This window comes from Callospermophilus lateralis, unplaced genomic scaffold (genome assembly GCF_048772815.1).
Source record: "Callospermophilus lateralis isolate mCalLat2 unplaced genomic scaffold, mCalLat2.hap1 Scaffold_63, whole genome shotgun sequence".
In the NCBI taxonomy this organism is placed as follows: domain Eukaryota; kingdom Metazoa; phylum Chordata; class Mammalia; order Rodentia; family Sciuridae; genus Callospermophilus; species Callospermophilus lateralis.
In genome coordinates, this window is record NW_027514713.1 from 10,887,997 (window position 1) to 10,960,085 (window position 72,089).

Sequence of the window (72,089 nt, forward strand, 5' to 3'; positions counted from 1 at the left end):
AGAACTTTGGGTAATATTGCCATTTTGATGATGTTAGTTCTGCCTATCCATGAACAGAGTATATTTCTCCATCTTCTAAGATCTTCTTCTATTTCTCTTTTTGGGTTATGTAGTTTTCATTGTATAAATCTTTCACCTCTTTTGTTAGGTTGATTCCCAAATATTTTTTTTTTATTTTGAGGATAATGTGAATGGGGTTCCATTTCAGAACATTTGTCGTCGCTGATATACAGGAATGCCTTTGATTTATGCGTGTTGATTTTATATCTTGCCACTTTGCTGAATTCATTTATTAACTCTAGTAGTTTCTTTGTAGACACTTTTGGGTCTGTTAGATATAGTATCATATCACCTAAAAATAGTGATAATTTAAGTTCATCTTTTCCTATTTTTATGCCTTTAATTTCTTTTGTCTGTCTTATTGCTCTGGCTAGTATTTCAAGAAATAAATTGAATAGAAATGGTGAGAGAGGGTATCCCTGTCTTGTTCCAGATTTTAGAGGGAATGCCTTCAGTTTTTCTCCATTTAGAATGATGCTAGCATGAGGCTTAGCACCTATAGCTTTTACAATGTTGAGGTAAGTTCTTGTTATCCCTAGTTTTTCTAATGATTTGAACATAAAGGGATGCTGTACTTTGTCGAATGATTTTTCTTCATCTATCGAAATGATCATGTGGTTCTTATCTTTAAGTCTATTGATGTGGTGAATAACATTTATTGATTTTCGTATATTGAACCAGCCTTCCATCCCAGGGATAAATCCTACTTGATCATGGTGCACAATTTTTTTGATATGATTTTGTATTTGATTCACCAGGATTTTATTGAGGATTTTTGCATCTAAGTTCATTAGAGATATTGGTCTGTAGTTTTCTTTCTTTGAAGTGTCTTTGTCTGGTTTCCGGGATCAGGGTGATGTTGGCTTCATAGAATGAATTTGGAAGAGCTCCTTCTTTTTCTATTTCTTGAAATAACTTGAAAAGTATTGGTATTAATTCTTCTTTGAAGGTTTTGTAAAACTCCACTCTATACCCATTCGGTCCAGGGCTTTTCTTGGTTGGTAGTCTTTTGATGGCTTCTTCTATTTCCTCCTTTGTTATTGGTCTGTTAAATTGTGTGTATCTTCCTGACTCAATCGTGGCAAAACATATGACTTAAGAAATTTATCGATATCTTCACTATCTTCTATTTTATTGGAATATAGTGTTTCAAAATAATTTCTAATTATCTTCTGTATTTCTGTAGTGTCCGTTGTGATATTGCCTTTTTCATCCCATATGTTAGTAATTTGAGTTCTCTCCCTTCTTCTCTTCATTAGCACGGCGGCTAAGGGTCTGTCAATCTTATTTATTTTTTCAAAGAACCAACTTTAATTTTATCAATTTTTTCAATGTTTTTTTTTTGTTTCAATTTTATTGATTTCCACTCTGATTTTAATTATTTCTTGCCTTCTACTACATTTGCTGTTGTTTTGCTCTTGCTTTTCTAGGGTTTTGTGATGAAGAGTGAGATCATTTATTTATTGTTTTTTTCTTTTTTTGAGGAATGAACTCCAGGCAATGAATTTCCCTCTTAGAACTGCTTTCGTTGTGTCCCATAGATTTCGATATGTTGTGTCTGTATTGTCATTTATCTCTAGGAATTTTTTGATTCCTTCCTTTATGACTTCTGAAACCCATTGATCATTCAGTAATATATTGTTCATTTTCCAGGTGATGCAGGATTTTTCCTTCCTTCTTTTATCATTGAATTTCCAGTTTCATTTCATTATGATCAGATTAGATGCATGGTATTATTTCCACACCTTTATATTTACTTAGAGTTGCCCTATGGCATAATATATGGTCTATCTTTGAGAAGGATCCATGTGCTGCTGAGAAGAACGTGTATCCACTTGATGATGGTTGATATATTCTATATATGTCGGTTAAGTCTAGGTGATTGTTTGTGATATTGAGTTCTATAGTTTCTTTATTCAGCTTTTGTCTGGAGGATCTGTCCAATGGAGAGAGCGGTGTGTTAAAGTCACCCATAATTATTGTGTTGTGGTCTATTTGACTCTTGAATTTGAGGAGAGTTTGTTTTATGAACGTTGCAGCACCATTGTCTGGTGCACACATATTGATAATTGTTATGTCTTGTTGGTGAATGGTTCCTTTTAACAGTATATATTGTTCTTCTTTATCCCGTTTGATTAACTTAGGTTTGAAGTTGATTTTATTTGATATGACTATGGCCACACCTGCTTGCTTTCAAGGACCATGTGACGTGGTATGATTTTTCCCAACCTTTTACCTTAAGCCTGTGTATGTCTTTTCCTATCATATGAGTCTCCTGAAGGCAGCATATTGTTGGATCTGTTTTTTAATCCAGGTTACTAGCCTATGTCTCTTGATTGGTGAATTTAAGCCATTAACTTTTAGGGTTACTATTGATATATGGTTTGTACATCCAGTCATGCTTATATATTTATTTGTTTTAATTTGGCTAGTTTTTCCTCTTTGGTTATTCCCACCCCCTTTACTGAGTTACCTCCCACTGTTAGTTTTGGGTGCTGTTTTTGAATTCCTCTTCTTGTAGTGTTTTGCTCAAAATGCTTTGCAGTGCTGGATTTCTGGCTGCAAATTCTTTTAACTTTTGTTTATTGTGAAATATTTTAATATCATTGTCAAATCTGAAGCTTAATTTTGCTGGATACAGTACTCATTTTGTAATCCATTATTTTTCAGCTTTTGAAATACGTTGTTCCAGAATCTTCTCACTTTCAACGTCTGTGATGAAATTCAGCAATTAACCTAATTGGTTTTCCTGTGAATGTAATCTGCCTCCTTTCTCCCGTAGCTTTTAATATTCTCTCCTGTTCTGTATGTTGGATATATTCATAATTATGTGTCTTGGAGTTGGTCTATTATGGTTTTGTATATTTGGGGTCCTGTAGGCATCCAAGGTTTGGCAATCCATTCCATCTTTCATGTCTGGGAAGTTTTCTAAGATTATTTCATTCAACATATTGTTCATTCCTTTGGTTTGAACCTCTATTCCTTCTTCTATTCCAATGACTCTCAAGTTTGGTTTTTTTATGACATCCCATATCTCTTGTATGGATTGCTCTTGATTTCTTAACATCATTTCTGCATTGACTATATTCTTTTCGAGTTGATAAACTTTGTCTTCATTATCTGATGTTCTGACTTCTATTTGATCTAGTCTATTTGTAATATTCTGGTTTGAGTTTTTAATTTGGTATATGGTTTCCTGAATTTCAAGGATTACTATTTGATTTTTTTTATACTCTCTATCTCCTGGTAGAGTTCATCCTTTGCAATTTAAATTTGCTTATGCAATTCATTTTCAAAGTATTCTTTCATTGTTTCGACTTGCTGTCTAATGACTTCTCTAAGTTTCCATTCCATCTGAGTCAGGTATGCCTTGAGTTCTTTCTCTGTCCATTTTTCTGATGCCTCTAGGTTCTCCAGTAAATTTAAGTTGTCCTGCATTGTTTGTAATCCTATTTTCCCTTGTTTTTTTTTTTATGGTGTTCACGTTACTTCCCAACTCTGTTTAACTGCTGCATTTCTCTTTTCTCCTATAAATTTGTTTTGGTTTTGTATATCTCTATGGTCTCTCCTTTGTGGTGAAAGACAATGCCTAGAAATGTTGGCCTTTATTGTGCTTTACAGCTGATTCATTCAATTCATAAAAGGCTTATGGATTCTGTATGCATATAGTGATTTGTTGTTTGGTCTTAGGACTTTATGTTTATGTTAGGTGCTATGATGTTGTGAAGGTTAGTATATCTTGGCTACTTTGGAAGATTGCTCTACTGAAGGGGGATATTAACAGGCGATTGGATCAGGGTGTTTGGTAATAGCTAGGTATTTAGGAGCCCTATAGACAGCCTTGAAACAATCACCTATTTGCATTTAGACAATTACACATAATTGGGATGAAAGTTGGGGGGAAGGGGAGGGAAGGTGCTCTTAAAAAGAAAGAATGAGAGAGAGAGAGATAGAATAGAGGAGAATGGAAAGAACAATAAAACTTGAAAAGGAAAAGAAAGAAGGAAGGAAAAGGGGAGGAAAAAACTAATAAAATAGAAATTTTTAAAAAATGAAGTCTTAGAGATCCGTTGTCTTCTCTTCCAGTAGGTGGAGCTCTGCCCTCTGAGCTGAGCTTCAGCCCTCTGTGCCAGCAGCAATCCCTGTAAGGTGGCTCCTGGGACTCTCTCAATCCTGTTAGTACAGAGCTGTTTCTCTTCACTGCCCCCTCCCCCACTTCCTCCTTCCAGCCAGCCCTGCCCTGCTCACCGGAGGTGCTCTCCAAGGATCTGTTTACACTTGCAGCCCCACTGCGTGCCTTATTTCCTGAATGACGGAGCACTCTCTGTCATTCATCCAAGCCCCATTGCTGTGGAGCGGTGATCTGGGAACCGACAGTTTAATTTTTCCGGACGCCTTTGGTGGGCACGCCCCCAGGAACTGGCGGCTAAGACCTTGGGTGTCGCCGCTGGTGATAAGGGGACTTGGGGATCAAGAATCCCCTCTGCTTCCCTCTATCCCTACAGACACATTCACACCACTGGCGGTAGGGGAGTTGGGGGTCCGGGAGTCTCCTCTGCTTCCCTCCACCCCTACAGTCACGCCCACAAAACTGGTGGTAGGAGGAGTTGCGGATCAGGGGTCTCCTCTGCTTCCCTGGGCCCCTACAGTAATGCCCACGCCGTTGGCGGTAGTAGGAGTTGGGGGTCAGGAGTCTCCTCTGTTTCCCTAGGCCTCCACAGTCATGCCCACGGAGCTCTGGGTCGAGCTTTCCTGGCTGTGTGTATCTGGCGGGGGTGGGAGACACACACCTGTTAAAGCAGATTCCTGTTGGCCGAAAATTCTGGTGACGTCACCTCTCTGCTATGGTGGGCCCTAGGCTCCTTGCCGGAGTGTCCGAAGGGAGAGGTGGGTCTGGCCTGTCTCTGGTCTGACCCAGTCTCGGTTGGTATCGGTTCCGGGTTCCCTATTTCATGAAGGCTTGGTTAGAGACCTCTTCTTAGTGTCCCTGCACTGCGCCTGTTGAGCCGCCTGGAGGCTGGTCACTGCATAGCAGCGGCAGGTGGCGGGTCTGAACCTCCGCACCGCGTGGCAGAGATTCACTCATCTGGGGCAAACTGTCATCTCCAATAATCCTACAAAATGACGAGCAGGTCTCACTTCAGCGGAATTTTATTAGAAGTTTCTCAGCAGGTAGAATCTGAACGTATTAATGCGACTCTCTGACCCTGTTATTGAGGAGGTACTGAAAGCGCTGCCTCCCCGCCCGCCGCCATGTTGGGTTCCCCCAAAATGTGATTATTTCTAAATACCAAGTGCATATTTTTCTCCATCACAATTTTAATGGCTCTATGGAACTCTAACTTCTAGGAGTCTATTTACTTAACAAACAGAATTTGGGATTGTTATTTGTTTATATTTTTAACTTTTTATTACAATTAATGTTTCAAGAAATATCATTTAGAAAAGAAATCATTTTCTACTCAAACACTATGGTATGTGCCTATAATTCCAGCAGCTTGGGAGGCAGAGACAGAAGGATGAAAAGTTCAAAGCAAGCCTCATAAACTTAGCAGGATCCTAAACAATTAGCGATATCCTGTCTCCAAATTAAAAAAAAAATGAAAAAGGCCTTGTGTGGGCTGGGGATGTGGCTCAAGTGGTAGCGCACTCTCCTGGCATGTGTGCAGCCTGGGTTCGATCCTCAGCACCACATACAAACAAAGATGTTGTGTCCACCAAAAACTAAAAAAATAAATATTAAAATTATCTCTCTCTCTCTCTCTCTCTAAAAAAAAAGTAAAGAAAAAGGCCTTGTGATGTAGCTAAGTGATTTAGCTTCTGTAGGTTCAATATCTGGAAGATCGTGGCCCTATTTTGTTTTATTTTTGAAACTTGATGTGCAAACGGGGTTTTGAACTTTTCTTTTCTCTTGGTTGTGGGCGTCAATATTGTTGTGTTACTGTCTCTATTCCATGTCAGCTCACCTCTGCAAATTTCCATGTGTGTTGTTGTTTCGAGATATTGTCTTGGTTTTGTTTTTCCTGGTCTTCCTGCCAGAAATATCATGTATCTAACAGTGCATCCATGTACCAATTTGTTCTGAATCAATTAGCAGATGGTTCCTGTAGTGCCCAAAGTGAACACTCCCCATTCAGAGGCCATCCATGAGGCACTTCTCCTGGGGTGGTCTCGGTGCTGTGGTTTGTGATGGAGAATGCATTATGTCTGGCATGTGGCATGGGTGCCAGCTGCTAACATGTATTGTCTCTTCATTGTTCTCCCTTTCTATCCACCCACCCAGCAATACAGACAGACTGCCTCATCACTTTACCAAGCACCAGTCTGGTTGGACCCCTATAACCAATCCTTTTGAACACTGGGAGTTTTATACTGTTCCCAAACCTCAAGAATTAGGCCAGGCTGTCTGGTAGAGAAAGATGCAGAAAGCAGGGAGAAGCATCAGGTTTCTTACCTCCTCTGAGCCTCAGTGTTCTTACCTGCACAATGGCATGATAATGTCCCCCTGGTACCTGATATTCATGTAGTGAAGCATATTGGTATCTAAAGCACTTAGCACAATGCTCGCTACCTGGAAAACACTTAATAAATGGTTTTTGTTGTTTCCTTGGTCTAGACCTGCTAGGGATGCAGGAAGATTAAATGAGATGTAACCTTGTCTCTAAGAACTCAAGGTCAAATGAAAACCACAATGAACCATCTAGTATATGGAGGGTGGGTATAGAGTGGACACTTATACCTGATGAGGGTATCAGTGGAGTACTCTCTCAGAAGGTAATATTCAAACTAAGTCTAAAAAATGACTGCCTTTTCTACTTAGGCAATCCCACCAAAAGCACATCAGAGCCTTTCTTGACATTATTGATGTTTATGACTCCCATGGTCCCAGAGTTAATCATTCATTCATTCAATAAATCAACTAAGTATCCTTAAAAACTTTCTGGTGACATGACACAACTTGAGCATTAAAATGACGCTTGTCAATCTCTTTCTAGTCACTGAGTCCCCACCCTGGTCCCAGCTGGCTACTGGCATGACTGTGACAGTGTCCATGGGAAGCCAGCAGGATGGAAGGGAAGATGATCATGGAGGGTACCTGTCTAGCCTGTGACCTTTGCCAATCTACTTCATGGCTCTGCCCCTCATTCATTCTGTTAACACTGGGAGGTGACCGTTGTTCCCATTGGAAAAGTGAAGAGGCTGAAGCCCAGAGACAGTGTGTATTTCCATGGTGCCTTCCACTTTGTTTGCTGGGAGACCTGGAGGAAGGCAATATCTTGGGGGTAGGATCATCCTGCCCTCTGAAGTCTTTAGCTACTACTGACTTGAAACTCCACCCCCACCAGCATTCCAAGTTCCTGGGAAAATTCCAATGCCTGTGCAAAGATGGCATCATCAAATTTCTAGGATCTTACATTCTTATGACACCTAGGGCTCAATTTGGTCCTGTCTTGGCTGATATCTTGTTGGTCCTCTGAGTCCTATGTCTTTTTATATTAATTCACTGTCACAAGAAATCAGTCCTTTGCTGTAATTTCCAACACACACACACACACACACACACACACACACACACACACAGAAGACATACAGGCTCAGACAAACATATACACACACAGATACACTCTTATGGATGTACCCAAACACATAAAAATAAAGACACACAAATGCACACACACAGACTTGGACTGCTTCACAGACACACAGAAACATAGAAATATAGACATACATACTTATAGATTCTTACATACTTAGACATAAACACACACATAAAAAATTGATAGATACACAGAGATCCATGGGCACACGCACACCAGACTTGTATGTGCAGCAGAATTTACAAGAGTCTGGGGATATGAAAGGAGATTTTAATGCAAACAACTCATACATGAATGTTAGGAATCTTTTTTCAAATCTCCCTGAACATCTGTCCCTTTTCACCTTTTATATTCCCTGCCCCTCATCAATATTCTCCTCCACCTTTTTCCTTATCAGAACAATTTATATCTTTTCAACTCCCTAATTTCAAAGTCTGCTCTGGACTTCTCTTTGCACTCTCTCCTTCTGATGATCTAGTTCTGCTGAGAAACATACTCTGATTTGGTCTCCTGCCCTCACATCAGGTTTTGCAAGGGAAAAAGAGCGACAGAGATTTATTTGCCCACTGATGTGAAGTACGTCACATGCCCTCACACAAACCTAACCTAAAATGCTGGCGTGGAGCTCACCACTTGGTTATTATCATTATTAATCAAGGGTTTTGTCTTGGTGCTGTTGGAAGTTTCCTGCTCCCCTCTACAAATCCACAGAATTTTCCCACAGTCCCTTCACCCAGTTTCCTCTAATATTGACTCTTAAAAAGATTAAATAGGTTGGGCACAATGGTGCATGTCTGTAATCCCAGCAACTCAGGAAGCTGAGGCAGGAGAATTGAAAGCTTGAGGCCAGCCTCAGCAAGTAAGCGAGGCCCTAAGCAATTTAGCAAGACCCTGTCTCAAAATAAAAAAATAAATAACTAAAAAAGGCTTGGGATTTCTCTCAGTGGCCAAGCACCCCTTGTTTCTATCCCCAATACAAATACATAAATAAAGAACTATAGTATAATGATCAAAACAAAGACATCAAACTGGGTACAAAACTATCAACTAACCTATAGACTTTATTTGAATTTCACCAATTTTCCTTTAAGATCTTGTTTCCGTCTGGGATCTTGTGTTGCACTTAGTCATAATGATGCCTTACTCTCTTCAAATTTGTGGCAATGCCTCGGTCTCTCCTAGTCTTTTATGACCGTGACCCTTTAGAAAGATGCTGGTCATATGTTTTGTACAAGATCTCTCCTCTTGGGTTTGGTGTTTACTTATGACTGGGCAGAGTTATGGGTTTTATAGGTAAATGTCAGAGAGGTGAAAGGTCCTTATGGAATTATTTGGTGGGAAGGAGAACACAGCAGCATGACTAGTTAGGAGAAATATTAATTTCAATTATTTGATTAATGTGATGCTTTTTGGATTTCTTACTATGAACTTACCATTTCTCTCTTTGTCATTAATAAATATATTTTGGGAGACACCTTGAGAATATCTTATTTCTCCCTCAATTTTTACTCACTTAGGGGAGGTGGCTCAGTGGTAGGAAACTGGCCTGTCATGGGTGAGGCCCTGGGTTAAATTCCCAGTAGTAGAGGAAAAAAAACAACAACTTTGCTTTTGCTCACTTAAATTTTGGCATCCATTCACAGATCTTATCCATAACAGTTATTATTATGGTCTCCTAAATGTTATTTTATTTTTATTTCCCTCATCCTTTTTTATTTATGAGCTGTAATTCTCTTTAAGGAAACAACTTGCTCTTTCTCTATTCTTTTATTTCCTTTTTTTTCTATTCATATAGGCTATGGTTATATATTTAATTCTATGATTTATAATCAAATATTATCATTATTTATTTGCTCAAACTCTTCTAACTTGGCTGTTGGGAACTCTTTCAGATTGTTTCCTGTATCCTTTCAATAAGTCCCTATCATATTGACCAAGTTATGATGCATGCATTACAAATATGTCACAATAAATCCTCCTGATAAATGTAATTGTAATGTACCAATTTTTTTAAAAAATCAATCCCCTATTCCTTATTAAGCATGTCTCTATTTCCTGCCACCACAAGGAGTTCCAGGATTATTTTATATTTTCCCTGCTCCAGTTCTGGGATCAATCATTTCTTAAAGAGACCTGGTCTCTATTATTGGAGAATGGTATTTAGAAGCCATATCTGGGTGGAGATCTGTCCTGCTCATTGCTATGGAAAAAAGTTTTAAGTCCTCTTAGTGTTCAGAATTTGGAACTATGTTAAATCTATAAATGCATGCATACACATACATCTCTTTTTCTTTGTTTTCTTTTTCCTTTCTTCAAAAATCTTTAGCTCATATTTTTACTACTAATTTCAATTCATCACCACAGTGTTCATCCTAACACCATATTTTTTCTTTTCCTTTTTTTTTTGTACTGGGGATTGAACTCATGGGTACTCTACCACTGGGCTACAACCCCAGCCCTTTTTATTTTATTTTGCATCAGGGTCTCAGTAAGTTGCTGAAACTGGCCTCAGACTTTCCATCCTGCTGCCTCAGATTCCTAAGTAGTTGGAATCACAGGTCTGCACTACTGCACCCACCAAATGTCCTCTTTCCTTACTTGTGACTGTGGAATTCATTTTTCCTTTTCTTTTTTTTTAATTAAAAGGCTGTTGCTTACATATTGCTAAATTGTGAAAAATGTTCCTCAATTGTGCCTGACACAAGAACACAAGATAGGTTGCAAGATAATGTTGTAAGAAGCTACATAAAATGGAAGCCAACTGATTTAATGGTCCTTCTTCATGCAAAAAGAACTAATCACACTCTTTATGCTTTATTGGCAGTGGGGTGCAGAAGGGTCAGCCCAGGCTGTGGAATGTAAACTTATTGTTCCAGCCAAATGAGACAGATGATATGGGATTGAAATTTTATTTAAGCAGTTATTTGTCAACATGGTTCTGAAAAAAAAAGTTATTTCTTGCTCCAGTCCTCTGGGGAAAATTTCCACTCTGAGGTCCTCTCACTTTGGCCACTGGCCTCCCTGGAGGCAACCTGCCTCTTGGGCTACTCTTTATCTCTTCATTGATTTCTGGTCTCTTCTAATTCCAACAATCCCAACATAAGTGCTACTTCCTTTTCTTCCTACAAATGGGGGTCTATTTCCTATCCCACAGACTCCCTGAGTGTTCATCTCAGTGTGGGGTCTCAGCAAACACCGCTGAATCAACTTGGGTCTTCAGAATCCTTTTAATCAGAAAAGCCAAATTTACATTTTTCTTTATTTTGTGGCTTGAGCTTTGGTTTCCCTCATAGGTTGCCTGTTCTAATGACATTTGAGGTGTGGGAAAATTAACTGTTTTCCCATCCTTCTAAAACAGACCGGACTTGTTCAACAGGGAACCTCAACTGGAATGCCTCACCAAAACCCCAATTTTGCCTACTGTGCTTCAGATATGTGAAAAATGAGGTAGGAAGGGAAACAAGATTAGATCTCTCTGAGGGCCTATGGAGTATTATTATTATTCCCAACTGAAATCCCCATTCTTTGAGTTCCTTCTAGTAAGAAAGAAAATAAGCTTGGTGCAGGTATTATTCCTTTTAGGGTTATCAATTATTCCAGAAGTCCACAGAACTGTTTGACTGCCACCCTGACCCTCTTGCAGGGAGAGGTGGGGGGTCATCTACACAGTGGCCTGGGCTGACCATAAATGAACTGGAAACACCCATAGTGGGGAGAATGTCAGTGAAAGTGGGAGCCTAAGGAGAACGTATGTTTTCTTAGCCATATCCAAAGAGCCTGAATGGAACTGTTTAGTAGCCACAGACTTCCTGAGAATGCACTGGGCAGCTTCCTGGAGGTAACAGGGAGATAATTCATGATTGGGACACTGAACCATCACAAGAATGTGAAGAACTCATTTTGAGGATTCTCAGAATACTATACATTCTAGGAAGGAATGTTTAGCACAGTCACTAAGACTTGGTGGGATGTATGAGTGATAATATTAATGATGATGTCTTTGGGGGCATGCTGAGTAGGGATAATAGCAGTGGTTTAATAAGAAGATACTCATAACAACCAAGGTGGTTGGGGTTTAGTTCACATCTTCCTTATGAACAGGCAAGACACTTAAGTTTTCATCTTAATAAATTCTCACAACTGTGAGGCAGGTACTCCCATTAGTCCATTTTACATCTGACAACTGAGATTCACAAAGGTGGAGAATTGTACAGTGATCACAAAACTACAAGAAAACAAAGGCCTTTCATAAATATGATACTGTGTGGTCTTGTCGGAAGGATCTGTCTTGTGGGTTGCAGGGATTTGATTTAGCCGAAGTAATAAGCATGCATGGGGCTATGGATGGTGCTTTAGCACAGTGTCCCCAATGCTAGTTACATGACTCAGAGAAAAGAAACTGAGACCCAACTGGAATCTAATGATAGAGGTGCTCAGTGAGCCAGTAAAGGAATGTGCTCATGGGGGCAGTCATAGCACCAGGGATTGGGTCACCCAATCACGTATTCAATGACCTGGCTGGGGTTCAGAAACAAGGTGGTGAGAATTGAAGTAAGGCATGCCAGACAGACACAACAGCAGGAGTCAAAGCATTGTAGTGTGCAGTAAGTAGCATGGTGTGGGCCTGCAGTGACAGGCAGTTTAATGCAGCCAGAATACATGGTTCAAGATAAAGGGAGAAAAGAGAGAAAACTGAAAGAGAAGCAGGGGCCTTAAATGAATCAGTCAAGGCCTTGGGCCCTAGATAGATAAAAGCCTGGATCTGGAGTCCAATTCAGCCATGTACAAACTGTTTTGACCCTGGGCCACATCTTTAGAGGTTTTTTAAGCTTTGTTTTACAATACTGGAAGCATAGTGACAGATAATAGTGTACATGTTAAACTGACAGCTTGGGTACCTGGTCTGGAGTCACAGAATTGATGAATGGATTTGTCAAGAAGCATTTCTACTTTCTACTACATGTGATGAATGGATTTGTCATGAAACATTTCTACTTTCTACTACATGTGATTAATGGATTTGCCAAGAAGCATTTCTACTTTCTATTACATGGGATGAATGGATTTTCCAAGAAGCATATCTACTTTCTATTACATGTAAAGCTTTATTGTTCATCAATTGCTTATGTATTCTTACTTACTTTTTAATATTTCAGGTCATTTACCCTGTTAGTAGTGTGATTATTCTGGCTCTGGGCTTGTCTTCTCAGTCTAGGTAGCCCTCAAGTGTAGACACCATATTTTAATCTATTATCACAAGATTTAGCCATGCAGGAATCTCAGCCTTACTAGACCATTAGAATCACTTGGGTGTACCAGAAAGCTGCACAGGTCTGTTCCACATCCCAGATGTATTAAACTAGGACCTTCAGGACTTTGGCTTGAGCTTTCACTCTTGGGCAGAAAAATGGTTGAATCAATGAGTAAACAATCATACTGTATGTACAGTTGTCCCTAAGTATCCTTGAGAGTCTGGTTTCAGAACTTCTCCTGGACTCCCAAATCCATGGATGTTCAACACTTTATACAAAGTGGCATAATATTTGTATAACCTATACTTATTTTTGGTATATTTTGAATTATCTCTAAATTACTTATAAAAATAGTACAATGTAAATTCTATGAAAATACTTGTTATAATGTATTGTTTAGGAAATAATGACAAAAAGAAATGTCTATACATGTTCAGTAAAAATGCAATTTTTAAAATATTTTTAGTTGCATATAGACACAATACCTTTATTTTATTTGTTTGTTTTATCTATTTTTTAAAATGTGAGACTGAGGATCAAACCCAGTGCCTCACATATGCTAGGCAAGTGCTCTACCACTGAGCCACACCCTATCACATAAATGCAGTTTTTTTAAAAAAATATTTTTACTTTTATTTTTGTAGTTGTTGATGAACAGCATGCCTTTATTTTATTTTATTTTATTTTTTATTTTTTATGCAGTGTAAGGATCAAACCCTGTGCCTCACACATGCTAGGCAAGCACTCTGCCACTGAGCTATAGCCCCAGCCCTCAAAGAAATTTTTTTAAAGAAAGTTTTTGATCCTCAACTGGTTGAACTATAGATATAGGAGGCTAGCTAAATCAGTCAGGATAGACTACAGCAGGCTATGATAGATATTAACCCCCAAATTTCAATGGCTTAAAATCAAAAAGATCTGTGTTTTGCTCACATTATGTGACCATAATAGTTTGGTAGAGGGCTCTGCTCAATGGAGAAAACATCTTAACGGGCATTATTGTTTGTCCTATCAGAGAGACATATCTCAGGCTCATCTCTCACTAGCATTAAATGCTCCACCCAGGAATGGCACAAACTCCTTCCATGCACACGCTTTGGTCAGGACTAGTCACGTGACCTGGAAGTGCAATCCTGCAGGTTCCCAGAAGGTGAAGAGCCAGAAGTCATTGGTGAGCAGTGCAAATGACTACCAGACTGTACAAAATTGGCACCATCAACTTTATTTCTCAGCAATACTTACAAGGTGTGTTCAAGGCCAAGTATAAAATATGGAGTGGGATTTCAATTTTTTTTTTTTGGTTTGGCTCAGGGCCCTATTTTTATGTTTTGCTTTTTTTTTAGCTTAATGAGGCTAGATGGTATATGGCATTAAACTTGGTGGTTAAAAGCCTGAATGTCCAAACCTTCAGCTCTGCCACTTACCAGATGTGTGAGCTGGACAAGTTAAAGACCATTTATACCCATCAAAGAGATAATCGAAGGATGTGAGAGGCCAATGAAGGTGGTTCTTTCTCAAACTGAGTGCTTAGAACCAGACAGCACTTACCTGAGTAGGACTGATGGGGAGAGGGCTACGTTAGGAGGTTTCACAGGAATTGGGGTGGCTCCAGATGGCAGGGAGGATGCATGTTTATCCCCCATAAATTTCTGCCTCCCTGCTTGACCCAGTGTGAATGTTTGGGCTGAAGAATCAGAGAAGCCAACTGGAGTTGGTTTAACCACATGAATTAGCTAAGTAAAGGGAATGTACAGGCTTCCTACAGATTTTCTCTCTCTCTCTCTCTCTCTCTCTCTCTCTCTCTCTCTCTATATATATATATATATATATATATATATATATATACTCATATATATAATATATGAGTATGGGGATTGAACAAGGATCTTGCATGTGCAATCTACCACTAAGCTACATCTCCAGCCCTTTTAAAAAGGATTTATATTGAGATATGGTCTCACTAAGTTGTACAGGCTAACTTTAAACTTACCATCTTCCTAGCCTAGCCTTCCAAGTAGCTGGGAATACAGGCATGTGCCACCTCATCTGTCGGGGACAGTTCCTGTGGCCTAGGGCTGTCCCCTGCCCAAGGAAAGATGGGGCTTGGTTTTGGGCCAAATCAGCCGCCATTGGCATAAACAAGTTTGTGCCTGTACCAGGAAGTCCACCCCATTGGCCGCTAGAAACCACAAGAGCTCAGGCCCAGTAAATGCTTCCTGTCTTTCCTATTATGTGTCCACAAGGTTGAGATGTGACCTCCTCTGTGATTGGCTCCTAAGTCCTATATATACTACGCACTTTCTTGGTACCGGGTTCCTCTTGTTGTGCCTTCAATAAAACCTGTCACAGTTCCACCGGGTCCTTGTCTTTCTTCTGTTCGACTCTGCGGGATGGAGTCGACAAGTGGTGCCGAGACCCGGGAACCTCTCGCACAAGAGTGAAACGAAAAAAGTTCACGGAAGGCGACAATTCAAGTTCGTGGCAAAGCGACAATCAAAGGCTCGTGGAAGTGCGACGAATTGAAAGTACGCAGTAAGCGTTGGAGCATATCTATGTGTCCGTGTTCAAGTCTAATTCGTGGTTGTGTATTGCGTGTATTTTGTTTCTGTTTCTTGTTTATTTGTGTTTTGTGGGTTATCAAGTATATTTAGCTAGTAACCATGGGATCAGAAATATCGAGGCAGAAAATGGAAACTCCTCTGAGAGTATTACTGAAGCCTAATGGTACACCATTAAAAGCTGGTACTACTCACAAATTCCTTAAGACAGTAGAGCAGTGCGCCCCATGGTTTTTAGATGAAGGAATCTTCAGTATTCCCCAGTGGCAGCATTTTGGGGAAAGTTTAAAAAAGGCAGACACACAAAAGGCATTGCCTGCCGGCACCCTGGCGATATGGAGTCTTGTACAAACTTGCTTAAATTCAGAAACTTTACAAAATCATACAGCTATTAAGGAAGGGGACAAAATCTTAGAAGAGATTAAGGAGAAACGGTCTCAAGCCTCCTTAGGAGGTAATAAAGAGAGTGATAGTGAAATGTCCGGAGACGAACTAGAGGAAGTGGTCCGGCAAATGGAGGATTGTAATGTTAATAAGGCTCAGCCCTCTGCCCCACCTCTGACACCGCCTCCTTGCAGAGGACGGGAAGTTCCTGAATGCTGTCACGAGAGTAGTAAAGGATGGACTGATTTTCATAATCTAGCAGCAACATTCCCCGTTCTCCAAGACCAAAATAATGCAAGATACCATCAACAGCTGAATTTCAAATTAGTTAAGCAACTTAAAGAGGCCACTAGTCAATATGGGCCTCAGGCTCCATTTAACTTGGCCATGGTTGAATCCATGGGAAGTCAATATTATGCACCAGATGATTGGGTCTCTATAACTAGGGCAGTCCTATCTGGAGGACAATATTTATTATGGAAAGCAGCATGGCATGAAATCTGTACAGACGTTGCAAGTCGTAATGCCAGGGCAGGGAACCCTCATTGGAATCTAGATATGATGACTGGTCAGAGTCAATATGCAGGAGTTGCTAATCAAGTGGGCTATGATCCTGCTGTTTATTTACAGATTGGTTCTGCCTCAGTTAAAGCCTGGAAGGCAGTACCTGGACTGGGTGATGTTCACGGACATTTATCTAAAATAATGCAGGGTCCTAATGAGCCATATTCAGATTTTGTGGACCGCCTCATTAAGATGGCTAGTAGAGTTTTTGGAGACATTGAGGCAGCCATGCCCCTTGTGACACAATTGGCATATGAACAAGCAAACAAATACTGTCAAGAAGTTATTCAACCCTGGAAAAACAAGAGAGATTTATCTACTTATATAAAATTATGTAGAGATGTTAATGATGTGGCAATACAAGGACAGGTATTAGCCAATGCCATTGTACAAGGATTAAAAAAGAGTAGAACAAACACTGGTGCTCCAGGCACCTGTTTTCATTGTAAGCAACCTGGACACATAAAAAGAAACTGCCCTATGTTACAAAATCAACCTCAAACATTACTGAGACCAAAACCTAGCCTCTGCCCTCGATGCAAAAAAGGAAATCATTGGGCTAATGAGTATAGATCTGTAGTTGATGTCTATGGACAACCCATTCCACCCAGACAACAACAGTCAAAAAATGGGCAGAGGGGCCCATCACCTTGGGGCCCTCAAATGTACGGGGTGATTCAACAGGTCCCACGCACTTATTGGCCCCCTACGAGCCAAGGGACAATTCCTGTGAGCAACGAGACATCAGAGCCACAGCTCGACTTGTTTTGACTCCAGAAATGGGAACACAGCCAGTAGAGACAGACTTTATAGGGCCTCTATCAAAGGATAGTCAAGGATTAATATTAGGACATCCTAATATGGCACACAAGGGCATCATAGTCTATCCTCTGCTAGTTGAAGCAAGTGCAGGTCCCCTAAAGGTTCTTTTATCTTCTCCACGTGGAGTTGTCATCATATCCCCAGGAGATATTATAGCTTCCCTTGCCTTAATTCCTAAAATTAATAAGTTTAAAAACAAGCCTTGGACTTTTTTCAATTTTGACATGCAACAATGGCCCATGTATCTTATTATGATTAATGGACAAAAATTTTTTGGATTACTAGATACAGGTGCTGATAGATCCATTATCAGACATGTAGACTGGCCAAAATCCTGGCCTCTTCAAAAGGCTTCTCAGACTCTAAGAGGATTGGGAACAACTGAAAATCCCGATTGCAGCGCCACTACCCTTTCATGGTCCGATGAAGAGGGACATTCGGGAGTTATTCAGCCATATGTCCTCCCTATTCCAGTTAATCTTTGGGGACGGGACATCTTGACTCAAATGGATGTAACCTTAACTACCCAAAGATATTATTCACCCCAAGCAAGACAAATTATGAGTCAACAAGGTTACACATCAGGAGGATTAGGAAATAAAGGACAAGGATGACTACAGCCGGTTCCTTTTCCTATAGTAGGCCACAATGGCATGGGAGGACCAGGCCTGGGTTTTTCCTAGGGGCCACTGATGTTCCAAATTACTCTCTTATTAAAATTACTTGGAATAAAAATATACAAGTGTGGGTCTCTCAGTGGCCCCTATCTCAGAAAAAATTAAAAGCAGCCCACAAATTAGTTCAAGAACAGTTAGATGCAGGTCATATTAAACCCTCTACTTCTCCCTGGAATACGCCTATATTTGTGATCAAAAAGAAATCAGGTAAATGGAGGTTACTTCATGATCTTAGAAAAGTCAATGATTGTATGGGACCCATGGGCCCAGTTCAAATGGGCATGCCAGTCGTATCGGCACTACTAAAAAATTGGGAAACTATTATCATAGATATTAAAGATTGTTTCTTTTCTATTCCTCTACATCCTACAGATACAAAGTACTTTGCATTCTCCGTTCCCTCTCAAAACAATTCACAACCCTCTTTACGATATGAATGGACCGTTTCACCTCAGGGAATGGCTAACAGCCCCACGTTATGCCAATTTTATGTTCATGCAGCATTGGAGCCTTTTAAAAATAAATTTCCAGATGTTCTGATTTACCATTATATGGATGATATCCTGCTGTGCCACCAAGGTAAATTATTACTGACTGCATCGTTGGCTAAACTTCAAAGCATCTTAAAAAACTGGGGTCTATATATAGCCCCAGAAAAGATTCAGGTTGACTCTGTACAGACGTATTTAGGCACTAAATTGTCTTCCCAGGTTGTACGTCCTTTAAAGATTACCCTAAGAGTTGACCATTTGACAACTCTTAATGATTTTCAAAAACTGTTGGGAGACATAAATTGGATTCGGCCTTACTGCAAAATACCTGACATAACAATTAAACCTCTTTATGACATTCTTAAAGGATATCCAGCTCTTGATTCTCCTAGATCATTGTCACCAGAGGCTAGAGAAGCTCTGTTAAAGGTTACTGAGGCCTAACAGATGGCTCAAGTGGACAAAATAGACTACAGTAAGCCCCTTTTATTCTGTGTTCTACCTGATAAAGCCATCCCTTCTGGAGTATTTTGGCAAACTGGTCCCATTGCCTGGATTTACTTAGCACATTCTCCAGGTAAAGTTATATCTTACTACCCTACCTTAGTAGCCGATGTCATACTAAAAGCTTTAAAATTTTCCTTGTCTGCTTTTGGAAAACAACCTGATGTTATCGTCACCCCGTATACTACTGAACAAATAGAAATATTGATTAATACCATTGACAGTTGGGCCATTCTTAGAGTTGCTACCAATGTTTTGTTAGACAATCACTATCCTAAAAATCCATTATTATCTTTCTTCCAAAACCATCCTGTCATTTTCCCCCATGTCACCCATTCTGTACCTCTTTCTGGGGCTCTAACCCTATGCACAGATGGTTCACATGGAGGCATTGGCACTATTGCAACCATGACAAACACAGAAGCTTTTATTTTCCCTCCAGGTTCTGCTCAACATATAAAATTATATGCAGTTTTACAAACGTTTAAAATATATGAAAATGACCCTTTCAACCTTCTATCTGACAGTTATTATGTAGTCAATGCCGTCCAAAGGCTTGAATGCGCTGACATTATATCCTCCAAATCCACTATCACCAATATTCTTCAAACTCTCCAAACTGTCATTTGGGCTCGCACCCAACCTTTCTTTATTGGACATATTAGAGTGCATACTAATCTGCCAGGTCCTCTCACCCTTCTCAATCGTAAAGCAGATCTCGCCACTAAAGATGTCAATATTCTGTCTGCTGTTGAACAGGCGCAACATTTTCATTCCAAGTTTCATGTTAACTCCCACACTCTAAAGACAAAATTTCATATTACTAAAGATCAAGCCAGAAATATTGTTGTCAATTGTAAAAATTGTGTTACATTCCTACCACAATGCAACCTAGGTGTTAATCCCCGTGGTGTGCTTCCTAATTGCATCTGGCAAATGGATGTCACTCATTACCCCCCATTTGGTCGAATGGCATACATCCACGTGTCCATTGATACTTACTCTAATGTGATTTTTGCCTCCTGCCATACTGGAGAAAAGGCTAATGATGTTATATCCCATTGTTTACAAGCGTTTGCTGCATGGGGCCCCCCTAAAACCTTTAAAACTGATAATGGCCCTGCCTACACCTCTAATAGTTTCAAGCAGTTCCTTGCCTGTTTTAATATCACTCATGTCACTGGCATTCCATATAATCCTCAAGGTCAAGGAATTATTGAAACAGCCCATCAAACCTTAAAGACCATTTTACAAAAACAAATAGGGGGAATAGGGGAGTCCTTCCGCTCCCCTAAAGACCTTCTCTCTATTGCTTTATTTACCCTAAATTTTTTAAATTTAGACAAACATGGACACTCGGCTGCCGAATGGCATGCCTCCCCTGATCTTACAAAGCGCCCTCAAGTGATGTGGAAAGATGTTCTAACTGACAAATGGTTCGGCCCGGATCCAGTTTTAGTGTGGAACCGAGGCACTGTTTGTGTTTTTCCCCAGGACCAACAATCACCGATCTGGATACCAGAAAGATTGACTCACAAATATCACCATAATACCTCCCAAGAAGTTAACGCTCCTGATGTTCCTGATGCTCGCAAAGATGACTCTGCTTTGGACTCACCCTCTTCCGATAAGTCCTAATTTAGCTCGACCAAAAAACAAATCTCCTTCAAGAACAAGTGGACATATTGGCTAATGTCTTAGTCTTCAGCTACATTCACTCCTACCCAGGATCTTGTGTCACTAGCTCCAAATTTGTAAACCTTTCCCAAACTGTCAATCTTTCCAAAGAGTAATCCACATACCTTTATAAAACTTGGTCTACACAGTTAAAAGATCTTACCCAACAACTTCGGTTAAAAATTGTTAACGTTAATAATACTCGAGTCCAAGTGCTTTCTGCTGGTTAAATGTGGGATTTTTTCATCTGGACAATCCTGGTTTGGCTTTATCGCCATGGGAAGATTTATATGCTTAGGATTTCTAGGCATTCTTCGCTGCTTGCCACTTACATCAACAAAACCAGCGTCATCGCCAGGCCATGGTGCAGGCCTTTCTTGAGGCTGGCACTTCCCCACAGGTTTGGCTACTGATGCTGGATGGGTAGCCAGAGATGGGTAAGACTGGTGGGCTCGCTTGTCAACCTAAGACAGGGCAACAGACCAATGCACCATGCTGCCTGTTGTACCAACGACGGGTAAGGCTTGCGAGCGCCACTGGCAACCTAAGACAGGCACCATCCCGTAGCTCCTGTTTTTTCTTTTAAAAGAAAGAAGGGGGAGCTGTCGGGGACAGTTCCTGTGGCCTAGGGCTGTCCCCTGCCCAAGGAAAGATGGGGCTTTGTTTTGGGCCAAATCAGCCGCCTTTGGCATAAAGTTTGTGCCTGTACCAGGAAGTCCACCCCGTTGGCCGCTAGAAACCACAAGAGCTCGGGCCCAGTAAATGCTTCCTGTCTTTCCTATTATGTGTCCACAAGGTTGAGATGTGACCACCTCTGTGATTGGCTCCAAAGTCCTATATATACTACGCACTTTCTTGGTACCGGGTTCCTCTTGTTGCGCCTTCAATAAAACCTGTCTCAGTTCTGCCGGGTCCTTGTCGTTCTTTTGTTCGACTCTGCCGGACGGAGTTGACACTCATCTGCCCGGGGCTCTCTCTTAAACCAGATAAATTTCTTGTACCACTGTCTCTAGCATGTTTCCCCAAAATATCCTGGGCTCTAATGGGCTTTGGCTTATGAGAGGCCAGTGTTTGGGGGTAGAAATACTACCTGCTTTAAGTAGAAAGGGTATTTCATGAGAGGATGTCAGGCACCCCATAGAATCATTGTTAGGGCTGGAGAAATCATTGACCAAAAAAACTGTTTTAGATATGACAGTTTGGATTATAGGCCTGTGTCATTGCACCTGGCAACAGTTTTACTTTAAATTGCAGTATTATTATGAAACTTTATATATACTTGATTTGCATCCACCTTTCTTAAGAGACACCTCATTGAAAGGGAGAAAGTTTGTGGTGTATCTTTATGATCATTTTTATGAGCTTTACCAGAGTGTATAACATAGATAAGGTTCCTAGAGGATAAATTGTCAAGACTAAATTATATGATACTTAGACTTTTCTGACGCGTAGGTTGGGGTTTTCAAATATTAAAATGCTTTTTACAAAACAAAATTATGTCTATGAAGTTGCTACTCAGAGTGTATTTTACATTTTTCCCCCAGGTCTTTATCAGTACCATATGCTTATCAGTACTGTGCATTTTGGGGCTGTGACTCTTATGCAAATTTAAACATAGAAGATAACAGCCTTCAAGATACCATAGTGTGACAAAGGAGAAAGGCAAGTACATGAACCTTTAGAAACAGAACACTCCCTAAGGCATTAATCAAAATGTATGTGTTGTAATCAGTTTGGGAAGGATCAATATGAGGTCTGTGAGAAAAATGGCCTTTCCTGTGTTACTGGCATTTTAATGTGTTATCAAGCCACATTTGTATACACTGAACTTTAACATCATGCAGGGGAGAGAAAATTGTGGGAACATTTGGTTCTTTTGAACTGCCCACTTTTAATTCAACATACTTTGTTGTATATTCATGTACCACTGATGCAGCAAATGTCACCAGCACTGCTGAAAATGAAGAGCATAGTCAAATAATTATCCATTGTACACCCCCAACAGGTAATGATCAACCCATTTGGCTGTAATATTTTACTTTAAGTAAACATTGGGCAAATATATCTAATCTTCCTGGCGATGGATGTTATTTCTATTTTATAAGAGTGGGGCTAGATGATCCTGTAAGGCCTTCTGATTCATAGTGTGGTCAGTGTACCAGCATCTCTTGCAGAATCTCAGGCTCATACCGCTGAATCAGAATCTGCATATTAACAATCTCTTGCAGGGGAGGGTCATGTACATCAAGTTGGAGAGGGAATTTCTTGATGGTCCTTTAGGTCTTGAACTAGTTCTGAAGTAAGTCACTGGTCCATAATTTTTTTTTATATTATTCTTTATTTATTGTAGTGCCAGGGATTGAATCCAGGGCCTCCAAAATGCAAAGCTTGTGCTTTATTACTGAGCTTTGTCCCCAGTCTTCTTCTTCTTCTTCTTCTTCTTCTTATTATTATTATTATTATTATTATTATTTCATTTTATTTTTGGGTATTGATTGAATCCAAGGTTGCTTAACCACTGAGCCACATCACCAACCTGTCTTACTTTTTCATTTTGAGGCAGGGTCTCATTAAGTTGTTTTGGGCCTCAGTAAGTTGCTGAAGCTAGTTTTGAACTTGTGATCCTCCTGCCTTAGCATCCTGTGCCACTGGGATTATAAGCATGCACCTATAATTTTTTAAAATGCAATCTTGTCTATTATTTCTTATTTAATTCATTGAAGTTGTAGTTTTAGGAAAGTTATTAACTGATGCCAATATTTACTTGATTGTAATGTCATATTCTGCCTTGCCTACCAGAGAACTTGGATTTATATTTTTACCATAAAGGCAAGATTTTAAATATTTTTTGTTAAATCAGGTGCTACCAAATAGATTCCTATTAGTATGATGTCACAGGATGAACTGGCCATTAATTTTGGGGGTAGGGAGGGTGACGGGGTAACAGGGATTCAACTCAGGGGCACTCAGGCACTGAGCCACATCCCCAGCCATATTTAATATTTTATTTAGAGACAGGGTCTCACTGAGTTGCTTAGCAACTCAGTGTTGCTGAGGCTGGCTTTGAACTCACAATCCTCTGGTCTCAGCTTCCTGAGCCACTCGGATTGCAGGTGTGTGCCACCATGCCTGGGTTGGCCATTAATTTTATAACTTAGAATCATCAGTGCTGTGAATTCACTAATAACTGATGCTGAATTGTGAGCTTCTGAAGGGTCTATGTATGTATGCTTTGAATATTTAACCCATTTCCTTGTGTGGAGAAGGAGAACAAACTTAATTTTAACAGATGAGTAAGTGCAACTAGCATGAATTATTTATGTAATTTATTTTATTGTGCAGATATTAATTTTTGACAGTTAAGAGTGCTGTTTACTCTTTTGCCCATGAATAATTCAAGTGTTGGAGATTTTACACAGAACTGATGATCAGTGAGAAGGAAACAACATACTTTTTGGAGGGGACGGTGGTACTGGGGATTGAACCCAGGGGTGCTTAACCATTGAGCCACAGTCTCAGCCCTTTTTATATATATTATTTATAGAGGCAGGGTCCCACTGAGTTGCTTAAGACCTTGCTAAGTTGCTGAGGCTGGCTTTAAATCCATGATCCTCCTGCCTCAGCCTCCAGAGCCTCTGGGATTATAGGTGTGTGCCATTTCACCTGGCAGGAAACAGCATTCTTTGTAGTACTGGACACAACTATAATCGGGTTCATTCTGGAGACTGAGGCAGGAGGACTGCAAGTGCAGGGCCAGTGTCAGCCACTTAATGAGACCCTCGCCAATTTAGAGAGATCCTGTCTCCAAATAAAAAGTGAAAAAGGCTGGGTATATACTTTAGTGGTAGAACACCCCTGGGGTTAGTCCCTATACTACCCTCTCCGCAAATAAAATGTGAGAAAGAACTTTCATTCTAGCATTTCCTGACGGTTCAGAGTGAAAAGAAATTTGACTAAAAATTTTGTGTTCATTGAAAATCAGATAAATGATGCAGAACTGTAGTTCTATTGTATATGTCAAATTTCATGACAGTTCAGAAAGTTAAAACATCTTTTAGGCAATCAAAATACATAGTTATCTTGTTCTTTATAGTCAAACATTTTCACTTCCTAATTGTAAATGAAATATTTTTCATTTGTGACATTACTAGCATGTCAAAGTCAGTTATTAGAACCAGCAATTCAGCTACTAAGTGCATTCTTGCGATCCTATATATGTATGTATATAAGTATGTGTGTGTGTGTGTGTGTGTGTGTGTGTGTGTGTGTGTGTATATATATATATATGTTTTACTATTATATAGGGGTTTTGTTTTGTGCCAAGCTTTGTATGAATATTTAACATTGATCATCTACCATAACCAACTTCAGCAGGTTGCTGTTAAATGCCATAAGAAACTGGGTTTAAAATGTTACAAATCTGTGTATATACATACATATACAGTTATAAAATACGTAGAGAGCAGGGGTTATGGCTCAGTGGTAAATGGTAAAGCTTTTGCCATGTTGGAGGCACTGGGTTCGATTCTCAGCACGACATATAAACAAACAAACAAACAAATAAATGTTCATCAACAACTAGTACAAATATTTTTTAAAAAATGAAGTACATAGGGATAAGGAAGAAAGAAAAAAAAGCTAATATTTACTAAAGTTCCAGTATGTGCCCAGAATCCTGCTTAAGTATTTATGTATGCAAATTTACTTAAGCAGTCAACTGTATTAAGTAGGCATTATTATCTACATATCAGAAAATGCAACTTATTAGGCTTAAGTGGATTTTTTAAAGAAAGAGTAGCAAGTTATGAACCATCTGATTCCAGACCCTCAATATTTTAAGTAACTTTATTTGCTAGATACTGTGCTTTGTATATTTAGTATAAGGAAAAGTAGAGAGCTGGGGTTATAGCTCAGTGGCGGAGTTCTTGCTTGGCACTGGGTTCAATCCTCAGCACCACATAAAAAAAGATATTGTGTCCATCTACAACTAAAAAAAATATTTAAAAAAAGAATAAAGTAAAAGAAAATGTAGAGAATTTCTTGGAAATATCTTTATATGGCCTTACCAAATAATAAAAGAAACTAATCCTGGTTATGTTTTGTTTCAGTGCTGGTGATTGAACCCTGGGGAGCTTGACTACTAAGTACCCTCCCTGGAGCCCTTTTTATGTTTTTAGTTTGAGACAGGATCTTGCTTATTTGATGAGGCTGGCCTTGAACTTGCCATCCCCTCCTGCTTAAACCTCTTCAGTCCCTGGGATTATAGGTGTGTGCCAGCTACCGCAAGATATTAAGCTGCTTAATTTTTAAAGTAGCTTAGTCTGTGACTAAAATATCTTAAAAGCAATATATTTTTTTTTCAGTTTGGTTCAATTCAATTAGGTAGCTGATTTATTCTAGATTCAACCATCATTAGTCATTCTATCAAGAATATTAAATAAAATATGGTATTTTCTAAATTGTCTTTCATGTTTCTGTTTCTTTTTAATGTTAGGTGCTTTTAAGCCCCGTGAATATTTACTGGGAAGCTGGATGATACGTCCCACCATGTGGTTCATTTTCTTAGTTGCATTGTTTTTCAACCTGCTAGTCATTTTAAAAACCTTCACATCTTGTACATCACTCCCTTCCTCCAAGTTGTTCATAGGCTTGATTTCTGTGTCTAACTTATTCATGGGAATCTATACTGGCATCTTAACTTTTCTTGATGTCGTATCCTGGGGCAGATTTGCTAAATTTGGCATTTGGTGGGAGACTGGCAGTGGCTGCAAAGCAGCTGTGTTCCTTACAGTTTTTTCCTCAGAAAGTGCCATATTTTTATTAATGTTAGCAGCTGTTAAAAGAAGGTTATCTGCAAAAAATATCATGAAAAATGGGAAAAGCAATCATCTCAAGCAGTTCCGGATTGCGGCCCTTTTTGCTTTTCTGGGTGCTGAAGTATCAGGCTGTTTCCCCCTTTTCCATAGAGGGGAATATTCTGCATCACCCTTGTGCTTGCCATTTCCCACAGGAGAGACGCCATCATTAGGATTTACTGTGACTTTAGTGCTGTTAAACTCACTAGCATTTTTATTAATGGCCATCATCTACACTAAACTTTACTGGAACTTGGAAAAAGAAGACCTCTCAGAAAACTCACAATCTAGCATGATTAAGCATGTTGCTTGGCTAATTTTCATCAACTGCATCTTTTTTTGCCCTGTTGCATTTTTCTCATTTGCACCATTGACCACTGCAATCTCTATCAGTCCTGAAATAATGAAGTCTGTTACTCTGATATTTTTACCATTGCCTGCTTGCCTAAATCTGGTCCTGTATGTTTTCTTCAATCCAAAATTTAAAGAAGACTGGAAGTTACTGAAGTGACGCGTTACCAAGAAAAGTGGATCAGTTTCAGTTTCCATCAGTAGCCAAGATGGTTGTGTGGAACAGGATTTCTACTATGACTGTGGCATGTACTCACACTTGAAGGGTAACCTGACTGTATGTGACTGCTGTGAATCTTTTCTTTTGACAAAACCAGTATCATGCAAACACTTAATAAAATCACACAGCTGTCCTGCATTGGCAGTGGCTTCTTGCCAAAGACTAGTGAAATATTGGTCTGATTTTGGCACACAGTCAGCCCACTCTGACTATGCAGATGAAGAAGACTCCTTTATCTCAGACAGTTCTGACCAAGTGCAGGTGTGTGGACAAGCCTGCTTCTATCAGAGTCGAGGATTCCCTTTGGTGTGCTACGCTTACAATCTACCAAGAGGCATAATCCACTTGAATCTAATGTATGAAATATGATATGTCAAGAGCTTTGTAATGTTTTGAACAACCAATAAAAAATAAAAATAAAAATAAAAAAATACCAATCAAAAAGAAAAACTTATTTAAGTGAACTTAATAAAATCTTGGTGAAATGGCAAAAAAAAATTAAAAAAAATAAAACAAATAAACAAAAAAAAAGCAATCTTGTTTGTAACTGTTTCCCCCATCAACCAAATTCACAGTGTTTATAGAGTGAACTCTATTCTGTTCTTTCATCTGGGAAGCACTTCTGTAATCACTGCCTGGTGTCACATAGAAGGGAAGGGGGAAGTTTATTTCTCAAATCTGATATTTTTCAAAGAACAAGTGCCTAAATTATTAATTGGTGAAAAATGCAATGTCCAAGGAATGGTGGTCTATTTAAAACAGAACTTGAAAAGGATTTTGGGTGTGGTATAGCAATATAACTTTTAGGTTTTTCAGATCCATAAGGAGCAAATGTATACCTATTTCTGAATTAAGCACAAGATAAAGGACAGCTGTTAATATTTTTTAAAAAGGTAGTTCAAAATGTGACTTTATATAACTGACACAAACGTCTTGCTGATTTTACCTAATATTTGATCATTAATCTCAGGACAACTTACTACAGGGCCAAAAAAGGGATTGTCTGGCAAGTAGAACTGTGAGAGTACACATAGGTATCATTATTTTCTATTTCCACTATTACATGAGAATCACAAATTTTGTTCAATTGCTTTATAAACCTATATAAACCTGAAGAAGTTTTAAAAACCATATTAACAGCTGTTAGAATAAAAAAATCAGTACATTTGTTTGGGGTCATTTTACATTGCTTTATTATGCTCACCATGATTTTCAGTGTTTTGCAATTATATTACTAGTACAAAATAAATGGCTAATTGATGTGTTAGTTTAAGTAGTTTTGGCAACACTGCTTACTAATGAGATTTTAATAGTACCTAAGGGATTTGATGGCTCCATGTAATGTTCCCATTAATGAATGCTTCTTAATATCATTGGTTCTACTGATATTTTCCAGTTTTGTTCTTATGTCATCTATTTACAGTATGGATTATACAGAAAGTAAACTGGGGTCATTTTTTTAATTGGAGGAAGCTGAAAATAAATATGACACAAAGCACTTAAATTTATTTCTTAGTGAACTGGATTCTCCTAAACTTATGTTATTACTTGGAAGCTTCTATAAAATTTTCCCATACCATGACTTACAAAAAAACCTATTCAATAGTTCATATGCTGAGTTCTTGTTACACTAGACAGACATATCATTAAGTGGGGGGGGGAAGGTTAAGGTTTAGTCCTATGTCTTTGAAAATTAAAAATTTTACCTGATTCTCATATAGGGTCTTCTGCCATGTTTTTTTGTGGAGTCTTAAAGTTATAATTGCTCAATATGTTTTTTGAACAATGTACTAAATAGCAAACCTACTGCCATATTATTATCCTGGATATACTAAAAAATTAAGCTAGATTACAGTTTAATAATTAAACTGTACATACTGTGCATATAAAGAATTTTTATCTTATGTAAATTATTTTTACAACACAAGTTGGGAAACATGGTTTCTGTTAATTTCATTTAATTAAAGCTACCTCTTATAGTGGCTGCCAGTAGCAGAATGTTAAATTGTGTTTTATATACTTTTTTCATTGTAAATAATCTCGGTTGTACATTGTCAGTGTAAAAACAGAATCTTTGTATATCAAAATCATGTAGTTTGTATAAAATGTGGGAGGGACGTATTTACAGTGTGTTGTAATTTTGTAAGGCCAACTATTTACAAGTTTTAAAATTTTCTATCATGGTTTGTATATTTAAACATCTGATAAATATTAAATCATAACTTGGTGGTAATCTTAATTAAACTTGTTTTCTCAAAATTCAAGTTATTGAAAACTTTTCATTCATTTAAAAAATAGAAAGCAGATATATAAAATCTGTGGTAAACTGTGCTATATATTGTATGAAATACAATACTCTACTCTATGTTTTGAATTATTAAAGTTTCTAGAAAGCAATATATTTTGCCTTAATTTGTAACTAAGTATGTTAATGCATTTATTAACTATTATGGAGACAAATTTAAAAAGTTTTAAATAGAAAAGACAGTATTAGAAAAAATGTTGGAAGTAACCATTAGAAAATATTGTTTGATAGTTATCTGTCAATATTTAAGAACACTTAAACTTAAAACTTTTGTCCTGTCTTAAATCTGAACTATATTGTGGAAAACATATTTTGAAATATAAGTGAATACCACCAATTTAATCTTTATTTAAAAGCAAATGATTAAAAATATCTACATGATATTAATTGTAGTCAGTTGCCTAGAAATGTAGTATTACAATCTCCAAGCTCTCTTTGGACAAATGAGAAAACAAAGGGTTTAATAAAATTTAAGTGAATCCCTGAACCACAGCAAATTAGATCCCAATCAAAACTTAGTTCCTCTTAATTTTGGACACATTTTGTAGGTGTTAGTAAATGTGTATGCCTCTTCCTGTTTTAAAATTTATATGTGTTTGAAATTTTCACAATAAAAATAATGGTTTAGGTACCCCTCTCCCTCTCCCCTTACCATACCCACCACCAAAACCACAACACACAATAAACCCTGTTTCATCTTCACCTTATTCACTAGCCCCTCAATCCTTCTGCCTCTTAGATTATTTGAAGCAATCCAAGACATATTGTTTCATCTGTAAATGTCTAAGAATAATTATTTTTAAAACTAATTGAAAATGGCATGATTTTTGTAAAATGTCATACAGGAATTTGTAAGGAAAAGTCATTCTTCACTTACAGGTTACAGAACCAGTAAAAAAAAAATCTCAAATATATCATGAAAGTGAAAATAAATGAGTAGTAAGAAAAGACATTAGTAAGTAAAACTTATTGGGAAAATCTTTTAATGCTTTTTATACCCTTCTTTATGACTTCTTGGCCCCAATAATGTAAAGGCAGTATAAGAGACCACAAGACTTGACTACATTCAAATATGTGTACCCACAGTATGGAATTGCCCCATAGTCTTTGGGTCTCAAGTATTGTTAACATATAATGTAATTGTCATAATGATGACCCTGAAGCATGAAGGAAAGGGATTTTTTTTATAAAGCATTTTTTAAAAAATAAAATATCTAAAGGAGGAAGGGAAGTATATAATATCTTAGATTCCCATACCAAAAAGTTACAGTGCAAAAGCTTTGGCATTCAGGTAATACAATTTACTCTTAAAACTGTCAGATCCAGAACTAGAAATTTTGAGGATTAATTAGATAGTATGACTGTGATGTAGATTATTTCCTTAATATTATAGAGGAGTAAATTAGGATCAGAAAGTTCAACAGCTTATTTATGGAAATTTATTAAGAGAAAAACCATTGATTAAAATTCTTTTTCTTTCATAGATAAAACCTGTGAGTTTTCCACTATGCTTGCATTAGGTTATGTTTGTTGGGAAATTTCTCCTAAAGCTTTCTTCCTTGTGAAGTCCTAAAACAGTTTAGGGTCTTTTGATATTACTGATTCTCAAAATGTTCTAATGAAAGGTTTCAGCCAGACATGCCAATATTGAATTATTAGGGTAGAGAATGAAAAAACTTTACTAAATCAGTTTTATTCTTTGATCAATTTATTACTCATTTGGATTGCTCTGATTTTCTTCATTTCACTGTTGTTACTAAAATTTAAAAATATTCCATTTAAGAAGTTTTAAGCATGCATTTTTTTTTTTTTTTGTGGTAGGGGAATCAAACTCAGGGTCTCCCATGCTCTATGCCTCTAGCTGGCATATCATGTTTTATTATAGCTTCTACTTCCAGAATTGTCTTTGATTGTTAATATTTTTATCATATCTCATTGTCCTGTGTCAAATTTTGTAGATCTAAACTTCATCAAGGATGGTGTATTACTCTTTGATCAGTAACAACTTTATGTGCTATTTTTAGCCACTGTCCATTTTCACATTACCAGTTATACAAATTATGAACTAGACAGAGCTAAATTTACAACAGTATAAATAAAGCATCCAGCTTTATAATGTCTGTCATCTTTCTTGCTACCTTTATCCCCATCTCCAATCCCTGAGTTCCCACAAAATATTCTTTCCTCATAAAATACACATCACAGCATATTTTAATTAAATTTTTCGCCACCAAAAGATGAGGAATTTAGAGTAACAGCAGCTTTTACCCCAGTGCTTAGCAAAGGTTAGAGGCTTAGCACATAATAGAGGCTTAAAAAAAGTAAAAACAATTCGCAGGTGTAGACAGACTAGTTGCCTTAAGACGCCAGGCAAACAAGATGTATCAAAACACTAAAAGATTGTCCTAAACCTGCATTATTTTTCGGTAGCAGGGATGGAACCCAGGGCCCCATGCATGCTAGGCAAGCACTTTACCACTGAGCTACATACATCCCCATGCCACCTAAACCTGCTTTCTTGGATACACTTGTAAAGTTAAATTACCTCACCCTCAAAAAAGCATGACCTGTTCAAGGAAATCAAGACTGGTGCACATAATCCTGATTTTATGTGTGTGTTGGGGTGGGGGGTGGGGTGGGGGGGTGGATGTTAGTCCTTAATTCTGCCTCTTTCCCTTTAAGAGGAGTTGCTTTATTCAGTAATAACGTTATTTCAAATACCAAATGGTCTGCAACAACACCTCAAAAAAAGCCCAGGTCCCCGCGAAGGTGTCAGCTGGAAGAAAGGCAGAATTGAATAAGTTCAAAAGCAACAGGCACCTTCCAGACACAGGAAGAAGGGCAGACAGAGAGGAAGCCACGCTCTATAGGCCCAGACACAGCCGTCGCATCCTCCTTGCGTCGCCATGGCAACGCGGCACCTGGCCTGCCCGGATTGGCCAGGCCCAGCGCGCGGGGCCTGCTGGGAGAGCATGTCCCCACCTCAGCTCAGCAAGTTTGAACTTGACGGGCCAGACGCGGGCTGTGTGGCCGTGGAGTGTTGCTTCTTCCCCTCCTGGCATCCTGTTCTCTGCGGACTGCAGTTCCGAGTCTGAGGCCTCCGTGGCCTCCTTCTCCGCCTTCATGACGGGTCCCTGGGGGCGGTGGCGACGTCTATCTGTTGGTCGCCACTGCCTCAGAGCTGCAGCAATTCCACCATGTCACTGTTGTCTCCCCTCAGCCACCACAGCTTCTCGTTTGACGATGAACATGGTGAAGGAGAGAATGAGGAAGATGTGGACGAAGATGCCCATGACGTAGAGACCGAGGTGTTGAGCCTAAGAGGAACGGAGTTACCGGGGCACGCCAGGTAAACCTGAGGCTGCCCGACCTATACAACCGGTCCCAAGGTTTCTTGGACCCTTCCAAGTACCTTCAGCAAACCAAAACCATCTCCTGTCTTCCACCTTAGAGGCTGAGCAGGCGCCTGCATCCTTAAATGCAGCCCTTTCTGCAGAGAGTCCTGGGCCATTTCTTACAGATGACATGTTTTCTGATTCTTAGCTCTTTAATTGCTGCTATCTCAGTTTCCTTAAAAATGACCCGTATATAGTCTCAAACACACGAAACTGCTTCTATTTCAGGAGTTTTACGAATCCTCAGAAATCCAGATGGTGAACTGAAGAACTCTTGTCCATAATCTTAGTTCCAAAATGTGTTTTATGTAGTAGGTTGTAATAGTGTAAACAGCTGAAGCACAGATTTTAGTCCACGACAGCATGCAGAGGCAGGGTTGTGTCTGATCTGAGGACGAACTTTCAGTGGAATAGTTATTGTTGTATCAAAGAATATTTGAAGCAAAGGGATTATTAAAAACCATCATAATGTTTATTTCTACAGTGATTCAGTCAGCAAACATCTATGTTTTGCCACATATTAGTTTAGGTACTGGGGACCATAAATAAAATATACAAGATTTTATTAAATTAAAGCCCAGCTCGATCCACTCATTTTACATGTGATAAAACTGCATCACAGAACACAAATAAAAAGTCTAACTCAAAGGCATACACCAATTTATTAGCAGACCTGGGCCTAGTAGTGAGGTAAACTGATCAGGTTCCCTCTTATATAGCATGACTATTTTAGGGAATATAGAAATAGAAGCAAAAGGCCTATCACTGTAATAATGTAGGTCTATTTTGGGGTAAACGTCATCTTCAGAAGCCAATTTACAAGTTTCTGATCATCAAACTATATAAGGAACAATACAGGAGATCTAAAAAATGCAGACCAGAGAATCCATACTTTATGTGTGAGTGACAAGATGGCCCCTCTCTGTATAAGGAATGAATGAATGGAATGTGGAACCATCTGAAATGACCCATACATGGTTACAAAAGTTACTCTTTTAAAGATGAGTGGTATGTTGGTGGAAATGTAAACCAGGAAGAGTAACCATGCAGGCTGTCTAGGCTGCTTGAAAAAACAAGAAAGAGGCCATCTCATATTAACCTCATAGACTCAGTGGTAAGAGTTAGGGTTTTAAGAGACCATTTTCATCTATGTTTTGTAGGGATTATTTAGGACTTAGTGGGTATTAGATATTTTTAAAATGAATTTCAAAGATGTGTGAAATACCTTCTGAACATAATTAACAGGACTAAACAAGGTGGACATAGTTTATCAGCCTGAGGAATAAATGACCATGAAAAACTGCAGCTCAACTACTGAGACCCTGCATTAGCTTCCACAAGCCAAAATGCTAATCAAATGGAACCTGTCAAGGGAGGAGCCAGACCTATCTATGTCTCACCCAAAGCCTGAATGAGCTAATAGGGCTAAGGCTGCCTAAGCACATTTCATTCCCCATGAGTCAAAAGAATACTGAGGATGTGGGTCTAGAAAGATTGCAGAATTTGTTAGGTCTTGTGTGTGGCAAGTGTTAGATTTTTATTAGGTACTCAATAAATGTGTGTTGAATGAATTCCTGTTTCTCCTTCCTGGAGAATAGTTAGATACCATGATTATTTTCAAATGGTTCAGAAAAACTAGCACTTCTTTTCTTTTAGAAGATGACTGTGTTCCTTTAGTTGTTGTTCTGGATAGCTTGTATGGGATGAGATGAAGGAAGGCAGCCTGAGTCATAGCCCAGCCATTGTTTTGGGCTATCAGCATCCTCTGTAGAGTACAGAGAAACCAAGAGCTCTGGGATTTTATGCCTCTCTCTGCCCCTTACTAGCTACATCTGATTGTGGCATACTAGTAGAGTAAGGCTTCTTTGAGATAGACTCAGGCATTGGCTGCACATATCTATGTGCTCAGATTTGTGTGTGTGCTGGGCCTCATACATGCCAGGCAAGCATTATGCCACTCAGTAACACCCCAATCCCTCAAGATAATTATCAGTACAAGTAGACTTATGCTTAAAAGAGGATTAACCTTCAAGTGTAATGGCTGGGATTGAGAAGATGATCAAAGATGACCTCAAGACAAGATGATGAAAAGTATTTTTCTGGAGTCTTTTATAATATGCTTTGGGCCTACTGCTTTTCTATTTAGTTCTTTTCTGTCTTTCATATAACTATATTTAGGAAAGTTATGCCTTAATAAGTTTCTTTTCATAAATAGCTAATTATGAAGCTTTTCTTTATTAGGAGTATATCTGTAGTTTATATGCTATACATTTTGAACATGTTTGCTAAAAATGTTAAGGCAGGAAGTATTTAAAGTGTTATCTAAAAAAACTGATTTGACTAATTTCTTCTTTCAACAGTGTTTCATAATCTAGACCCTCAGTCAAAACATATTTGGTTTTCTTCTTTCCTTTTTTTTCCAGTCCTGGGGATTGAATCCAAGGTGCTTTAATCTACAGCCTGCTAATCTACAGCCCTAAAACTTTTTATTTTTCCATGCTGGCCTCAAACATACAATCCTCCTATCTCAGCCTCCTACATTGCTGGGATTACAGGTCTATGCTATCACAACCAGCCATGTTCTTGTTTATTTATTTATTCATTAATTCATTCATGTACTTTTCTTTAAGGAACTCATGGCAGGTGGCAGAGGGAGACCAGTGACAGGAAGCCGAAGGCAGTTAATCCAGAAGTTTTTAGAAAGTTTCCCAGACAATATAGTATCAGAATAAATCTTGAAGGAAGAATAGGAGTTAGTTATAGTAATAATTATAATAAATGGCACAGAATGTACTTAATGAGGGCCCAGAACTATACTAAGTGCTTTGCTTCTTCATGCAACTACTACTGTCATCTCCATTTTACAGATGAGATCTCTTTTTTAGAGAAATTTAAATATGTGCAGAAACTAGGAAGAAGCAGGTAGAGATTTTATCCCCAGGCTGTTTTACTCATGAAAGTAAGCTCTTAATCTGGCCATATGTGAAGGTAGAGGAAAGGCATTTCAGTTTTAGGCAAAAGCTGAAGAGTACAACACCATAGTGCATTTACCAACCCACAGAAGTTCAACATGACTGAAATGTAGAGTCTGGATCACCCTTTTATGAAAAGAAAGGCAGTAGTCAATTTATGGATGTCAGGCTAAGGAGTTTGGATTTCATCCTGTGTGCAAATGGGCCCTGAAGAACTTTGAGATGAGAAGTTACATGATAAAAGGATGCATTGGTAGGGGCAAATCTGGCAGCAGGTTTAGAGAATGATTTAAAATGGAAGGCTAGACACTGTTTATGTTTGGAGTGTTTGAAAGGTTTGAGAAGAGAATCACTTGAGAAAATTGAAGGATGTAGAACTGATATGACTAGTGATTGTATGGGCATGAGGGTAGGGGGAATCAGACATGGAGGGGGTAACTGGTGGAGTCAGATCTGGATTTCTGGATTAGGTAACTGGGTGGATGGTGGTAACATCCATTTAGGATTATAAAAGGAGTAAAATTTTTCTTAGTGGGGAAGAAAGAGGGTGGTGGATGCTGGAAAATGCTTAGATTTTTTTTTAATGGACTGAGTTCAATATCATGGAGCTGTCTATAAAATTGTTGGAAATAAGTCTGGAACTTAAGATAGAGATCTGGCCCAGAATAGCTGATCCAGATATCACCAGCATATAGTGATAGTTGAAGCTGAGAACAGATGAGGTCATAATGCAAGACTGAAAAGGAAATATGTGCCTAAGAAATAATATATTAACAATGTCTCTTTTCCACTTAGAATACAAGTTCTGAAAAGACATGAATGGATGATTAAATAACATAACCCCCCCAAAAAAAAAATTAGGGAAACTGAATCTATGAGGTAGAAAAAGTGGTACAAAGCAGTTGTGAGGCAATTGTTTGTTAGAAGGAACAATGTTGAAGATACACATACCTGAGTCTATATAATAAACTTGCCCCTGGAGCTATGTTGGGTACTAAACAACCTTCTTATCTGTGAGTACTGATTGTTAAGTTTTCCATAAGTTTTGTGAGGCTTATATATCCAGCCAAATCCTCTGTTCTTTATTTACTCATATAGTTAATTTTCTGTATACCCAGGAAAGTCAGACTGATAGAAGGTACAAAGTGGAGATGAAGACAATGATTAGAGATAACCAGATTGGAGAGTCTTGTATACTCTAAGAACTGGCAAAAGGTCATCAAACAAAATATTAAATGTTGAAGGAGAGAAGGGCCACAGCAGTTGTGGGTGTAGCTCAGTTGATACAGAGTATACTTAACATGAATGAGGCTCTGGCTTCAATTCCCAGCACTGAAAAAAACAAGGGTATATTTTTTTCTATAGCTTTCTATTTCAAAATAATTTCAAATTTAAAGAAAAAGAATATAAAAAACTTTTGTTCATCCTTTACCCAGAATTCCTAATTATTAAATTATTTGCTTTTCATCATTCTCCCAGTATATATGTACACATTACTTTTTTTCTATGCTATATAGTGGAGGGAAAGGGAAAGGTCTGCCCCAGGATCTGATTAACATTATGTGTATATGTGTGTATGTGGTAGTGGAGCTGTAGATATAGTTCAGGGGCATGTCCAAGGCCCTGGGTTCAATGCCTGGTACCACACACACACCTACAAAAGATTATGTGTACTAGTAGTGATTAGTGATTACTTGTATAGATAGAATTTTTAAGAATAAAAAAATAAAATTTTAGAAATAAATAATTTCCTCAAGTGACCTTGAGGCACATAGGTTGGGCTCAAGCTATTCCATTGGGTTTTTAAATAAATTGGTTTTTGAAGAGAGTGGCATAACTAAATGAGTAAAGTAATTCAAAATTAGATTTCCTTTTCCTGATTTTTCATATTTTTGCTTTATATAATTGATTCATATGTTTTTAAAATAACAGTATTGAAAATATGTTGTTAGATTTTGTTTTCATTGTATAGTTAAATGATTTTTGACTAGTAAGAGAAGTATTTCGTGTACAAGTTCTACAGTATCCTTTTTTTTCATAACAGTAAAGTTGAATCAGAAGATAACCAAGAAGAACAGAAACAGGTCCACTTAGGAGAAAGCAGCCTGACACCATGGGAGGTGTGGTTTGTTGGCAAAGAAAAAGAAGAACATGACCGGCTGCAACAGAAAGCTCTAGAGGTACAAGTAGACAGTATTCTTTCTATACGACAGTGAGCTCACAGAGTAGAGTTGCTGTTGTAAATTAAAATGTTAATCTTATTGTTCCTGAAAACAATGTGTGTGCATTTATTTGTATTTGTTTACTATATTAATCTTAATAAATCTAATTGTAGAAGCAGTATATTTATTAGAAGAACATTTAGAAAATATAGCTAAATATAATTAAGAAAATGAAAATCTCTTTTAATTTCACCACCTAATAATAATCTTTGTTAAAATTATGGAATATAGCCTTCTAAACTTTCTTCTATGTAAGTTTTTTAAAAAATAAAAACAGTCATCTTAAGAGTCCAAGAGGTTTGATTCCAGGACTTTCTTGGATTCCAAAATACTCAATGCTCAAGTCTTTCTATATAAAGGCATTTAATGTATATATCTCCCCATCTACTTTTAATCTTTTCTAATTACTTATATCACCTAATACAATGTGAACACTACCTAAGTAGTTATTATACTGAATTGCTCACAGCATAATGACAAGAAAACAATGTGTCCCTGCTCAGTATAGGCACAATTTTTTTGGCATATTTTCAATTTATGCTTGATTAAATCCATGGTTGCAGAACCCATGGATACAGAGGGCTATGTACAAATGTATATCTAGAGAGACATACAATAGAATTTTGCTCTTAGGTAAATTCAACTATATACTCAGGAAAAGTTCTAGGAAAGAAGAGAAAAATTTAAATAGAGACAGGAATCTATTCTACCTACCAAAGAGCATGTGCCCTGGCGAGTAAATAGATTTGTGTAACTTGCCATCACCTAAGCTCCCTATCCAGACTCACTCTCTGATTTCTTTTTATCACAGAAATGGTGAAAGATACTTCTTTTTTTTAGTGAAATAGTTTCAATCTTTTTCAATCTGTTTTTTTGCCTGTCATATTATTAATATATTTCCATGTTATTTTAATTTTTTTGTATTTTTTGGAGCTGCATTGGGGATCTAACCCAAGGCTTTGTGCTTGCTAGGAAAACATGTTACCACTGAGCTATACCCTAGCCCTCATTAAATATTTTTCAACATCACTATAAAATGATTGTTTATTATTGGCTGGGGATATAGCTCATTTGGTACAGTGCTTGCCTCTCATGCACAATGCTCTGGGTTCAATCCCTAGCACCACAAAAAAAGAAAAGCAAAGAAAAGAAATAGATTGCTTATTATTAAAGTATATTTAAAATGTATTAATGTGTTTTAAAATATAGTAAACTGGTACACTATGGTTGGTTATTTTAGTTTATTCTAGTTTGTTAGTAACCATGTTATTATAAAAAATCATGGGAACTAAAGCTTTGCACTTTCTTTGCCCTTTATGATCTTCCTTGAAATTTTTCATATTGGTTTTGAAATTAGTTGTTATTTTTGTGATGAGTTTATACCAGGTAGGCAATCATCTGTTCAGGAGACTTGGAATGATTCAAATGATTGTGTAAATTAGTATATTCTGGCATTTCCCTTTTACATGATACTTTGTATTCTAGAATACAAATTTATTCCTGGAAATGTACACTGTGAGAGTAGTATTTATTTCCTCTTAGCAAGCACAGGGCTTGAAAAAGACTTTGTGGTTTGGTTTCAGCCAGGCTTAATGAAAGCTCTAGTTCTAGTCTTTTTACTTGCTGGATGATCTTAGCCAATTTATTTAGATTCTATACTTCAGTTTCCCCATCTGGACAAGGTGGGAAAAATAGTACCTGTCATGGGATTTTTGTGAGGATTAAATGAAACAAAGTATAAAGATGGCTGATTTGGTTTTTTTATTGGTATTGGCATCTCTATCATTGCTAGTCATAGCCTTTAGAGAAGATTTTTTTTAAAATTTGTTTTCAGAATTAATGTTTATTTTTGAGACCCCAGTCTCTTCCCTTTACCTCAACTTTAGATTTTAACATTACTAGTTCTTTTAACATTACTAGTTCCAATGTTTAGTGTGGATTTTATTTTTCCTGCTTCTTTTTTTTTTTCTTAGACTGCTAGAGATCAAACCCAGAGCCTTGCACATGCTAGGCAAGGGTTCTACCACTGTTCATCAGTCCTTGGGTAGTGTTTTTGAAAAAAATATTTGTTCACAGTGAGAAATCTAATTTTTTTCAAGTTGAACATAACTATAAACCTATACATAGATGTATATACATATATATTTGAAAAAGTATCTTAATTTATTCAAAACATGGTATTCATTTTATGAAAGTCAATTATAATCTGTTAAATTAATTTTAGACTTACAACTTGGAAAACACTGGTAGAGTAAGTTAGTGGTAAAGCATAATTCATTTGCATTTTTTTCTAGCTACTATAGAAGTCACTTGTAAGGAGAATCACTATCAGTGAAAGGGGGAGAATAATATTTACCTCTTATTGTTATTATGAGGTCTAAATGAATATCAGAATATGGCCTACTATATATTAAGAATTCAATACGAGTTAGTTATTACATATGAGAGTATATAATAACTACCCTGAAAATTTGTTTCAAGAACAGATTAAAATAATAAATATAAAGCCCTTACCACAACCATTAAGCATATATCAGGGTATAATTATTTGTATGTATTAAAGCCTTTTCATGTTTTTAGTAATTTGACATTTCTATGGCTACTTCATTACTTAACTTTGAAGCAATTTACGATATTTTTGAATGAACCTTGCCTGTTAGTTATGCCAAGGAATTGTACCTATCAACCATAACATACGGATCATCTACTCAATGATTTGTTAGCTTATTTTGAGCTATTGTGGTCTTTATATTTTATTTCTTTTGAGTGAAAACTTTATTTTTTTTTCTTTTAAAGAATACTGCCTAAAACTATTATAGCTTTCTGCAGAAATAATATTTAACTTCTGTCATCCAGAAAGTGTAAATTGGAGGTACTTTCATTGGAAGTAGGATCAGTTTGCTTTGCAGGATATATGAGGGACATTTGGTGTTGTGGGACTGATGATATTGGTAGAAAACAATGCAGCATTAAAAGATGGCTTATCATCACAAATTTCAGCCGAAATCTATTTGGATTTTCATGCCTTTCTCTTTATTTCCTAAGTCATGCTTTCCCTTATTTTTCTATTCCCTAATTTGCTTACAAACCATATCATTAAAAGCACAGATTTTTGACCATAAGGAATTGTTTATTTCAGATCCTTATAAAAGCTAAGAAGCATGAAGGTGAGAGAAGTAACTTTGGCAAGGTTTAGGTTAGTGGCAGAGCTGGAACTGGTATTAAGTTCTTTAGATTTCCAATTTATGTGCTTTTTATTAAGAAACATTTTAGAAATAAATAGATCAGACTTAGTATTTGCTTTTTGAACTTATTCCTGCTTTCTTATTTTCTTCCTTTAACATTTAAAGAAAATTTTTTTTCAGTACCACGCAGAGGTACTTAACCACTGAGTCACATCTCCAGTCCTTTTTTGTAGTTTATTTAGAAACAGGGTTTCACTAAATTACTGGGGGCCTCACTAAGTTGCTGATTGCTTTGAACTAGTAATCCTCCTGCCTCAGCCTCTCAAACTGCTGGGATTACTGGCAAGTGCCACCATGCCCCATTTAAAGGAAAACGTAAAGGATAATTGAATCATTAAAAAGCTCATTTCATTCATGAATTGTTTTCAGTAACAGACATTTAAATTTGTTTTAGACATCTCTGTGAGATTGAGTTAAAAAATTGTTTTAACCCTTTACAGTTACCCTATTAAAAATGTTATACATTTATAATAATGTTGAAATGATAAACATGGTAAACACTGAAAATTAACATTGACATTATGCAAGCTAGCATATTGGTTTTGTAGGTTATTAAATATATTTACATTTTTATTATTTAAAATAATTCTTTAATTCTTCTAAGTTCTCTGTGGTCTTTGGCTAATTCTAATTTTTAACATTTGACTTAACATTTTAATGTAATCTGTTCAAAATTATAAAAATTATTTATATTGTGACTAGTCCAGGTCCTTTTTTTCCAGTTATTTTTTAGCCTCACCATTTTATCTTCAGCTATTTAATTTATCAGCCATTAAGGAAGGAATAGGGTAGGATATAGAGTTGGTGAAACTCAAAATTGTCAGTTTGTTTTTTGTTTTTGTTTTTGTTACCTTCAATAGTAAAAAATCATTTGAAAATAGGCAAAGTGTATTGAAATAATGATGCATGTTTAGGACCCTCTTTGGAGTTTTTTTTTCCATTACCAAATGTTTATTCTAAGGGAAAATAGCTATAATCCTGTTGAAATTCAGTGGTGTGCCAGAAGAACACACAGGGTCTTTTGGAAAGAAGACTCCTGCTGTATCCTGGAGGAGGCCTGCCTCAGTGGTGAATAGATGGAGCCATTCAGCATGGGAAATTCTAAGAGTAGCTAGCCTTGGAAGAGAGGGTAGTGTATGAGAATGTGATGTATATTCTGGGTAGGCAAATACTTAAATAGACATTATAAGAATACAGTACTATTCAGGTCAGTGGTAGCATTTTCTAGGTACTTTTGGATCTTTTCTTTATTATCACCTATATCAACATTAACTAAAATTTGGTATTCATAAAATAGTAATGCAACATCCTAATTGTCCCCCTTTTGAGTTACTTGAAGACTGTTAAAAAGTATATAAATATAATCAATTATGCTTAATCATACACTTAAACTTTTCTTTAAAAGAAAATTTAGAACTGGTTTGGAAAATTTTGAATGTATAGTTGTCAGATTTATATCTAGCCTTTTACTATATGTAAATTTATACACATGTATATACACATACATACACACATGTGTATCTGCACACCCACACACACTCTGTGTGTTTCTCCTTTTACTTGTTTTCTGGCACAAGTCCAGACTTTCTTCCCCTTATAGGGTATATTGTCAGAACCTTCTAGTCAATCTCCCTCAGAATAGTACTGATCATTTTAATTCCAGCCTTCATTCTTAATAAGAGCTCTAAATCATCCCTTTTGACTTTTATTCTTCATCATAGTGTTCAATTTACTGTCTTCAAAAAACCTCTTTCTATCTAAAGAGGAAATTAGTACCACACTTTAAATTAATCATCATCCCCACCCACATCTTTCACTTCTTTTAAAGTCATCTTCTCTCACTATTTTAAGAAACTGCTCATTTCTGACTATCCTGGTTCAAACCATTTCTCTTTGTCTTCCCTTTTTGTTCTTTTCTCCAAACTCCTTTTTTATACCCAGTAACTCACAGTGTAGCACTTTATTCTTTGGTATATAGAGAAAATATTAGATGAGAGACTTCTAAGATTTCATCTTTCTGTGTGTGTGTGTGTGTGTGTGTGTGTGTGTGTGTGTGTACATGCACAGTTCTTGTTAGATCAATAGCAGGCACTCAATTAGAGTGTATTGAGTGAGTAATGAAGGAATAACAGCTATAAGGTAGTGAAGAATCCTATCAAGGTGGATATTTGTTTTGTGGGATATGGTATTTCTAAGTTTGAAGATTTTCTAAGTGAGATAGGACAACTATTTTCTTTGCAGTGGAATTTTAAGATCATAAGTCATGGTAAACAAGTATCTTTTGATTAGTCATTCTAAAATGCAAAAAAAATATATATTCTTCGTGTAAAGTTTTATCTTCACTTAAGACCCTGGAATTAACCTGAGAGTTGGAAAATTGCTCGTGGAGGTAAGTATTTGGAGAGAAAGGAAAGATGGGAAGGAGAAAGGGAGAACAATGGAAGATTCATAAATGTATCTGATTATTAGTATCTAAGGAAGAAAGAAAACTAACAAGTAATTATGATTGTAGAGTCCGAGAGAAGTCTAGTTTGAATAGCTTTCTCAACTAAAGCCATAATTTAGTCGGTGAGTGACAGAGTGGTAGCATTCAACTTGTAGTTTTATTTGGCGGTACCTTCCACATTCTTTCTTCTGAGGAAATGCCCATACATGTAGATTCTGGTGACAGCAAGACAGTTAAATAATCTGAGGTATGAATTTGGTTTTGTTTTATATCCCAGTAGCTATAAAATCTGTGAAGAAAACTCTGATTCTTTTTTTCTCTATGGAAAACTGAATACCTTTTTTAGATTTCTTCTTGGGTATAACTCTGATTTAAAATTTTAATTTAGGAATTCCTTAATTCCTATTCTGTAGCTTCAGCAAGAATCTTGAACCTTTTTATAACTGTAAAAAAAAAGTTGCAATTCTCTTGAGCTACTGTGAATAGCTTACAGTGGTGCCAAAATTTATGTAAGGGAAATTTGATTTCAATGAGGGTAATTTAGCTGAAATTTAGTCTAAGAAACTAGTGTTTTGCTGCCAAGCAATTATTTGCATTTCTAAAAAATGACTTATATTTTTACTAATGCTTTCTTTCATTGTAGACTAGTTACTTAAGTAAGTTATTATCAATAGTGGTATATATTGTATAATGGAAACTATATTCTTGTTTAATTTGGTTAAGCTCAACCTTTTTAAAAATATGTGATTTGGGAACTTCCCTTAAACATTGCCTTTTGTTTAAATGAAATCCACAGGAATTAAATCAACAACTAGAAAAAAGAAAAAAAATGGAAGAACGTGAAAAGAAAGATAATTGCTGAAGAAAAGCACAAGGAATGGGTTCAGAAAAAGAATGAACAGGTAAAAAGGAAAAAAATGCATACACAAATCCTAACATCTCTTTTCAAAGTCTTTCTTCCAATTAGTCCTTAGCTATATTTTTCTTATATTTCTCTTAGGTTCTTTCTTCTTTGGGGTTTTGCTTTTGTTTTTTACCCCTACCCTCATGAATATTTATCAAGCCTCTTGTCTTCTTCCCTTTGCCCTTTACTCTTCTTTTTTTTTTTTTTGGTACTAAGGATTGATCCCAGGCATGCTTTACCACTGAACTACATCTCTGCCCTTTTTATTTTGTTTTGAAACAGGGTCTCACTAAGTTGCTGAGACTGTCTCTAACTTGCCATCCACCTGCCTTAGTCCCCTTGAGTCACTGGGATTAAAGGCATGCACTACAGAGCCTGGATGCCCTCTAATTTTATTCTTTTCTGTCCCCGTGAACTCTACTAGTGTCTGCCTGAATTCAGCAATTCTAAATATTTTTAAAATATTTTTAGTTGTATATGGACACAATATCTTTATTGTATTTATTTATTTTTATGTGGTGCTGAAGATGGAACCCAGCACCTCACATGTGCTAGTCAAGTGCTCTACCCCTGAGCTACAATGCCAGCCCCACCAAGTCTGAATCTTTAGACTTGAATTTTTTGAGTCTTGGATTTCTATCCATTAGATCAGCAGGCAACTCCAAATGTGTACACCTAAAAAAAATACCTTTGCCCCATTCCTCTTCATAGACTTTTTCCTATTATTCCTTTATTTCTATTACTTCTACTGTGTCTTCAGCCACTTAATAATAATAATTATTATGTTGCTCCAAAACATCCCTTCCTTTACTATATATAATTGCTGTTTCTATTTTATTTTCTGAATGGTCTCATTACTTCCTTCAACTTTATTGTTTACTTCTCCACACTAGGATATAAGTTCTTATAAGATCAGGAATTTTGCTTCTTTTTTTTCGTTCTCCAACAGCTTATCCATTACCACACATTAGAGGTACCCAGGAATATTTGTTAAATGAATAAACCCTTCCTGTATGTCTCTGCCAGATTAAACTTTGCTGAATAGATCTGACTGTCATTCCTTATGTTTAAATTTTTTTCATGTTCCACACCTGTACTGTCTTCTGACTGAGATTTTACCAACTCTAGACTGACTGGTTAAAGAGTCTCCACTCTATTCCCTGAGCCAAAGTAGCATTTCAGCCACATATACCATCTGTTTTATCTTTATTCTATGTAGATTCTTTTTACTGGGATTATTTAGGGAGCTCACACATGATAATCACAGCTGCCCCCATCTTCTTGGAGTATTAGTTTTACTGGAAATTTTTTTCAGAGGAAAATGTTATATTTTTATGTTAAAGCAAACATAGGTATATAAAGAAGGAGACTGTAAGTTTTATTTTTATTTTACATTTCAAAGTGCTGATGATCAAACCCAGGGACTTGTATATACTAAGAGAGCACTGATTTTTTTTTACATTATTTTTAAGATACAAGTAAATGTCCTAGAAATCTTGAGCTTTTGGCTATACTGCCCAGGCCTCAAGAGTATGTATTCTTGAGAAACTTTGAGAATACTTATCTTCTTAGTACTTTTCATTTCCTAATTTTTACATATGGTATTTTATAAGGATGGAATCTCATCATACCCTCTGTTCTAATTTTCCATTTGTCATCTAACTCAGATTACTTCCTACATGCAGATTGGATGTTCACATGTTAGAGATTCTTTCCTGTGGATCTTTGTTCAATTTGTATTAACTTTTATAGCACTTTATCTTATGGTGCTTTGTATTTTGTGTATGTTTTATAAAAAAGAAAAAAAATGGCTGTTTTGTAGTTTGTATATCCCTTTGCTTTCCTTGTAATTTTAAGATCCTTAAGAACAAGAATTCTTTTCTATATTATTTTTTATCCATTACAAGGTTTATAATTCTTTGCATATAGTAAGCATTTTTAATTGAATGAGTGAATGAATTTTCTTTTTTTATTTTTCTTTTTGCAGTGCCGGGATCAAACCTAGGGTTTCTCTCATGCTGGGTTTTACCACTGAGCTGTATTCCTATTCTTTCTTTCAATTTTATTGTTGTTGTTGTTGTTATTATTATTATTACTTTTTAATTTATGGTGTTAATTAAACCCATGGCCTTAAGCATGTTAAGCTAGCATGCAACCATAGAGCTATCCTTCATATCCTTACTTTCAAATTTAATACATTCTTATGTTGGATCACACATTAGAAATTTTTTAAAAAGGTGTTTATTTTGTCTATTTATTTTTATATGGTGCTGAGGATCGAACCCAGTGCCTCACATGTACAAGGCAAGTGCTCCACCACTGAGACACAACCCCAAGCTGATACATTAGAAATTTTAAAATAGCTGGGCATGGTGGCACATGCCTGTTGACTCCAACTACTTTAGAAGCTGAGATGGGAGAATCACAAAATTGAGGCCAGTCTGGACAATTTTCTGAGACCCTGACTCAAAATGAAATTAAAAAAGGTCTAGGGGAGGGCATAGCTCTGTGATAGACTACTTATCTAGCATGCATGAGGGCTTGAGTGGAATCCCTAATACTGCCCCCCAACCCCCATTTAGAAAAAAATTATTCTGCTATAACTTTGTTTTTTTTGTGATTTTGTAAGTTTAGAATGATATTGATTTTATTATTAAAATATAACTATGAATTTAGATAAGTATTCAAATTATAGGACAAAGTTTTAAATTTTTAATTATAATTTTTGTCCTTACCTATTGTTGAATCTGATGCCAAGTGATATTATTATGAGTATCAAATAATTTCAGTAAGTTGAAGATAACATAACCTTCATTATCCTGGCATTAGAAGAAGGAAATTGGTTAGAGAGGTGTCTCTGTGTGTGTGTGTGTGTGTGTGTGTGTGTGTGTGTGTGTATTATAACCATAAAAGTATTTGATTCTTACTTGGATTATGTTTGTTTAGAAATCAATTACTATGGATTGTGTTTGTTTACTTCATCCCCAAAAGAGTACTTTGAATAAATGTCACAATCAAAATAAGTCTATATGACGATTACAAAATTTTGGTTGACACCTTTTTGAAGTTTATATGAAAATAGTGCTCCATGTATGGTGTGCTCTCTCCTCTGAAGCTTCTCTTATCTTCTAAATTCATTCAGCTAATTTTACCATGCCAATCAAACATAATTGTTGTTTTTCTAAGAATGTAAGATACTGCTGAGGGATATATGATATATATTCCCTGTTTTAGTTAGTTGTAGTAGACCTAATCCAATTATTTTTGAGGTAAAAATTCTTTTAGAGTAAGTGGCTTGCCATAACATAAATCACTAATTATTGAAAGCAAGATTCAATAAGGCAGAAAATGATTCAGAGATGAACCCTGAAAAATTAATTTACCTATTCTTCAGCATTCTTGTGCAAGTTAAAGAATAATCGATCCCTCCTTATTTTTTCTTAAAAACTATCAGATTTTTTATTCAGCCTTAGTTACATTTACTTGTATTTGTAAAGAATGCTCTCGTGGTTCTTCTCTTCCTGTCTGCCATCTAGCTTTCTGTTTACATTTCATGGTGTGTGGTCCTCTGCTGCCTCCAGCTTCATTTTAGTTGTATATTGGGGTGCTATTTTCTCTAAGTCATTTTCACTGTGTTTTATCAAAAAATCAGACAAAAAGAATTTATGTATACATTAGTAAGATTGCTTTCTTCTAATATGACTCTAAATTGTGAAATCCTTTTAAAACAATTGGTTTATCTCATTGAGTACACTTAATATTTGTGTTGTTATGTTAATTTATTTTCCAAATTAATTTTTTAGACATTAATACAAATTTTGAAAAAGGCCTCTACTTTCAGTGTTTTAAAAGTTATTTAAAAATAAAATTGTTTTAAATTCTCAAAACACACTGATATTTTATTTGAAAGACTTAATTCAAATCAACAAGGTGTATGATTGATAACACTGTTATCAGTGTATCATTCATGCATTCAACAAATGTTTACTTAGCTTTTTCTATGTGCCAAGTAGGCCCTATTAGAGGAATTAAAATAGAAAGTCAAAAACTTTAAGTAGCCAGTTGTTTATTTCTTTCACTTTTAAGAAACAAATGTTCTTTCAGGGCACCATTTTAGAAAAGGAAGATCAATTATTGTCCTCTGTGATATAGAACCAGTGTGCTAGAAAATCCAAAGCCACTTAATGGCTGACTGCTTTCTCAGTAGCAGTGACTATTCTGACTGCCTGCTGTGCAATAAAATACACCTTTTTTAAGTTTATGAGTTGGACAGATATATGTACCTGTATAATTAATATGCACCAGAGTCAAGATAATAGAATGTTTTCATTACTCTGGAAAGTTCCCTTCGCATCCAACCCCCATTCCCTTCCAATACCCAGCCCCAGCTCCAAATATCCTGGTAATCTTTCTATTCTGTATATAAGATTGTGCTTTCTATACTTTCTTAAACGCAGAATGAAAGAATGTTTTGAACTTCTTTGTGTTGAACTTCTTTTGTTTTTAAATATATCCTGATATTTGATATATTGTTGATTCATTTTTATTGATTAGTAGTCTCCAATGAAATAGCACAAATTGTTTATCCATTGAATTGTTGATGGTCAGTAGATTGTTTTCCATTAGGAGATATTATGAATAAAATTCTATGACCATATATATACAAGTCTTTTGTAGACATTGTTTTCATTTGTTTTGGGTAAATGTTTAGGAGCTGAATTGTTGGGCTATGCGGTAAGAATGTGTTTACAAGAAATTGCCAAAGTATTTTCTAAGGTGCTTATACCAATTTATATTCCCATGACTATTTATGAAAGTTCCAAATATTTTACAACTTTGGCAAACCTTATATTTTCAGTCTTTCATTTTAGTTCTTCCAGTGTGTGTATAGTATATACCATTGTTTTAATTTTCATTTCCCTGAGATCTAATGCTGTTTCGCATCTTTTTATAAGCTCATTATATTAGTCTTTCAGGGATGCCATAACCAAATACCACAGACTTGGGTGGTATAAACAACCGAAAATTTTCTCACATCCCAGAGACTGGAAATCAAGATGGAGGTGTCTGCAGGTTTGGATTCTCTTTAGGCCTCTTGCATGCAGATGGGTTGTCTTTTGGTTTTTCTCTGTGCACACATATCTTTAGTGTATTTTCCTCTTTAAAGGACATCAGTCTTATTGGATGAAGACCTCATTTAAGTTTGATTAACTCTTGGAAGGCTTTATCTCCTCACACTGGGAGATAGGCCTTCAACATAGGAGTTGAAGGGACACAATTCAGTTTATTATACTTATTGACCATGGTAGGCAAGCACTCTACAACTGAACTACATATGTTGTTAGCTTCTTTTGGATTTGTTTTGTATTGGTTTAAGTCTTTTGCCCATTTTCTGAAGGGGTTATATGACTTCTTATTAAGATTTAAGAATCTGTAAGAATTCACGGTTGAATAAAACTTAGTGGCAGAGAGCATGGTTAGCAGGCTCTGGGTTCAGTCCTCAACAAGCCTCCTCTCCTCCATCAAAAGACATGTAGGAATTATTCTTTCTTTCTTTTTTTTTTTTTTTTGAGATGGGGATCTTGGTGGTATCACTTTGTTACCCTGGTTGGCCTCAAATTCCTGGGCTTGTCAGGTGATCCTCTTGACTGAGCCTTCCAAGTAGCTGGGAATATAGGTACATGTGACACTGGGTGAATTTTGTACATTTCTCTTCACTTTTTCTTTTCTTTTTTTAATGTGGTGCTGGGGATTGAACTCAGGGCCTCACTCAGACTAGTCTAGCACCTACCAATTAGCTAATCCCCAGTCCTAGAATTCTTTATGTATTCAGACCACAAGTCCAATGTCAGATCAATGCATTGCAAATATTTCCTCCCATTTAATTTTTTTTTTTTTTTTGCCAAGGACTAAATTCAGGGATGTTTACCTACTGAGTCACATCTCCAGCCAGCTTTTTCTTTTTTGTTTTGAGACAGGGTCTTACTAAGTGGCTTAGGAGGGTCTTGCTAAATTTCTGAGGCTGAGTTTGAAATTGAGATCATCCTTCCTCAGTCTGCTGAGTCATTGGGATTACAGGTGTGTGCCATCACTCATGGCCCATTTAATTTTTTTCAATAATATATCTTAAAGAGCAGAATGATCTTCCTTCCATCCTTCCTTCTATGGGGATTTAACCCATGTAGACTTTACCACTTAGATATATCCCCATCCTTTTTTTGAGAAACAATCTTGCTAAATTTTGTAGGGCCTCCCTAAATTGCTGAGGCTGGCCTTGAACTTTTGATCCTCCTGCTTCAGCCTCCCTATTCACTGGGATTATAGACACGCACCTCTGTGCCCAACTTAAAGAGCACAAGTTTTAAATTTTGACAATATTCCATATTTCATTTTTTTCTTTTATGGTTATGGTCTGTATGTCTTTATTTAAGAAACATTGTGTAGTTCAAGAGTATAAATTATTTATTGTTTTCTTCTAGAAGTTATAACTTCAGCTTTACCTGTATGTTTATTTTGAGTTCATTTTAATATTTGGTTGAGTTAAATGTTGGGATTCATTCATTTTTATACATATATTCAATTGTTCCATTGTTAATTGAATAGATAATCCTTTCCCTATCAAATTACCTTGGCACATTGTTTAAAATCAATTGACCATACACACACACACACACACACACACACACACACACACACACACATACACACACACATACATAGATCTATTTCTGAATTCTATTCTCTTCTATTGATTTATATCCTGTGTCAGCAGTAATAACTTGTTACTACAGCTCTATAATTCTTGAACTTATAGTTTTTAAAAAAATAGATAATTTAAATCAACTTTTGTCTTCTTTTCCAAACTTATTTTATTTTCTTTGCAACTTTCTATATGTAATTCAGCATCTGATTCTGAGATTTGCTAATTATGCCTGCTTGAATAGTGCCTGGCACTATTGGAATTTTGTTAAATGTGTAGATCATTTTGGAGAAAATGACTCTTAGTAATATCAAATTTAAATTCTATGAATATGTTTTTTCTTTCAATTTATTTGTCTTATTTCTCATCAGTTTTATTTAGTTTTAATGATGGTATTATGCATCATTTGTTACATGTATTTCTAATTATTTTACATTTTGGGCTATAGAGCAGTTATTTTGCCTTGTTTCTGATATTATGTTGTAACATAAAATTAATTTGTGTAGTCATTTGTTATTATTTCTTCCTTAAATGTACATTGCAAACTGCCAATGAAGCTATCAGAAGCTAGAGTACTTTGTGGTAAATTTTGAATTGTTTTATAATAAATGGTTATCCAGATACTATTTCTTCTTGAATTAATTTTGAGAAGTAGTATGTTTTAAGGAGTTTTGACATTTCACTTTGATTTAAATTTTTTGGCATAACATTCTTTTTGGCATTCTTCCATGTCGAAGTCTTTGTGGTCTATAGTGATCTACTACTTACTGTGTGATCTTAGACAAATTACTTACCCTCTTGTGCCTTCCTTTCCTCCTTTGAAAATAGGATAATAATAGTAGCTACCTTATACTGGGATTGTAAGAATTAACTGATGGTCCATATGTATAATAAAGTACAGAGAATAGTGTGAGGTATAGATACCAATGAAGTGTTAGTTTCTGTCATTGAAAACATTGTAGGGACTGGATGATTTCTTGTTGGTGAGGTTAGGCAGGAGAGTCATACATCACATAGATTAAGAGAGATATATTCCAAGACCATTTTCAGTTTGTAGGTTTTCTGCCAGTGAGGAGTAATTAAAACCCATTATTGTTCCATTGTCTATTGAGGTTTTGTTATGAAAAGATTCCTTTTCACAGCTAATGGCTGCACAGCAAGAAAGAAATGTATCAACTTGAGGAATGGTGCAAGCCCTGATTTTCAAGACTTGCTTTTGCTGCTCAGCACTGAACAGGACATATATTGTATGTAACTGATGTTTGTTAATTGGGTGTTAATTCATATTACAGTATTTTACAAAATACTTTCAGGGAAGGAAATTCTCTTTTTGGATCATCTTTCTTTGCTCCATGAAAACTGACATATATATATATATTCCATATTCCTTTTATACCTTTCAGATTAATTTCTAAAACTTTGATAAAGAGAACTATCCATGCCATTATTTATTTATAATTTAACTACAGTCCGATGGTTATCACTGAGTTATAGTCTATGTCAAAAAAATTTTTTTTTTCTGAAAAGGGCCAGATCTTAAACATCTCAGGTTTTCTGCCATGCAGTCTCTGTGTGAACTATTCAACTTTGCTATTGTAGAATAAAAGAAACCGTATGCAAATATATAAGAGAAATGAGTTGGCCATACTTATATAAAATGTTGTTTACAAATACAGATGGCCTGTGGGCCGAATTTGACATTTAGCCTTGTTTGCAAGCCTCTGATCTATATAAAACAGTATACCTAAAGATTTGCCCCATTATGTCCTTATATGCAATCTTCAGCAGGCATTATTCATTTGAACTCTATAACTCACTTTTGGTGAATACTTATCCAAGTATTTGTATTGACAAGTTGTCTATCTAGGAAATGTTTATATACATGAGGGTAAACATCCATTAAAATACTAAGATTCAGCAGTCTAACAGATAGTAATATTTATTCACTAATTTATTTAAAGAATATTTATGGAGCACCTATTATTTACTCAGCACTATCCCAGTCGCAGGTATACATTGGTGAGCAAGATCTTTGTCAGTTCCTAATGAAACTTACAGTCAAGCAGTAACTACCTGTTATTGACATTGAACAGGTAATTGCAGTATGTTATATATTCTCATAAACTATATTGTGGCAACCACTGTTACACCACTTATTTTAAGAATAATAGAAGTTTAGAAAATTATTGCACATAACGATCTTTCCTTATGTGAGAATAATTACAGGTATTTCAATTAAAATTTCTATTTTTATTTAAAAAAAGGAAATAAAGAGAACAAAAAATGAATAAAGAAATGGAGGAGAAAGCAATGAAAGAACTAGGGAAAGAACATTTGCAAGAAAAAGCCAAAGAAAAATATCAAGAATGGTTAAAGAAAAAAATTGCTGAAGGATGTGAGAAGAAAAAGAAAGAAAATATATTTTTATTAAAGCAGCCAGTTAGAATATGTGTTTTTAGTCTTCATAGGTGCCAAGTATATTTTAGAAACAAATATATGATTAGAAAATTGACTGTATCATAGCATAAATATATGAAAATATCTTTACTTAGATTATGCTGTCTTTAAGCTTCAAAATGAATATGTATTTTTGGTTTTCTTACATTGAGTAATTTCAATAAGCCTATATATTTTTCAGTCATATTCAAAATTGTTGTAAGTTGTTTTAACTATTTTTCAATATACTTTTATCTAGTCATATTACTGTATCATAAATTACTTTAAAAGGAAGGTGGATTGCTTTCTTTTTCTTGGGTTTGATATCTTAAATTGTTTAGAGGAAGACACATTAATATCACATCCCTGATCATGTTCAATTTTATTCTCAAATTATAGAAATATAATTCAATATTGTGGCCAGTAAGCCATTGAGAGAGGAAGCAACTGGGAGAAAAGACTCAGTAGAATTTGAATGGAATGTTTAGTTATAGAATATCCTTGGAAATGCTTTGGTCTTGTCATTTTAAGGAAAAAAAAAAAAAACAACGGCAAGCCGAATTACAAGAGAAAAAGGAAATAGCAGATAAAAAGTTTAAGGAATGGTTGGAAAATGCAAAAAGTAAACCTAGTCCAGCTGTAAAGAGCGATGGTTATGCCAATGGAAAACTTACAGGTTAGTTTTTATGTTATGTGGCTTACATAAGTATGGTTTGCAGAAGCAAATTTTATACGTTTTGTTTCTTTTTCACAGAAATAGAAACTTATAAAATTTATTTTTCTTTCAAATTACTATCTTTTAGAAAATTATACTATGTTGGTAGGAATTTATTCATTCTCCATAAATGATATATAAATGTAATGGTTGTAAAACTTCAAACTTACACTTTTAAGCAATGATTTCTAACATTAGGAAATAAATGAAATTCTCAGGGATTAAGTTGTCGTTCAGTCACAGAGCATGTCCTTAATATGCATACGGCCCTGGGTTCAATTGTTAGCATCCCTGTTAGTGCTCTTACATTCTTGGATGAAAAAGCCTTACTCAGGGTGTTTTTAATGGTTCATCTTGCCTACCCTTTTTCTAACCTTCTCTAACGCAGAGCTTCCAGTGTCTTTGGCACATTCTTTGTACAGGGTGGGATATAGATAGCACATGATCAAACAGAACCAATTGGCCTTTAGGCTTGATCTGATGATAAATGTCATTGCATGTTTTTCTTTGTGCTTTATGTTGAAAGCTCATACCTTGATGACAGCTGCCTTCACTTGTTTAAATGATTTATTATTAAAAATACTCCCATTCTGTTTTGTTCACACAATGGAACATATTCCAGACTTTGTTTTGACTATCTTGGTGAAGTGTGTGTTGACATATTATGCAGTCAAAGTGGGCTGCCATGGTCTGAGAGACACATTCCTGCTGTCAGGATTAGGCCTCTCTTATATGTCATAGAGGTCATTCATTATATCCATTAATCCATTTTAGCAACTGAGGATGGCTTCTTCCTCCTCCTTCTCCTCCTCTTTCTACCTCCACCTTCCTCCCTGCCACCCTGCCTCCATCTCTTTCTTTCTTGCTTAAAAACGGTCAATAAGCAGTGATTTTAACCTAATGATTAGATAGTAAAGCTAAGATTTTAGATGGGAATATACATATTGACTAGAAATTAATTGCTAAAACAATGGAATATTTTATTAAATTACTTTGCTTTTTAAATGAGTTTAATTATTTTTTATTTTATTGGTTCTCTTATTTATACATGAAGGTAGAATTCATTTTGATATAACTATACAAATATGGGACATACCATTCTTATGGATGTACATGATGGTGTATTTACATACATTATATGAAAATTATTTTGAATTCATTTCACTCTTTTATTTTCCTATCACCATCCCTTCTCTTCATTCTAATAAGCAACATATTTGTCTGCATGCTGTACTTCTCTTAAGTCTTTATTTTTTATCCTATCATTTTTATGAATTATGAAATAAAGGAATTTGTGTGCCTATAATGACCAAAGGATTTGAAGATAATTTACAGAATGTTCTTACTCACATAGTTATTATTGTCAGGCATCACAAGTTTTAAACAGTATGTTCATCAAAAGATGCTCTCTAATTAGTAAAAAGATCGCACTGATTCTGTGAAATCATATTAACTTGAATAACAGAAAATCAAAATTCCCTGGTTCTAAACAAAAATCTTAATTCACTTTAGCTGTATAAGCAAAATATTTTTTTCTGTAAATCTTAGTCTCTGACAAGGGGAATGTAGTTCACAAATAACTCATTTCCTTGATAGGGTTAAGAAAATGAAGATTTTATTAATTTTTTTTTCTGAAATTAATTCCATAGTAAAAACTTTACAGGTATTATTATTTGCATAGATTTTAACAATATTATTTGCATTCTCAGCATTAAATTTTGTATATGTTTCAACAATATTGTTTGGCTTCTCAGAATTATCTTTTACTACATTGCTATATTTGAAAGTGTTAGTTTTTTTAAATGTATTCAGATTAGCTTGGTGTGTCAGTGATAGTTTGCTTTTTTGATAGTTTAACATTTTCTAGGAATTTTAAAATAAGTAATTTTTCTCAAGAAGTTTAGTTGTTTTGTTCTGATTTTTCAATGATTGTTGGTTTTTACAGTGGAACTTCTTATCCAGAACCAGCCTTTTATAATCCAATTCCATGGAAATAAATTCATATGCCACTTCCCAAAGAAGCTAACGATCTATCAGGAAAGAAGAATTAAACACCTGTGATAAGAGAGCCACACAGGTCATCTCTGGTAATTCATAAATCCAGAAGCAATCTTTGCCTTGGAACTCTGTGAAAATGGAAAGATAGTATATGTGGAAAATACTATGCTTTTACCTAAAGCTACTTAATTTTGAAATCAAAAAGATTTTTTATTTCTCAATCAGCAAGTTAGTACTTGAGGTGATTATTGACATACTAATTTTTGTATTTTATATGGAGTCTGAAGGATTAATTGAGAAAGGTATTTTTTACGTTTTGGTTTTTCTTTTAAGATTGATCTTGGCATATTGTTTTGCATGATAAATCTAACAATTTTGTTTAACTTGTATTAAAACCACAGTGTAATAACCATAAAACCAATTTTTTTCCTGTATTATTTCATACTCTAATTGTTTTCTGATGTTTATGTTAAGAACATAATGTTAAGATTAATTTGTCCAAATATGCATTTCTAAACTGCATGCTTTTCTAAATGGGTTAGAAACCAAGAATAATCAAAAACAGTCTTTGTTTATGGCTTTTAGTATACTTTTCCCATTTAGATATTTTAAAAATAACTGAGTAAAAGTTTATTTTATTACAGAAATAAGAGTTGGGACTTTCAAATGAAAATCTAAATACCTTGTTTTATGCTCTGCATCTTAGATTGATGTGTCATAATCTTGAGACCTTAGTAATATTGTGATTTATTTTGTAAAAATACTTACGTTTTAATTGTACTTCTTTTTTAGCTTTGAAATTAGGATTGTCATTGCATTATTTTTTAATATCGAAATGTTAATTGTTAAGTTTTATGTTCCTGAGGTTGAAATCACAGATCTTATTAATAAACACATTTTAAGGATAAAAGTTGAAATGATTACCTAAATAGCACACATTTTTTACTAAATTTTAATAAATGTGCTTTCTAGGAAAACCTGTTATCTTTTTTAGGGCCTGAGAAAGAAATGAAAATTTATTCATTTGAAAGTGATTTATATTTAGAATATATTCCATATTTTTGCCAGATTAGTCACCGGCCAAGTTTCTGGTGATCAGGTAGTATGTTGAACAATGCAAGGACAGCAGAATTTTTTAAGCATAATCATGTAATCACAACTTTAGAAAAATGCACTTCTAAGCATCGAACAATTTGTTATCAATCAGTATGGTTTGTTTAGTCAAAATGTTGGGGAGATTTAGGTTTAGTCTGTCTGTTTGTTTTCATGCAGTACTAAGGATTGAACCTAGAGCCTCACACTCACTGAGCTATGCTGAGCTATGTTTCTGGCCCTTGTGAACCTTGACCATATTTCTTACAATTCCTGAAATAGTTACACTTCCAGATAATCATTCTATTTGAGTAAATTTGCCTTTATAGAGAAAATGTAGAATTTTTCTGGAAGCAATATTTTTCTGTTAAAAAATATATATGTGCATTTTCTATATAAAATCAATTTTGGCTTTATCTCTCTCTCTCTCTCTCTGTGTGTGTGTGTGTGTGTGTGAGAGAGAGAGATAGAGAGAGAGAGATGTGTATCTGAAGTATCTGAATTTCTGAGGGTTTCACATGTAGTTGTTATAATAAACATTCTATTTCACAGCTGAGATTAACTGTTAAATATAACTATTCTAGCAAGACTTTTCATTCAGTCATTAATCATTTTAGTGTATATCCTGAGTTCAATAGATATCAGTAGTTTGAATTTTATTCTTTCTCTTTTTTTAGTACTAGGGATTGAACCTACAGGTGCTTTACTACTAAGAAACATCCACAGCCCTTTTTATTTTGTTTTTTTATTTTGAGACATTGTTTCACTAAGTTGCTTAGGGCCTCATTAAATTGCAATGGCTAGCCTCAAACTTGTGATCTCCTGTCTCAGCCTCCCTTGTTGCTGGAATTATAGCTGTCTACCACTCTGCCTGGATTTAATTGTAATTCCCTCTGAAGATTGTAAACAGGGAATTTGATAAGGTGTGGTTTATTCTTTGAGATTACATTGGCTGCTCTGAAGAAAATTACTTAATTGGGAGGAGGGTAGAATGGAGGAGGGAAATGTTTAGAAGATTTTTTTTTCATCTAGCAAAGAGATCATGATAACTTGGATTAAGATGGCAACAGTAATAAGAAGTAGAGATCTATTTGAGTTATATTTTTGAGATAAAGCAAACAGGCCTGCTATTATTTGGATATCAGATTGAGAAGGAGGAAGAATCAGATATGACTTCTAGTTATTTGGCCTGATAACTATGTAAATAATGATAATTATGACAGAAATATAAAGATTAATAGAGCAGATTTATGGGCTAAGATGAAGAAAGAGGGAGGTCCTTAAGAATTCAGTTCTGTATTTGTTAGGTTTTCAGTACCAACTTATTATCCTAGTGGAGATGGTAGTTAAATATATGTATCTGATGCTCAGAAGACAGCCAGGATTGGAGATATGAATTTGAGCAACATCAGCACATAGATGGTATTTAAAAACATGAGACTTGATCAGAACACCTAGGAAGAGTTTAGATAATAAGAAGGGTGGGCTGAATATTCTAATTTTTAGACATTAAACAGTCATCAAATCCTGACTCAGCAGCCAGTAGAGTAGAAGAAACCCAATAGAGTGTGATGTCACAGGAGCCATGAATAGAAGTGAGTTGTGAACTCTGTCTACTGCCTCTTGAGAACTAAGACAAGGAAGAACCTTCATTATTGAATTTGGTAAGATGAAAGAAGTTTTTTGTTAACACAATAGTGAACATGTATTGAATCATTTCTACAGTCCTGGTATTCTTATGCTTTCATATGTGCTATTTAATCCTCAAAACAATCTTGTGAGTTAGTTACTTTCGTTGTTTTCATTTTATACTTGAGGAAACTGAGATACAGAGAAGTTATATTGCATTTATTGATAGTAAATCAAGGAACATGGACCAGAGCCCAAGAAGTTAACTTTCAAGCTTAACAATCAGATTTATTTTCTTTCCTATATAATATATATGAAGAAAAACTGGAATAAAACTATAATGAAGTAGACTTCATAGAGAATCGGAAGTAAGAAAGCAGAGCCCACAAGTTAAAGCCACTTTTTTGCAAAAGTTTTATAGTGAAAAGAGAAGCTAAATGGGATATGAGCTGGAAGGAAATGTAAGGTCAAGGTCACTTTGTTTTGTATTAGATGAGTGATATTAAATGTGTTTCTGCTGTTGGTAATGCTATAGTTGAAAGGCGACTTGAAGATTTAGGAGAGATTAGAGAAATGATTTGAGAATTAGAGGATGATTTGAGAAATGCAGTTCTTAAATAGCAAAAAATGGTGACCTATATAGAAGTAAGGAAATTTCTTCTTTTTTATTAGAGAGCACATTTTTCATAGATTGAAAAGTAGCTGGATTAAGAGTATTATAGGATTGGAGGGGAGGGGAGGGGAGGGGGATAGTAGAGGATAGGAAAGGTAGCAGAATACAACAGTTACTAATAGGGCATTATGTAAAAATGTGGATGTGTAACCGATGTGATTCTGCAATCTGTATTTGGGGTAAAAATGGGAGTTCATTATCCACTTGAATCTAATGTATGAAATATGATATGTCAAGAGATTTGTAATATTTTGAACAACCAATAAAAAAAATAAATTAATTAAAAAAAGAGTATTATAGGAAGTTGATGTAGGTATGAAGTAAAGGCAAGATCATCTGCAGAAAAATTGAATAGGTTATTATAAGTTGTAGGAAAAGGTAATAGAGAAATAAGCATTTTGGAGAGAGAAAAACAGAATTTTAGAGAAATCAGAAGAGCCAATTGGCAATGGTGCTTTCCATTTGATATTTTTGGTAATAGGGTAAAACCAATTAGCATTGTTCTTTCATGTTTTTCTCCATTTATGGAGAAGAGTTTAGCTATGTGTATTTAGGCCCAGAGTAAGGTTTATTGAGGATTAGACAAGTAGACAGTTGGATGGAGAGAAAGAGGAACAAAGCAGTTAAAGAGTTTTCCGGGAGTAATTATAGTTCTGGAACATGATGTTTCACAAAGGATGGGTAAAGAGGGGTGAAACAGAGGAGGAGATCTTTAATAGAAAAGTGTTTGTTAAGATGTCACAAAGGTTGAGTTAACTGGAAGGAGACTGGAGAGGCAGGAGCTTGCGGTAGAGAGTAGCAGTGACTGTATCCAGAGTATAACCATGGCAGTGGGTGCTCTAGATAGAATATATATATATATAGAATATATATATATATATATATATATATATAGAATATATATATATATATATATATATATATATATATATATATATATATATATAGAGAGAGAGAGAGAGAGAGAGAGAGAGAGAGAGAGAGTTAAGGAAATTAAGAATTTTGGAGGCCACAGTATGAGGAAGAGGATTATTATTTTTAAAGATGGGTACTAAAATTGCTGAGAATATGGCACAAGTAGTGGAAAAGAGGAAGACAGTAAGCCAGGTACCAGAATTTCAGTGAAGTGAGGTCATGTCTTAGCCAAATGACAGTCAAGAGGAACAGTATGGGCTAGTATGGTCAGATGAAATAATCTTCAGAATATCTGGCAGTTTTGAAGGAAGAAGGGGGGATAAAGTTGTTTGGAAATAATATTGGAAACAAGGTAGGGGGAGAAGACACCTATCTACCAGTATCAAGCCTCAAAGTTTCAGAGGGAAAACAGTATTTTCAGGAGGTTACTACAGGCATGAACAACTTTCAAAAGCATGCCTGTAGTAGGATGGTTTGGATGGGTAGAGACCAAAGGCAGAGCCACCAGTAATAATACTGTGGAACTATTTCAGGGAGAGGTGAGTGAGGATCAGACAAGGCCAATAGGGTTGGAGAGAGATGTTTGAAAGATCCATCAGTAGCAGAACTTGCAGGGCTGTTTTAGAACAATTTGATAAGATAATTGGTAATCATATTGGCAGAGAAAGAGAACACCAAAATGAAGGACAGATTTGGGGGGAGGAAACTGAAGGTCTTTTTTGGGAGGGTACTAGGAACTGAACTCTCAGGAGAGATTGGGCAATAAGCCACATCCCCAGCCCTATTTTGTATTTTATTTAGAGACAGGGTCTCACTGACTTGCTTAGAGCCTTGGTGTTGCTGAAGCTGGCTTTGAACCCTTGATTCTCCTGTCTGGGCCTCCTCAGCTGCTGGGATTACAGGTGTGCACCACCATGCCCAGCTTATTTTTTTTTAAGTCAAATAGTACTATTTTTTTGTTTAGGAAAAAGAGTATTTTGTTTCACTTCTCACTATCTCTTAGTTCTTCTCTCAGGAGGATATTATATATTTTTTTCCTTTGGTTATTTTCTCCTATAATATGTTTTGTTCATTTCTCCCTTATAATCCTGTTTGGCAGTTGTCGGTCTTTATGATTTAATTGGGTATTTTAAATGTTGCTTTTCTTCTATCTTACTCCTACCACCATGACTCTCTACCTAGTGAGGGGACTATTTTCTGAGAGATTTCTTTAATATTATCTTAAAATTCTTATATAAATTTTTATGGTACCTTATTTTTAAATTCCAAGCATTCTTTTGTTTGTTCCTTTTTCATAGCATCCTATACTTATTTATGGATATAACATCTTCTCATTTCTAAAAACATTAATTACAATTTTTCTTCTATTTTAATTGGCTCTTTTTTTCTCTGGATACCCTTTTCCCTTCATTTTATCATATTCAGAAGTTTCCCTCAATTGTTTATTAATCTCTGTTTGTCTTTATACTCACAATACAAATCCCTGTCTGTTGGTGTTTAGCAACAGGTCATTAAAGAGCTGAATAGAAGCCGTGTGGGCATAGGTAGGGCTTGTCAGTGGTGGATAATTTTGTTGTTTGTGGTACCTCCAAAGTGTTAGAAGTCATTTCCCCTGGGGCTGTAAAGTTTCTTAGAGAAGCAGCTTCTAATTTTCCAGGGGGACATAAGCCTGGTTCCAGGGCCTGGGATGTGATAAACTAACAGTCCATAATATATAATGAACTGTGGTTCTGTGTCTCAGAGTTCATTATACATTATGTACTGTCAGTTTATCTGGGTTACAGTCTTGCCAGTGCATAAACTGTCCTCTCCTTTGTTCTATAGACAGAATTAGTTGTTCTTCTCCTCCTTTTCCTTCTCCTCCTACTCTTTCTTTCTTCTTTCCTTTAGTAATCAATGCTTAGAAAACTTTAGATGCTTAATGAGAAAAGATAGGAAAAAGGCACCCAGTAGAAACAACTAATTAAAAAGAAGAAAAAAATCAACTATTGTAATGTCCTTAAAGATGAGAAAAAAATACTGCATTCATACTGACTTCTAATTCAGACATTTAACCTCTATCTGCTTTCTTACAAAAGTTTGTTGGAATTTTTAGTTAACCACTGTATTCTCTTCTGTAATCTTTGTCCTTGTAAATTTGTATATTTTTCCTTCAGGAAATTTCTTAGCTCTTATCCTAAGGAATGGGACAGAAAGGAGATACTTGTGTGTGATTAATCTGCTATGTTTAATTGGACTTCTTAAGTTTTATTTTGAGCATATTGCTATAGAAAGGCTTGTGGCGATAGAGGTAGAGGTATGTTCCAAGAGTTGAGAAATTTCACTTAGTGATAGATATTTAGACCTAATCAGATTAATATCATTATTGAAGCATATCCCAAGAAGTCTGAAGCATGACATTATTTTATTTGTTCACTCAACATGTAACTATCAAGCGTCCACTGTGTGCTGGCAAGAAGATGACGGAGTAGGATAGAATGTGAGGAAGGAACATAGATGTAAGGCAGAGAGAAAAAAGCCATTGAAGAGCACCAAAAGTGATTGGAGGAGGACATGAAGAGAGTTCTCCTATAGTGAGAGTGGGTACTTTAAGAAAGGGTGAGCAGAAGGTATTCTGTAGCACCAAGTAAAGCTAAGGTTCAGGGAGAATGAGTGATTGAGAACTTCTACTATTTACTGAATCCCTAACATGGTGCTGGATTCTGGGTGAACAAGACTGTCCTAATCTGAAAACTGTAAAAGCTTATTACATGCCAGCAGAGTTAACAAAAATTAATCTTATACTCGCCCTATGAGGAGGTGGCCCTCAGAGTGATTAAACAGACTCAGGATGAGCCACCCAACTAAACAGAACTTCGAAGAATTAGTATTAGACTCAAAACTCAGGTGTATTTCAACATATAACCTTTTTTCTTTCAAAAAATTCATAGATGATATGTTAGCTTTTAAAGAACAAAGGGATTTTCAGAGGGTTTGCACACATTGACATATTAATACAAAATTACAAAGGAAATTTGAAAATTCTTAGTCATTTGTAAAGAAAATCTGAAGCATTTCATGGGAAAATATACTTTGAGGCTTTTGATGTTAAAATAGTATATTTTGTAAATATAAATAGTATATTTCTGTGACCTCAAAGTCTGAGGTGACAAAAATGGGTTATTTATTTGAAAAACAAATTTCCAGTGAACTAATTGGCAATTCAGTGTTTACACTCTCATTGACTTGCTTACTATGATACCCATGGCCCAGGTGAATAACAAAAATATGGAGTAGTTTACAACAATTACACCTTAAAAGTAAAAACTAATTTTTCTTTATTTAAACAGTAAACAATATTTGTGTTCTTACTATTGCCCATTAATATCCTAAATTAAATCAAATTTTGGCTTGAGAAAAACATGCCCCCCTAAAGCTACTTTACCTGCCTACTGTTAATAATGGCAGTATGCCTGATAGAAAATATTTTTCAGAAAGGACAGCAGTGTCATGGATTTCCTGTTAAAACTGAGAATACATTCAATTATCTGTCAACCATAAGAAAGCTGTGCAGGGGCAAAAGTTGGCAAGGAACACTACCCTTTTTTGCCTAGAAACGGCAGAGCCCTTCCACCCACCCTGTTTCCCTTTTCTCCTTCATGTTCTTCTAGCTGATAGAATCATCACAGAACTTAGAAAAAGGATAAGCCTCTCCAGCCTAGCTTTTACAACCCTGTGAAACACCTGAGGGCCAGAGGGAGATGGAATCTCTCATTGTTCCTTTTTAGTGGCAACAAAGGGTAGTGTGGGAGTGGAATTTTTTTTAGTTTGATTAAATTTACCAAAACAACCACCTAACCCCTACCTGTCTACAGCTCCCACTCCCTCAGTAAAAGGCTTTCCTCCTTTGGTGTAGGCTGAGATGCAATGTGCCCACACAGATAAATTTAAAATGTGAATCAGAGAAAGTGTCTCTCAGTAAAAAGCTCACCAGTTTTATCTGTTCAATAAAGACCCTATCCTGGATGGTCTCAAAACCTCTTTTTGTATGCTAACACTTTATTATTCTGAGTGATTATTTTTTGTAATTTTAGGGTGCAGATGTTGGTTACTAATCTCTACTAAGGACAGAGAGAGCAGCAGCATTTCCTTTGTAGAAGGGTATGTGTGAAATAAAAACATCTTCCTTCCGGGAGTCTTCCTATGGGCCATGCCCAGCTCCTCTCAGGAGGTAGTAGGACTCAGGAGAGCAGTAGCAACTCACCAGAGTTTGAGTACATGTTTTGTGGGGACTTAGACAAGTCTTAACCTCCTTAAGCCTCAGTTAATTGTTTAAAAAAATGGGCCCAATAAAGCTTAGTCCATAGGTGGATGCAAAGATTAATCATGTAAAGTACCTAATACAATGTTTGGCACATGGAATTGCTTATTATGTCATTTGACTGTACTTATTAATAATGGAAGTAGTATATGCCCTTCTTAGTTTGAATAAATTTACCAAAACAATCACCTAACACCTACCTGTCTACAGCTCCCACTCCCTCAGCCAAAGGCTTTCCTCCCTTGGTATACAATGAGATGCAAAGTGTCCACACAGCTAAATCTAAAAGGTTAATCAGAGAAAGTATCTATCAGTAAAATGCTCACCAGACATACCCATGTACAATTTTCCCAATATTTTGTGCAGTTACAGAGAATTCACCATTGTTTCCTGATCCCAGAGTGGACCCAGCCTCAGTTTGCAATCACAAGTGCTTTTGAAATACTGTCAAGTATTTGACATTTTCTTCACTCAATTGTAGTGTCATTTTGCTGTTGTTTTGTAAAATATTGGGTCTTTGGAAGTTGCATGATCAGATATCTATCTGAAAATATGTGATGCTTTAAGGATTGACTATCTTTTAATGATGTAGATAGAACATTTAGTATAACCAGTTTCTTTGTTTTTATTTTGCAGTACTCTTCCATTAGAATTTCATGAAGGAATTCAGGATCATGTTGGTTTTCTCTGACTAGGTTGTTTTACCTCATTAAATTTGATGCTTGGTTAATATGTCTCTTGGAAACTCATGTAAGTTGTCTTTGGTGGAAATGATGGGAAATTATTTCTCACATTTCATAAGAATGAATTAGAAAAAATTCTCAAAGGTTGTCACCTTATTATGTCTGATTTGATACTCTAAGAAACAGACACTAAAATAATATTAATCATTCAAGAGGTTATTTGGGTCATCGCCTGGGGGTAAATGGGAATGAATCCAATGAATGCCAAGAGACCACAATGCTAGTCTGGTCCCTGTGGAGGAGAGAAGAGAAGGATTACAGTTGGGTAGTAAGAGTCTTATTACAATGCAGTTCTAAGAAAAGTTCCACCAGTCTGATGAGTTTTCCAACCAAAATTGCAGAGGTGTCCACTTGCAGTTATGGGCCTGCTTTAGAATCCCTTGTCTGCTTAACCACAAGCAAGAAGTAGGCCACTGGCAGGGTGGCCTCAGATAAAATACTGCTTCTGCAGTAGATATGAGACTCCCATTTCCATGGCCACTACACTTTTATTGATTCCCATAACCTATGTTACAGTCTTATGTTCTATGTAATTAACATTTTCTCAGCTGTTGGTTCACAAAATTATTGAGATACTTGAGAGTATTTCAAAAGTACTTGTGATTGCAAACTGAGGCTGGGTCCATTATGGGATCAGGAAATAAAGGGTCAATTTCTGTGTAAAGAATTTGAAAATAATAAACTGACTAAAATATTCTGGTCTTTCTTTATCACCATGTGCTGGTAATTCTAAGTGATGTCACTGATAAATACTTCACCTCATCAGGACAGAGGACTCCAGCCATTACACCCCCAACCTTTAATGTCACTGCCAGGCTTCCTTTCTCTCTTCTTTTTCTTTCCAACTATGAAAGTGTGCCAAAAAAAATTGTACAGTTTTTCTCTCCAGATTCCTGAGAGGAATGTACTTAAGAGCATCTTTGGGAATGCTAGATACTGAAGGGCTTTAATGTTGCAGTACTATATGGTTTCAAAAAGTGAAGACATTATTTTATTTATTTATTAATTTATAGTTGTAGTTAGACACAATATCTTTATTTATTTATTTATTTGTTTGTTTATTTTTATGTGGTGCTGAGAATCAAATCCAGCTAGGTGAGGGCTTTAATCGCAAAGAGTTTCTTAAAGAGTGGCCAAGGAAGCCCTCAGGCGCCAGGCCTAGATTTTGAAAGATGGTAGATTTTGACTTGGCAGAAAAAGGCACATGGTAGGCTTATAGGGTATAGGTAGAGTATTCAGGGCTCAGAGGATAAGGAAGTATAAAATATATTTGAGAAATCATCAAAAAAATGGTGTCATACTGGGTATTAATAGAAAGTAGGACTAGAAAAGTAAGTTGGAAACAGAATGTTAAGATTTTTGAATGCCAGTTTGAGTAGTATGTGCAGATAAGTTTAGAAACCACTGTCTTAAAAGTTTTCAAATATAACTTCTCTCCATACCCACTACTATGACAGTAGTCACAGGTCACTTGAATTACTTCCTGTTCAGTCATTTTGCTTGTAATCATCCCTCATAGTTATCCTCCCCACAGCAACCTGGTGATCTCCCAGCAAAAGTAATATGACCATGTCAAATGCTTCTGCCTTTATCTTTTCAAACATCTTCAATCCTTTTTTACCTCCTGGCTCCACAACATTTACCAGTATAACACAGGCAGGTCCTTCGATGAGTATTGTACATGGTGATTTTCAGCCTACTTGGATATATACCCCTTGAAACAGTGTTTAGAATCTTGGGAAAGAAACTCTTTGTTCTCTCCATCATTTCTTTTTTCCCCTGTCACCTTTTCTTCATTCTGAGACATATTCTACCAAAGGGCTCAATATGGAATACAAAGCCACTTACTGAAGTATCCCTGTTTCTCTAATCTCATCTTTAACCAAGCTCTATTTTGTTACTTTAACTTCTCATACTCCAAACTTCCTAAAATTTCTAGAAGAGACCAATTATCAATTATTCCTAAATTGTGTGCCTATGCTTAGTTCTCTCCTGTCTTTTTAGAATGCCTCACCATTTTAGCTTCTCCAGTCCTCTCTCTCTCTCTCTCTCTCTCTCTCTCTCTCTCTCTCTCTCTGTGTGTGTGTGTGTGTGTGTGTGTTGTATTGTAAATGGACCTTTTATTTAATTTATATGTGGTGCTGAGAATTGAACCCAAGGTCTCACACATGCTAGGCTAGTGCTCTACCACTGAGCCACAACCCAGCCCACTCTAGTGCTTTCTCTTTAAAAAAAAAACAAAAAACTTGAAGTTTTAAAAGCAATCAGCAAATCTCTCAATATGGGGATTATCTCTTTGGAGATTACTCTGACTTCTTACTCTCCTTGGTTGGGACTCTTCTTTTATTATCAAGCTTTCTATGTATTTTTCTTACTAAGCTTGCTGTGTTATACTATAATTAATTGTTTTAATAGGTCTATAATTGTTACCTATGTCCTCTAGATTTTAAAATTTTATAATACTTTGATTTAATTTAGTTTTTTGACTTCAAGAAATTCAGAGAATTATTCTTAACAGAAGCTAACCTCAAAATATGTCAATACTGAAAAAAAAAATATTTTTAAAGAAACTATAACTGCTACATAAAACCATATATATTTATGGGGTACCATGTGATGTTTTCATACACACACACACACACACACACACACACACACTTTGTGTCATGTTCAAGTGGAGGTAAACATATCTATTTCTTTGAACATTTACTATTCCTTTATGGTAAAACCATTTAAATCTTCTAGCTTTTTAACATGTATAGTACATTATTGTATAGTCACACTACTATACAGTAGCACATGAGAATATCTTTCTCTTATCAAATGGCACTTAATATCTGAAACTTTCCCCATCCTTTCCTCTCCCCTACTCTCCCTGGCCTCTGGTAACCACCATCCTACTATGAATTTCTATGAGATTAGCTGTTTTGTGTTGGACAGACCTAAAACAAAAGTAATTCGTTTTGTTTAATCACAAAAGTGTGTTTTATACTTGCTGAATTTGGGGAGGGTGTCATCTATCCAAATGAAAACATTGCAACATGATTTAAAAATATGAAATTACACTACATGCTGGAGAACTTAATAAAAAAGGTAGGTGAAACTACAAAAATAAAGTATATATAGGAAGAACAAAGGACTGAAGACCAATCATTAGGGCAACATCTGCCTTCAAAGAGCAGACATTCAGAAGTTAAGTAGACAAAAGATTTGTAGAAAGAGAGCCAGCATAAAGTATAAAAACCAGAAAAAAGGAGTGTTTTGAGAAGCAGAGATGTGACGGAACTAGTGTTCCAGGTGGCAAGGGGTCTTGTGAGGTTTCTCTCTGGTGACACCTACTCTGGGAAGCAGCATCCACAAAGAAGGAACCACCATCTCCAGGACTCAAACTGGATAAATTTATGGAGGCTTCAATCCCTTTAGCCATAATCTAAACCCAAGTAGTTCTTGGCCTTTTTGAGACATACAACCTTTTGAAAAATCTCATGAAATCTAATGACTATCCTTAGGAAAATGCACCTGGGTACACATACATATGCAATTTCACTTATAATTTCTCATGGTTCATACTACCACTACCCGTAAACCATCCCCACTCAAGCTTTTAAATGGACTTCCACATTACAAGTATGGTTCCACCATCAGATCACAAACAATGCTTGGGTTCTGAGGACAGGTGATATGCTTGAGGATTAAGAATTATTATCTCTATTCAACCCTTAGTAGGTTTAAACTCATGGAGGCCATAGGAGAAATCCTCTTTTGCCTTACCCTTCTAAGGAGCAATGGACTGAGAAGAAGTATCCCTTGGTGCCTGCTAGTCTTTCCAGCCTGCCAATTGAGCATTTTCTGGATTTCTACCTATTGACTAACCAAGACACTAACTTAGGCCTCTAGCTACTGTGGTTCTGCAAGCCTTGGCTTCCTAAGAGATCTCCTCTAGAATTTTAACCAGAAAATAATTTACCTCATCCATGTCTGGCTTTTGGCACCCTTTCTTTTAAATGACTCACCTTGATTTATTCCCTTTTTGAATTAAAGAATTTAGGAAAGCAATGAAAACATTCTGTCTTCCAGAAATAGTTGTTTAAATTTAAAAAAAAAGGGGGGAACAGAGTGACAATCAACTTTTGTCAATATTAGCTCAAGGAAAGAGCAGTGATGTGAGAGATTCAGAGAACTGGACAATAAAAAATATTATCTTTGACTGTGATTTATATTATGAAGTTGTTTTTGTATGTATTTTATGATTTTATTTTCTCTGAATTAGCATAAAATATTTTTGCAATAACTGTTTCAAGAGAGAAATCACATGTGTTGGGAAATTGTTTTGGGATTCTAAGTGTGTTTATTTGATCTATATGTGTCATTAGTGATTAAGTCTTGATATCTCTTCAAGAGAGAATTTTAGAATTTGATAAATGGAGATTCCTTTAAGTAGAATATGATATTTTGTGAAAAAAACTAAATGTAGTGAATGTGAAAAAATATTAGTCTAGAAATAATTATTATAATCAATTTTATATTTGATTTTTGAAGAGTAAAGTGTTTGCATAAAAATACTGCCCCATTTTATAAGGGGTCTTGGGAGTGATGGGCTAGTCTGGTGCCATTCTGTTGAATTAGATGTCTCTGCATTTTTCAAAAATACATAGAACTGTATACCCCAAAAGTAATTTTTCTTGCATGCAAATTTTAAAAATTAACCAGTATGAAAAGCAGACTAACAAATGGATCTAAATGTATTACAAAAATAACCTCTCCGGAAGGGACATGGAAGAAAGGACTTAACCTAAATAACTTTGGGAAACAATGTTTCATCTAGATAGTACAAAGGATACAGAAGTAAAGACTAAGAAACCATTGAAGATCAAAGAAGACTTAGGAGGAAGATAAAAGCAGTATAGTAGCTCAGGATAGTATAGGCCATAGATGGAAAGGCTGCAGAAATTCAAATGAAGTCTGTAGTTGAGTTAACAGCGTTGTGCCATGTTAGTTTCTTAGTTTTGATAAATGTGCCTTGGTTATATAAATGTTTATACATGGTTATGTGTTAATGTACCATGGTTATAACTAAGAGGAATATGGGTGAAAGGTGCAGGGAAACTCTCAATAATAGTATGTGCTCAACTGTTGTAAGACCAAATTTATTTTCATATAAAAAGTTAAAAAGTGCTGCCTCAAAATCTAGAAATTTAAAAGTTAGGCTTTGTTGATTCTAGTAAATACTGGATATTTTGGTATTCTTCTACTTTAATATGCTAGGTTGTCATTTGGTAGAAGACCATTTAAACATAGATATAAATGGAATTTAATTAAAGAGCTTTATTTTTAGGTCTTAAATAGAAACTAAAACCAAACTGAATTATTTATCAAGGCTAAAACAGGTTATGAATGTGCATGTGTGACTGTTTCATCCAGCATAATGCTTTTGCCAAACAGAACTAGTGTTTGAAATATTTCCAATAGAATATTATTCACAGAGAACAATGCATGATTTTACATTAAATGCATGTTAAGATACTATAATTTCAAGGTGTCAGTGGGGGAAAAACAGCCTATTGTTTATGTCATTGTGTCTTCTATTTTAAAAACACAGGGCTGGTGATATAGTTCAGTGGTAGAGTGCTGGCCTAATGTGCACAATGCCAGAGGCTCCATCCCCAGCCCCCTACACAAACACAGACACACAGTTCTTAACACTGCCTGTTGCCTCCCATCCAGGCAGTGATAATTACTTTATCATCCTGCCCCTGTAAGCTTATGCATTTACATTATCTGGTATGCCGTTATGGTTTGGATCTGGAATGTACCCCAAAAGCTTTTGTGGTAAAATCATGATCCCCCATGCAGCAAGGTTCAGGGAAGGGTTTTATAAGCAAAAAATTTAAAAAAAAAAGATTAAAAAACTGTATCTGGCCCTGGCCCCTTCCTCCTCCCCCACTTCTCCACTCCTGCCACCTCCTTGAGCTGAGCAGTTTTTCTCCAATATACTCTTCCACCTGATGTTTCTGCCTTGGAGCTGTGGACCATGGACTGAACCTCAGAAACCATGAGCCAAAATCAATCTTTCCTCCTCCAAGTTGTTCTTGTCAGGTATTTTGATCTTGGGGATGAAAAGCTGACCAACACACCTACATAATGGGAATGGGAATAACTGTTTCCCTTCAATTCCTGCAATTTTGTTCAGTATAAAACTAAATAGTTAAGTTTTTACTTAAATTTACTATAACTATATTTTAACTCTACAATAGATTTGGTTTTTTCCTCCCTAGAAGTGGTAATTTTCTGATAAATACTGAGAACAGATGAGCTTTGTTTAAATTTTTGAATTTAATAAGTTGTACAGTTTCAGATCTAAAACTAGAGATAGAGCTTTGTCCCCT

The 72,089-nt window shown here is 36.0% G+C and overlaps 2 pseudogenes; both read left to right on the forward strand.

The window, feature by feature from the left end:
* Window positions 1-21,072: 21,072 nt before the first annotated feature.
* On the forward strand, window positions 21,073-27,382 carry LOC143389691 (leucine-rich repeat-containing G-protein coupled receptor 4-like; annotated as a pseudogene).
* A 4,842-nt stretch (window positions 27,383-32,224) lies between these two features.
* On the forward strand, window positions 32,225-56,404 carry LOC143389689 (coiled-coil domain-containing protein 34-like; annotated as a pseudogene).
* The last annotated feature ends 15,685 nt before the right edge of the window (window positions 56,405-72,089 follow it).